Consider the following 72089-nt stretch of genomic DNA (forward strand, 5'->3'; position numbering starts at 1 on the left):
TGCTTAAAAGTGGCAACAAATCATTTGATAAGGCAAGCATTTCCCTATGAGAAGTCAAAATATCCACTTACTGAATTTTCAAAAATATAAATTGTGTGTCTGCTTTAGAGATGCCATATGAAATGCATGGAATTCTGATCTGTTCAAAATCGATCATATGAATCAAAGTATGACATCGGGATCTCAAAAGCAATCGTATGAAACTCAGGGGCCTTTGCATTGGTAGAAGTGTATTGCTGGGAGGGAGAAAGGATACCTTGACAATTCAGTGTGGATTCAGCAGTTTCCTGTTTGGGATTAAATGTTGCTATTCCACTTTAAGACCATGTGAACCTGGGCAAGTGACACAAGGGAAGAACTTAGAACAGTGCTAAGCAATAGTAAGTACTAGCTTATTATTATAAATGATGAAAATATCATTAGTCTTTTCAAATCCAGACATTTTTTTCAACTACTAATTTGTTATGTAGCCTATGTTGCTTCAAATTATTCTTTGTTCTGGGGCGCCTGGGTGGTACAGTGGGTTAAGCCTCTGCCTTCGGCTCAGGTCATGGTCTCAGGGTCCTGGGATCGAGCCCCACGTCGGGCTCTCTGCTCAGCGGAGAGCTTGCTTCCCTTCCTCTCTCTCTCTGCCTGCCTCTCTGCCTACTTGTGATCTCTGTCTGTCAAATAACTAAATAAAATCTTAAAAAAAAAATTATTCTTTGTTCTATGTATAAATGCCTGATTTCATATATATATACCCACATAAACTGTCTACATATGTGTGTGTATATAAAATAAATTCCATGAGAAGAGAGATACGACATTTACTCATTTTACCCATTTCTGTCCTTAATACTGTCACCTATTAAGCATATAAGCATTTTTGCTGATTATTATGGTGACATATTCAAGTTAGTATTTTTCCCCGGGGAAATCTCAGAAAATATCCATCTTGCAATAGAAAAATCAAGATGAATTCCATCTCTAGGAAAAAAAAAAAAGTCACGTTTAACCTTTGTAAGGGCTTCCTAAATGTAGATATATCATAACAATAATTAGGAAAGTATTTTAAAAATAGAAGCAAATATGGATCATTTCCCTTTAAAATTACTAAAATTCTTGTTGACAAAATGTTACTTTAAGCTTCTTGCTACTAGGGAAGCCTATTTACTTACTGTCCCATTTACTCCCTTTACTCACATAAAATTTACGTAAGAGACATTTAATAGGTGCTTAATAATTAAAAGTCATCCTGAAGCCCACATTGCCTTCAATGAAAAGTGATGCAAATAATTCAGTCTTTCTTTACCCTGAAAAATAAAGGTTATGGATGATTTTCTTTGAGAATTTTCTGCAATTCCTATACTGCTCATTGGAATTAAGTTTGCAAAGGACCACAAGCCCATCAATGCTTACCTTCCTGCTAAAATATGTAAACTGATATCTGTAGCATCTAACCTTTACCAAAGTGTTCATCTTGCAGTAATTTGGACATGTAGTGCTCCATAGAGAGTCACTCATAGTCCAGGACGGTGGCGGACGATGTATATTTTGTAGTTAATGGAGTTGAATAGATGCTCACATTTCACAGCTCAGTGAGTGTGTACTCCATTTCCTGGCTTCTGCTGCTAGGCTGGGATTTTTTTTTTTTTTCTTTCTTCTTCTTCTTCTTTTTCTTTTTTTTAAAGAAAGCAGTTCTAAACATTAAAGATAAATTTGTGACTTTTGAGAAGCCAGTAAAATCTGCTTAGAAATGATAAGAGCAGACTGGAAAGGTACAATTAGGATCATATAATTATTTATGCTAATGTAACCATTGGACCAGATTCCTTGACATTTTGAATCATTTCATTAGTTTTTACTTAGAAATGGTATGAGAAGTGAGACTCTACTGTGTGCAACTATGCTTGCTATAAGGAATCTTGAATCACTAAAGATGCATGGCAATGATAAGAGTGTTCTAAGAAGTCAAAGATGCCCTCAGCAGCCATACAACCTAAGTTGAACATGTGTTTTGCCCTCTGTGATTTGATCACAGTTGAAAAACTCACCAGAGATGTTATGATTTTTCATTATATTTAAATTTCCCATTTCCAAGACCAATAGTTTAAGAACTGTGAATAATCCCACAGATTGAATGACCACCAAAATAATCCTATGTTTGCTTTGCACAGCACTTTATAAGTGATAAAAGCTTTTCACAAAGAGATAGAAAGGGCATATTATCATCTCCACAAATAAGAAAACCAAAACTAAGCACTCATGAGAATAATAAAAGATAAAAATACTTGAAGTGCATGGAATTAGAATCACATTTGTCTCAGATCTGAAAGTCTAATGGCAACATGACTGGAAGTAACATTGGAAAAGAAGATCCAAGGATTGGCAATCTTTGACCCAAAATTCAACCCTCCACCTGTTTTTGTAAATAATGTTTTATTGGAATACAGTCATGTCCATCTCTATACATACCTGTCTTCATTCTACAATGGCAAAATTGAGTAGCTGCAACAGACACTGTATAGTTCACAAAGCTGGAAATATTTACTATCTATTCCTTTATAGAAAGAGCTTGCTGTCCTGTTCTAAATAAAAGAGATTGTCTATGCCATGAAAGTTACCTGGGGAAGAATCTAGAAACCATGAGAAAGCTGTGAACATCAAATAAATGAATAGAACCATGTTGAGATGGATGTATGACTGACTGGCCACGATATCTTTCAGTGAACAATAATTTAAAAGTATTTTCAATCAGAGGCATAGAGGGAATCTAGAAGTGGGGAGGAAAAAATATCAAATAAATTCACAATATCTATATCAATGTTTAATAAAAATTTTTGAGTTTTTCATAAGTATGAAGCATTCCGCTCAGCATTAATCTATGAATGACCCTCTTAACTAGATATTTTAAAGAACTTCCAAGTACAGGTATTTTGGGGGGGGGGGGTGATAATGAAGTGAACAACCTAGTATTTCTCAGACCAAAGGAGGAAAGCTACAGCATGGATGTCAAAAACCCTCTTCAATCTATAATTAGCATCTTTGCTTCCTTTGATAAATAACCTCACTTTTCCTTCTTTCTTATCAGGCCAGAAATTCTTTCAGGCAAAGGAAAAAGTCAAACACAGTTGCTTTGCAAAATGGCTGCTGAGTTCCTATACCTGTATTTCAAAGAAACCACTGCCCCAAACTAAGTCTCAGGAGAGAGTAAGAAAAAGTGACTTAACATATTAGATAATTTATATATTTTCTTAGCCAGATCTTAACTTTATGACAGACCTAAAAGAAAAATAAATAGCTAGCAGATTGGAAGTACTATAATAATTCCAGAAATGTATACACGTTTGTTCATTCTTTCATTACAAATTTTTGTTTTTAACACCTACCCTATTCATGGTCCTTATTTGGCATTATGGAGAAAGAGAAATTCATGCCCTCAAGAATCAAAAAACATAAGAGAGAAGAGAGATACCTATATGAATAACTGTAGTGGGGCACCTGGGTTGCTCAGTGGGTTAAGCTTCTGCCTTCGGCTCAGGTCATGATCTCAGGGTCCTGGGATTGAGTCTCATATTGGGCTCTCTGCTCAGCAGGGAGCCTGCTTCCCCCTCTCTCTCTGCCTGCCTCTCTGCCTACTTGCGATCTCTGTCTCTCTGCCAAATAATAAATAAAATCTTAAAAAAATTCTGAATAACTGTATTATAACATAATCATTTGTATTACCACTAAAAATTATGAATGCACTGAACATAAAGGCAGAAGAAACAAATCATCATAACCTATATGTGTAACTGACACTGTCTGCATTCAAGACACCATGTCCAAATGGCAGGATATAGAAATTATTGGTGTAGGATAGCCAGTGTGAGGACAGAGCATTTTGGAAATATATCTAACACAGCTCAATGAAGAATGTTCAGTCCAAAGATTCAACTTTAATTAGTGAAACGGTAATATTAGAACCATTGAAATCAAAGAAGGACTCATGCATAATTGTTTTGGAACCCCAAATTAGAGTCTCTGGTTTCTTTCTCTGTTCTTCCACCCCAGGGTTTTGCATTAAATTATATTCCCTTCATTGATTTACATCAGATAAAAATTCTATCCCCTTTTTGAGGGCAGCAGCTGAAGCAGCAACTCAAGGAGCCGAGTTTTTGTGTGTCCTCTACCAGGCTTAACTGTGGGGGCACAGTGGTTAGGGCTGAAGTCTTGCTCTCAGACATGAATCTATTAATATGTGAAAAGTCATCTTTATGTTCTTCACTAGTACTAGTACACATAATGAAATGTGTATAATATATATAAAAGACTATTTTAAAAGCACCTACCTCATTACAATTTTCTTCTTTTGGATTTATATTGGTTATCCTGGCCTCAGTTTTTTGGTAAGATAATTAATTTGGACAAGGTGTCCTGCCTACAAATACGTGCTACTATATAATGTCCCTAAACAAACAAGTCTCCATTGAATTTAACTGTCACCTAATTGACTGCTTCACAAGTCACAGTTTCCTATCCCAGAGGGGTAGTGACCCTGCTCATATAAATGGGTAGTTTTCTTTTATTAATTCATTTCATTTATGTTAATTTTATGTCCAATATTATTTGATGATGATGATTGTGACAGTTGGCCAAGGAGGATCTAATATCTAAAACAACTTGGAAATTCTTCCACTTGCTATTTCCTGAAATGGCAATATTTTCCTAGCTTTCCTTAATGGAGTATGTTAAAGTACTAAGGAAATAGTGTTATCTAAAATGTGATATCTTTAAGAGAAATATGATCTGCCTGTCCCCTGATGATCATTAATTAATTTAAATCAATTTCTTTTGATAGTGATATTGGAGTTAACTGTTAGACTCAAAATATATGTTTAATCAATGCAGTTAAAAAATTATCTGAAATTTCATTTTAGAGGAACAGAAAACTTCACAATGTCTATCATACATTTCATAGCCTTCAGTAAATCAGACCACTGACATCAGTGTCATGGCAAGTTCACTTAGGAAATAAAAACGTGCTGAGCACTGTACAGCACTCCATTAGCTTTCATAGAAACAATGCACCAGTGTTTACTTACCCAGGTAAACTGAGGCAAGGGTTTTTTGAGAAGAGGGCCCAGGCTAGCTTTTAAATCAGCGGGGCTCAAATTATTAATTCTTTTGTTGAACCCAAATGAGTCTTCATCAAAAAGTGTAATGTATCAAAATACTTTGCAAATTTAATTTTTCTCTCATCAACACACAGAGCATTTACAAACTGAATAACTTGCATTTTTAAATAGATGGAAATGAATTAGTGTAAAAAAAATAGAAAAAGCTCAGCTGCTAAAATATATACTATATGTTCATTTTCATAATCTCTTAACAAAATGAACATTTTAAATGTACCTTTTGTCTTTGACTGGGAAAAAGAGAAAGACAAGGAAATTAATATTTTTGTAATATAGATGTCATCTTATATTTCATGCCTGACTCATTTGAAAATGTAGATTAATTTGCAAACAATTTAGAAAGCTGAACTATTGAATTGGGTCCTCTAAGATTTAGGATTTGTCATCTTTTAAAGTTGACACCCAGCGAGAGCTTGTCAATTACAAAGAAGTGAAATGAAGTGAAAATAAGTCTCATCTTCATCTTCTTGTTATATGCTTGGTTGGTTATAGAGAGACACCATTTACAAGCTCAAAATAATTATTCACAAAGTTACGCTTCACTTTAAAACCAAATTTAAGCAAGAGAAAAGTGCCATTGTGTGATGGTTATTTTATTCATTGGGTAGGGAGACTGGGTGGAGAGTGGGAAATGCTATATGGCCTCTGAAGGCCAGTGGTTAGAATGTCTCTCTCCTGTCTACTTCTTCTCATGTTGGTAATAGAGATGACTTCAGATTATTTCTTTAAAAACAAACAAATCTACTTGCTATGCTACTCTCTTACTGTTCAATGAAAATGAGAATTTGGGAGAAATAATTATAATGTTATTTACACATTTTATCAATATGTGAACTGAAACACCCATGACAGTTCTATACCCTCCCTGACCTTATCTTTTAAATTTTTATTTTATCTATAAAAACAAGAGGCACAAGGTTTAAATCTTGTTAGATTCAAATGAAAATGTATTATTTGTTGTAGTCAAATAAATTTAGAAAGGCATACTTCTGGGGTGCCTCGGTGGCTCAGTCAGTTAATTGTCCAACCCTTGAGCTCAGCCTGGGTCTTCATCTCAGGGTTGTGAGTTCAAGCTGTCATTGGTCTCCATTCTGGGCATGGAATCTACTTTAAAAAAAAAAAGTTACTTCAGTGAAACTATGAGCCATCTAAATCTTGGCTTTGATCTCAAGATTTACTGTTAATGACCAAGTTCACTTACTCCAAGAAAAGGAACAGTATTCAATAAATGTAGTACCCCAATAAATTCATTCCCAATTTGTGCTCATCCCAGAGATGCTATGCAGACTTTGAATACCCACTTCAGAGAATGACTGGTAGAGATTAATAGAATCCAAAATCATGTAAAGTCAGGCAGCAGAAAGAGCATATTATACCAGTATTTTCTTCCTCCTGCACCCGCATGTACCACTTAATTCTACATGCTTTTTACTCCCAGAGGAGAGGAGAGGAGAGGAGAAGCCAAACAGAAGAGGTATGTGATAAAATTTAAATCTTTAAAGTGAAGCACTGAGACATCTTTTCTCTTCTACTACTTCATCTAAAGCCCCAAGGCCAACTCTATCTCCATCACAGTGAGAGAGAGGGCAAAATTCCGAAGTGAATTATTTGATATGTAAACACCATCTCCTTCTTTTTTTTTTTTTTAAAGATTTTATTTATTTATTTGACAGAGATCACAAGTAGGCAGAGAGGCAGGCAGAGAGAGAGAGGAGGAAGCAGGCTACCCGCTAAGCAGAGAGCCCGATGCGGGGCTCGATCCCAGGACCCTGAGATCACGACCGGAGCTGAAGGCAGAGGCTTAACCCACTGAGCCACCCAGGTGCCCCCATCTCCTTCTTTTTAAAAAAATGACAGATGACATCACTTTACAGACCTGATTTGGCAAAATTAGCGTTCTATCTAAATTCTGTTCATTTTTCAAGGCCATGCTAATGTTCCTTGTATGAAACCATCCCTTATGACTGTGACTACAATAATCATTTGTTACCTTGTCTCAAAGTCTATGGTACTTTTGGTCAACTTTGGGACTTCTGGTCAACTCTTCTGTACTGATTATTATCTTTAAAAAGTTAATTATAAAAGTAACAAAATATCATTAAAGTACTTGGACAATAGAGAAGACATCATAATTCAATAACCTGGCAACTGATCAATATGTATATTCTTCTAATTTTCACAAGCCTATACATTTTCAAAAATATTGTTTATATAGGTTTTTCACTGAACTCTTATTGAATATAAAGTCGTAAATTCATCTCCACATCACAATAGCCCATAAAAACTACTGGTTAATATTCCATTAAATGGATATATAAAGATTTATTTAACTGTACACTATTGCAATGCCAGTTAAATGATTTACAATGTTGTTGTTATACTCCATGCCCTTTCAAATATCTATATGATTATGGCTTTTTAAATATTTAGGTTATTTTTAAAACAAATTCTCAGAAGGGAAATTTACTGGCTCTAAAAGTGTGAACATTAGTCATGTAATTGCAAGATAATACCACCTACTATGCAGCATTTTGGGAAAGATTAAGAATAATATGTTAAAATGGTACAAAGTAAAGCTTAATAAATAGCGGCCACTATTATTTGTCTTTCCAAAAGTATTAAATCAATTTAGAATGCTTTTAGCTATATATAAGAATACCAGATTTTTCATAGACTTGTTATATTTAGATATTGTGTTTGATCAAACTGGCCAAGACACAAAATGATAACATATTGTTTTAATTTGTATGCATGCATTTGATCGATAGATTCTACACTTAACAGTGAGTTCTCTTTTTGAATCGCACACTGATGACTCTTACTTATTTGGATTCAAAGTTTTATCTTTTTAGATCTTTGTAACTTCTTCATAAGTTTTTGTGATAATCCTCTAGATACCTCTATTTTTAATATAACTGTGTGTATGTATATATATATACATACACACATTACAAATATACTGATTTGAGATCCGGTACAATGTCATTTGCTTTTTTTTCATCATCCAAAATAACTTACATAGTAACTTGCTTGTAATGGGTGCACAAAAATGTATGTATTAAATAGATATCAGATGTCACTCTGTTTTTCGAAGATTATATGAACTTGGCTACATATATCCAATGAGCTTCCCAAGATCACAGAAATTTTAAGAACCTAAGTTGTCATGGCAATTTCACTTCATATGTTCTTGTTTCCACTTAATTCTAGATCTCATTGCCATATTCTCTGACATGTTCAGGCTTTTTCCTCTATTCCACGTCCACCAAATGTCAGAATCACTTCCTTTTCCACTCAAGACATTCATGTTTAGAAGGTACTTTGGTGAATGTTTGCAAGTTTTATATTTCAGTAATAATTTAACATTGAATATTAGCAGTCCCTGATCCAGCAAGACATTGTATTACTATGATACTATTTTCTGATAGGAGAGAAACATCCATCTTTCAAGATTTTCTGTTTCTCAATTCTAGTACTTTATTATGCAGAAATATATGGCTCAGGCATATATACATATACATTAGAAATACATATATACATACATTAGAAATATATATGATATATATAATGCTTTTAGCTATATATAAGAATACGAAAGTACCTATTATGTTTCATTAAATCTAAAATTTAATCAATTGTATATTCCACCATTATTTTATATACACTCTGAAAGGAATAAAAAGTTGCCACTTTAACATTTTTATTGTAAGAATGAAGTTCATGAATATTTATAAGAATATGAATAACCAGCATGCAAGAAGGTAAAATTCACAATGTCTGGCATCTAAAGACTGCCAGGCATGCAAAAAATCAGGATACTATAACCCATAATGAGAACAAAAAATGAACTAATGGAAACAGACCTAGAACTTTTACAGAGTTGGCAGACAAGGACATATTCCAAACTGTAAGTAGGTTTGGACAAACAAACAAAACTCAAATGGACCATAGAACTAAACCTACAAAACCCTTAAGAGAAAGGAAGGAGTAAATCTTCATGACCTTAGTTAGGCAATGATTTCTAACATAGAACACCAAAAGCAGAGCAATAAAGGAAAACATTGAAGAACCTGATTGTCATCACAATTTAAAACTTTGGCACTTCAAAAGATACCATCATAAAAATGAAAAGATAAGCCAAAGATTTGAAGACTATATTTCAATTCACACATCCAATAAGAAGCTTGTATCCAGAATATATAAAGTATTCTTACAAATCAAAATAATAAAAAGGCAAATAATCCAATTAAAAATGAGCAAAAGATCTGAATAGATGTTTCACCAAAGATATACAAAAAGCCAATAAGCACATTAAAAATTCCCATCATTAGTTATTAGAGAAAAGCAAGTTAAAATCATGTGATACCACTTCACATTCACAAGAATGGTTACAATTAAAAAAAAATCAATGATATACAGAGAAAATGAAAGCTGTATACACTGCTGGCTGAAACGTACAATGGTGCAACCACTCTGAAGATTCATTAGGTAGTTTCTTAAAATGTAAATTACAGAATTACCTTATAACTCAGCAATTCCAATCTAGGTAACTAACCAAGAGAGATAAAAATATATGCCTACACAATAACTTGTACTAAAAAAAATTGAATTGTACACTTAAATCAAGTGCATCTTACTGTGGGTAAATTATACCTCAATAAAGTGCTTCTTAAAACAAAATAGACACAAGGAAGATATAAAAAAGACCCAAACACACTGCATATAACTAAGGACAGATTAGACATCAAAGATAAAAAAAAACTAGCAAACTTGAAGACATAGCAGGAAAAACTACCCAAAATAAATTAAACAGAGGGGAAATAATTTTTAAAATAAAGTTAACATCAATGGGCTATGGGGACAACTTAAAGCAAACCTACTATATATAACTGAAATCGCCAAAGGAGAACTGTGTCAGGAGGGCTGGGAAGGGGGGGTCAGAAAATACATTTGTAATGATGGATGAAAACTTCTGAAACTTCAAGAAAATTATAAACTCAGAGATGGGGGGGGCGCCTGGGTGGCTCAGTGGGTTAAGCCGCTGCCTTCGGCTCAGGTCATGATCCAGGTCCTGGGTTCGAGCCCCACATCGGGCTTTCTGCTCAGCGGGAAGCCTGCTTCCTCCTCTCTCTCTCTGCCTGCCTCTCTGCCTACTTGTGATTTCTCTCTGTCAAATAAATAAATAAAATCTTTAAAAAAAAAAATAAAAAAAAAAAAACTCAGAGATGGAAGAAGTTCAAAGAACCCCAAGCACAAGAAACATGAAGAAAACTAGACCAACGCATATAATAATCAAATTATCCAAAATGAGTGATAAAGAGAAAATCTTACAAGCAACTAGAGGATATAAGTCACATTACATAAAGAAGAAGAAAGATAATGTTGACAACATCAGCTTCTCATCAGACAATTTAAGAGAGAAGGCAGTGCCTTGAATTCTATATCCAGGAAAAATATGATTCAAAAGCAAAGACTTTTTCAAACATGCAAAGGTGAAGAAAAGCACCATCAGCCAACCTACCTCATAAATGAAGGCCTTCAGGAAGACGGAAATTAAATAGAGTGGGAATATGAATCTATACAAGGAATGGTGAGCACCAGAAATGGTAACTAAGGGGATAAATACATCATATTTTTGTACAGCTTAAATTCTTAAAAAGATAATTGACCATTTAAACAAATAGGCAAAAAAATCAAAATGTGTTTGAGGTTCATAATGAGTAAATAAGTAGAATATATGGGGAAAAATAATATAAAAGCTGGGGGGGGCAAAATACAAGTATACTCTTGGAAGTTTCTTATTCTACACGCATGAAGAGATAGAATATCACTTGAAGATAGACTGTGATAAGTTAAAAAGCAAATACTAAAATAAAAATTTATAACTAATGAGCCAATAAAAGAGATAAAACTGAGAAATAAAAATAGCTCAATTAATCAAAGCCAGTTCAGTAGAAAAGGAAAAAGGACACAGAAAAAAATATTAAAATAAGAGACTTAGACATAACCATATCAATAATTACAATAAATGTAAATTGTCTAATATTTAATTATAAGTCATTGTCAGGATAACAAAGGAAGAACCAATTATATGTTATGTACTAGAAACTCAGTTTACTTACAGAGACAGAAATGGGTTAAAACTAAAAGAAAAAGAAAACCTTGCTAATACTGGCCAACAGTAATAAAGAGAGGCTGAACTGGCTGTATTAATATGACATAATGTATATAAAACATTCAGAGCGAAGAATACAACCAGGGATAAAGAAGGCCATTTTATAATAATAAAGAAGCTAATTTATCAAAAGGACATATGATCTTAATGTTTACTGATAAACTGATCATGATAATACATAAAACAAAAACTAAGGTACTACAGCAATAGGCAAATTCACAATTAAAGCTTCCAATAACCCTCTCTCAGTAACTGTTTTGAATCATGAATAGAATAATTGATAAAACATTAATACAAAATATTTAAACAACCACTTTCACCTAATTGACATTTATCGAACACTCCAATCAACCACAGCAAAATAAACATTATTTTCAGGTGCACATTAAAATTTACCAAGATACACCATATTACAAGGCCACAAAATGAGTCTTAGTATTTAGAGGGATTTAAGTAGTACAAAGACTGTTTATGACCACAATGGGGTGAAATTAGGAACCAATTACAGAAATACTCATAAAAACCTCCCAATTATTTGGAAACCAAAGAGCATGAGTTCTCAATAATCTCTAGATTAAAAAAAAATATGGCAAAATTAAAAATTATTTTAAGTTGATGGTAAGAAAATACAACATATCAAGACTTGTGGAATGTCTCTAAAGTAATACTTAGAGAAAAACTTATAGCAATAGATATCTATACTGCAAAAGAAAAGAGATCTTGAATAAACATGTCAGCTTCTGTCTTAAAAATGTGAAAGAACCCATTAAACTCAAACCAAGCAGAAGAAAAGAAATAATAGTGAACAGAGTAGAAGTCAGTGGAACAGAAAATCGGTAGAGGAAATCAGTGAAACCAAACTGTGCTTCTTTGAAAATACTGACATGATCAATAAGTCTCTAGCCAGACTAATCAGGAAAAAAAAAAAAAAAAAAGAGAGAAAGAGAGAGAGAAGACTCAAATTGGCAACATCAGGAATGAGAGTTGATATCACTACAGATTTTACAAATATTGAAAGGGAAATTAGAGAATGTTATAAACAATCTTATGGCACTAAATTTGACAACATACATGAAACGGACATTTCTTCAAAGACAAATTACCAAAGCTTACTCAAGAACAAATGTGTCTAACCTGCAAAGTCACACATCAATTAAAGCAAAATTTCTCAAAGTTGGCTCTACTGATATTTTGGACTAGCTAATTTTTTGCCATGGGAGCTGTCCTACACATTGTAGGATGTTAGGAACATTCTTGGCCTGTACTCACTAGATTCCCTTAGCACTGTCTCTTTCCCCAGCTGTGATAACCAAAAAAAAGTGTCTTATAGATATTGCAATAATCTCCTTTCAAGGAGGGAGAGGATTAAAACTGCCCCAGTTTGGACATATTATGTTATTATTATTATTCATTCTCCTTCTCCTTCTTTCTCCTTCTCCTTCTTTCTCCTTCTCCTGCTTCTTCTGCTTCTGCTTCTTCTTCTACTTCTTCTTCTGCTTCTTCATTGGTTTCAAGTTTCTACTTAAATTCTAGTTAGTTAACCTATAGTTATAGTTATAGTTATAGTTATAGTTATAGTTAACCTATAACCCAATGTAATATTGGGTATTGGGTTCAGGAGTAGAATTTAGTGATTAATCGCTTACATATAACACTTAGTGCTCATCACAAGTGCCCTCCTTAATACCCATCACTCATCTAGCCCATCCCCCAATTCCACATCTAAGTGAAATCATATGGTATTTGTCTTTTTCTGACTAATTTTTCTTAACATAATACTCTCTAGCTCCATCCACATTGTTACAAATGGCAAGATTTCATTCTTTTTGATAGCTGATATATAAGTATGTGCCATAAATAGATAGACAGATACATACATACATACATACATACATATGTGCCACATCACATCTACTTTAGCCATTCATCGGTCAATAGACATTTGGGCTCTTCCCATACTTTGGTTATTGTTGATAATGCTGCTATAAACATTGGAGTGTATATGCTCCTTTGATTCAGTATTTTTGAATCCTTTGGGTAAATACCTAGTAGTGCAATTGTTGGGTCATAAGGTAGCTCTATTTGTAACTATTTGAAGAACCTCCATACTGCTTCCCACAGTGGATGCACCAGTTTGCAATACCACCAACAGTGTGAGAGGGTTTCCCTTTCTCCACATTGGCACCAACATCTATTGTTTCCTGTGTTACTAATTTTAACCATTCTAACAGTTGTGAGGTGGTATCTTATAATAGTTTTGATTTGTATTCCCCTGATCACGAGTGATATTGAGCATCTTTAACGTGTGTGTTAGCCATCTGGATGTCTTCTTTGAAAAACTGTCTATTCATGTCTTCTGTCCACTTCTTAATTAGATTATTTGTTTTTTGGGGGGCTGTTAAGTTTGATAAGTTCTTTATAGATTTTGGATACTAACCTGTACCACATGTCATTTGCAAATATATTCTCCTATTCAGTAGATCATCTTTTAGTTTTGTTGATTGTTTCCTTCGTTGTGCAGAAGCTTTTTATCTTGATGAAGTTTAATAATTTATTTTTGCTTTTGTTTCCCTTGCCTCCAGATACATGTCTAGTAAGAAGCTGTTACAGCTGATTGACAAATTATATTAAAGAACATGAAATTATAGGTAAAAACCTTCTAACAAAGAAAGCTCTAGGTCCAGATGGTTTTACTGGTGACTTCTACCAAACATTCAAGGAAAAAATCACACCAGTTCTACAAAAACTCTTTCAGAAAACCAAAAAAGAGGTTTTCTTTTTTATTTTATTTATTTATTTTTCAGAGAGAGAGAGAGAAAGCAAAAGCAGGGGGAGTTGTAGGCAGAGGGAAAAGCAGACTCCCAGCTGAGCAAGGAGCCCATTGTGGGACTCAATCCCAGTACCCTGGGATCCTGAGCTGAGCTGAAGGCAGATGCTTAACTGATTGAGCTACCCAGCTGTTCCCCAAAAGTGGTTTTCAACTAATTCAATTAATTCTTTGAGGCCAACATTATCCTGATAGCCAAAATGATAAAAAGACATTACAAGAAATGAACACTGTAGACCAATATCTCTCATGAGCATACATACAAAAATTCTAAACAAAATTTTTGCAAATTGAATCCAATGACATGTAAAAGAAATAATATCATAATCACATGGAGTTAATTTGAAGAATGCAAGGTTGGTGTAACATTTGAAAATCAGTGAATGTAATTCACCATGTTAACAAACTCAAAAAAAAAGAGAAAAATTGTATGATAATCTCAATCTCAGAAAAGCACTGTATAAAATCTAACATCTATAACCAGTAAAATAACTCAGAAAACTAGGAATAAAATGGAACTTCCTCAACCTCATAAACTGCTTCTATGAAAAATGTATAGCTAGCAGCGCACTTAATGGTAAAAGAGTGAATAATTTCCCCTAAGATCAAAAACAAGGCAAATATGTCAGCTATCACTACATCTATTCACCTTTATACTAAAATTTCTAACCAATGCATTAAGGCAAGAAAAAAGAAATTGAATAGTATCCATATTGAAAAGAAAGAGGTAATATTCTCTTTATTCACGGATGGTATCACATTTATGTAGAAAATCTGATAGAATCTACAAAAAAGTTACTAGGACTAATGAATATGTTTCATAAGGAGACAGATATAAAATGAGTGTACAAAAATTGGTTGTATTTCAGGGGCGCCTCGGTGGCTCAGTGGGTTAAAGCCCCTGCCTTCGGCTCAGTCATGATTCCAGGGTCCTGGGATGGAGCCCCACATCGGGCTCTCTGCTCAGCAGGGAGCCTGCTTCCTCCTCTCTCTCTGCCTGCCTCTCTGCCTACTTGTAATTTCTGTCTATCAAATAAATAAATAAAATCTTTAAAAAAAATGTGATTTGTTTAAAAAAAATTGGTTGTTTTTCTATTTGTTAATAAAGACCAGCTGAAAAATGAGATTTAAAAATATCAATATTAGAAGTATGAAATACATTATTATACTTATAAATATTAAAGCTGATAGAAGATATAAAAGTAAACTCTACACACAAATGACAGATAATACACTGCTCAGAGAAATTTTAAAAACTGTAATATATGGAGATATATACCTTATTTATGGGTTGGAACACTCCATAGTGTTAAAATGTTGATTCGACCCACCTACCAAATGATCTAGCCATTATATTCCTAGGTATTTTATCCAAGAAAAAAATATATAAATCCCTATAGAAATGCAAATGAATATTCATAGTAACCTTATTTGTAATGGCCCCAAACTGGAAATAACTTAAATATCCATGAATAAATGAATGCATAAACAAATGGTAGTATATCCATGCAGTTGAATCCTGCTCAGCAATAAAAAATGTAGTAAGTTATTTTTAAATTTTTTTTAAGATTTTTATTTATTTATTTGAGAGAGAGAAGAGAGAGGAAGAGAGCTCACGAGTAGGAGGGGCAGGGAGAAGGATAGAGAATCTCAAGCAGACTCCAGAGTGTGGAGACTGACACAGGGCTGGATCTCAGGACCCTGAGATCATGATCTGAGCTGAAACCAAGAGTTGGGCACTTCATCGACTGAGATAGCCAGGTGACCCCAAAATGTAATAAACTATTGATATACAGAACAAAATAGAGTAGTGAAGGAAGTCAGATAAAAATAATGTATACTCTATATTTCTTAATATTAATTTTTAGTTCTGAAAATATTATTTTTTATAGATTCCAGTTCTCTAACAAATATGTCCAATCTTATCTATATTCTTGAGTACACTAACACAGTTAGCGTACTCATAGTTTCATAGCTATAGCGTAGAATCACCTATTGGTCTGTTTCTATTTTCTGATTTTTCTTTAGTTCCAGTTTTCTGCGGGTTTCCTAATTTTGATGTGAAGGTCAGCTATTTGGTATGGAAAACTGTAGAGGACCTGGATGATACCTTCAATCTCAAGGGATGCTGGTATGTTGCAAGAATAGAGGCAAATTATCTTAATCCAGTAACACTTAGACTTTAGGATGAGTTTAAGACATGGTAAAGCTCTACTTCTGGTTCTTCCTCAATTTCGGGTGTATCTCTTCAGGAGGCTCATTAAGGGCCTCGGATATTTACCAGAGCACCTTCTTCTTCCTTCTTCTTGATGCATCTTTAATTTTCATGTCTTCACAACTATGAGACTGTCAAAAGCTCTCTTGAGATATTCAGCTTCTTTCTGCACAGCTTAATAATTGGCTAATATCTCAAAGTGAGAACTGCTACTTAGCATTAGATTCAATTCCTTGTGTTTCCCTTCTTTGTGGAATCTTGGCCTCTCAATCCCTGGTTACTTTGGGAGGCCCAAACTTCAATATTTATGTCTTCTAATCCTATGAGATTTCTAAAAGTTCTGTCTCTGCTTCTCCACCTCTTACAGTCTGCATTCTGACCAGCTTCTGAATATATCACCCCATAAGGCTGAAGACCTACTAAATACCTCACATGGAAAGAGGAACTCAGAATGTTGGACTCACCTCTATCAGTTTCTCCTCAAAGGGGGTATAGCTCAGTGGAAGAGCATTTGACTGCAGTTTCTCCTCAAGTGTATAACATATCCAAAGAAACCATCCATACTCTAGAGGGGTTCATAATGGTATCTCGTAACAGATGCCATGTGTTAAATAAATATGGCATCCAATAAACGTTCTAACAGTAAGTACAAGAAAAGTTAATAGGAATTTTCAAAATTAGAATGGGTTTTTGCTTCTTGCAACAAAAATGATCTTAACCAGAATTAGACATTAAGAAATACTAGGTAAGACTAGTACCTATTGCTTGTGTGGAAAGAGGAAAAGTGGTTGAAAAGGAGGCCAGATTCTCAAGCTTTTGTCATCGCTAGAAAGGGAACTATCCAGAGTAGGCAGGAAGAATCCAGGTGCAGTTTTTTGTTTGTTTGTTTGTTTTTTAACCATATTAGGTTTCATAAATGGCAGTCCGCTCTCTAGGGAAGATTGTGTTGCCTATCAGTTTGCCATACAAAATACATGAACTGGGTGGTTTAAATAAGAGATATTTATTTTCCCAAAGTTCTAGAGGCTAGAAGTCTGTGATCAAGGGGCTAACTCAGTTCTCTAGGAGGGCTCTCTTTCTGGCTTGCAAATATTCACTTTCTCACTGTGACCTCAAATGGCCTTTTGTCTGTGTGCATAAAGAGAAAGAGAAATCTCTGGGGTCTCTTACTCTTCTTACAAAGACATCATGGATGAGGGCTCTACCCTTATGGCATCTCTTAACCATTATTACCTCCTTATAAGCCCCACAAAATAGTCACATTAGGGTTAGGGCTTCAATATATGAATTTTGGTGGAGGGCAAAACTCAGTCCCATAACAGAGACCCACCAATTCTCTTATACTTAGAGTTATACTAGATGTGATTCATGTAAACAGAACTAAATTGTGGAATTTGCCATTCTACAAAGGTGCTACTTCGTAATTTTGGCAGTGCTGAGTACTCTTCCTATAATCCAGAAGTACTCTTCCTATATAGTCCCTTCTCCATTTTAGAAGGTAGTTCCCCTTGATACTAGTGTTCTTGTCAAAATCTCCCAAGAGTCTGGGATTTTCCACAATTAATGGCTTTACTATTGTAGTCCTGTCCTCCATATCTCTCAATTAATTCCTGAAAATTTGAGTTATAATCCACTTAATAGGAAGATGTTCCTTCTGTGTTGGAGTCTAGTTGGGGAGAGGATGGGGAAAAAATTTTCTTCTTTTGGCTATCCTGCTCTCATCCCAAGCTAAAAAAAACAAAGGATCAGGTATAACAAAGGCAGTATAGGTATAAGTCAATTTCACAACTAAGATGTTAACCTAGCTCAAGGGACAATAGAAGGCATTTAAAAATACAAGATTCACAAAGTCAGGGTAATGCAAATGCTTCTCCCCTTCTAACCAGGCTCACCTCCCTCAGATTCTTAGGCAGGTCTGCAGCAATCTCTTTTTCCAAGCCCCTCACTCTGAATGTTGAACCCCCAACATAGGGCAATTTTTATCCTCTGTCTCAAAAAAATATTTCATTTCTTGGATCCTCTTCATCTATGTGGGAAGTATTCTCGGTGATTTTCTTTTAATACTTGACTTTTGAAGGTAATTGTATTTCAAATGTAAAAAAGAAATTCAGAAACAGCATAGTCAAAACTAATATTAAAGAAAAAGTGATTTTACCCATTACCAAATAGGCATCATTGCTCTTCGAGTCAATGGATCCCTATTATCTTCTGAGGATCATTTGGTTTCTTTCTTGCTTACAACATGAAAAACAAAAGCTGTTCTTACTTGTAATGGCTACTTTCTCTGTCATCTTTGGGATTGTGGCAATCATGATTCTCAAATTCTTTATATTTACTCTCTTCTCCATCCCCACTCCATGAAAGGGGTTGGTGGTTGCCAATTTTTCCTACTACATTTCTACCATAGTACCTTTTCTATTACATTACATACCTAATTGCATTGTATTCACCAACTCAGAATTTCACAACAGAAGGATTTAACTGGAAGTCTGGAAAGAGACCTGCATGTGCCTGAATCTCTGTGGACTCAAGCATACCGGCATGCAACCTTTCTACGTGGGATCCTAGCACCTTCAGTTTCTCCTAACCACGTATCAGCAGGGGCCCCTCAATCCTCCACTCCTCCAGGCACTCTCCTATTTCTCTTGAAATCCCTCTATATGTTGCACAGGACTGTACCCTACTAGTATGCTGGGGTGCTATTTTTGGATTTCAACTGCCTTCTTTCTGAGGTCACAGACCTAATACCTACCATTATTCTAAATTCATTCTAAGCAAGGTCATCTCCCTTCTCCAGCAGTTTTTTTTTTCTTTCTTTCTTTTTGGAAAGCCATCAACTGCTCTTCTGTGAGCTTCAGGAGGGTTCCTCCGAACCTGAGATCTCTGGCTATGTTCCTCCTGCCATCTTATGCTCTGTTTGCTGTTGGTATTGTTCCAGGGTCTGCCTAAGTATTTGAAAGTAAATATAAATGTGTTCTTAACCCTATCACTTTAATAAAAGGGAGCACACAATACACAAAGTCTAAACCTTGTTTTTTTCATCTAAGAGGATTTTGAAGACGGAAGTGCGGCTTTTGGTTTGGAAAATGAATTGGGGAAAAAAAAATCTCTGTTTGTGTAGAGCAATCGCTCCTGTGAATACTGTGAAATACTGTTCCCATTTACTTTACTTTCAATCACCATGTGCCTCCTATAATTTGAGTTATAATTATTTTACATTAAATTTGAAAAAACTTTTAACTGATTTAAACAAAATATAACAAAGTTTAAAAACAGAAATACCAAGTCAGTACTGTTAAAATGAGAAGAGGTTCAAGGGAATTTCAAATTAAATCTCCCTCTTCTACTGCTACTGAAAATTAAAATCTAAAATTTAAAATCTTAATTTGCTAGGCTTTCTTTTCTTCTTCTTCTTCTTCTTCTTCTTTTTTTTTTTTGCAGAAGTAATCAGTTTGCTAGAATAGAAATGTTCTAATTTGCTTGTTGAGAAATTTTTTTTAAAGAGAAAAGCAATGTGGTTTGGAATACAAGGCACTTGTTTTTATTAGATATGTATACCAGTTATAAATTGGAAATATTAGTCCATTCTTTCCCTTGGGAAATCTTGATATTAGTTTGTTTTTCTGATCAGAAAAATTTGTTTCCCACTAACCTTATAATAACAAAATTCTTTGTCCAAGTAGGAAACTAGTATAAGTAAGTTCATGTTAACCTATTAAAATTCTTACAAATGTGCATCACAAAAGATAATAAAATATGTAAAGTTAATATCAACAACTTTCATATATTCTTCACTTACCAAAGAATACTAAAGTATTCAATTTATGTTTTCATTTGGAATCTCATGCTTGTTATAAGCATATCAGAAACTTCTTTCCCCTTGATTTTAACAAAATACCTGAAAATGCTCTACTGGAAATAAAATGCCTGCTAAAAGAGTTGGTTTATTTTGTTTCCCTTGCCTTTCTGATTTCATGACATGACACTATTATCCCTTGCCTCAGGAACCTATCTGGTCCCAGACACAAAAGTCCCATAATTGTTGGAAAGCCTTGGAAAACTGTATTTTAACATGTGAGATATAACTGAGTAGTTATTTCCCAGAACTCCTTTATACACAATCTGAGGCTATGTGGTTTTAACACAGTGCATAGCACCTTGTTGCTAAAGCACTGGCCATTGCTCTACTGACACACAGGCCCCAGACCTTTTCTCCTGACAGAATCAGACTCTGGGTCTCCTAGCCTGTTAGCTCTCATAGGCTTCTATGACAACAGACAACAACAACAACAAAATTTATACTTCCTCTGCTTTCTTCCCTATTAGAATAAAGCAGGAAACAAAAGACAAATTCAAATTAACGAGGATTGGGGGCAATAAAAGTCTCAGTGGAGAAGGTATTACTATATATAATCTATGTACAAAACATGTTCCTCCATTTTACCTTGCATGAAGTAGTGAAGTTCATTGTCTTTCAAATGTTTCAAGCAATTCAAAAGAATAGCATTACAAATGCACAATCATCTGTGAATACTGTGTCTGTATTTGAGCACAATAGAGAATTATGAATCATTTCTGCTCAGTGTTGTAAATTTCATTTTCAAAAATATTATAAAATGAAGTAACTACTATTATAAAGATGTTTTTAGATGACATTTAATTATAATGCAAGGTAATTTATTTTACCAGCTAGAGTATCTTAGGCTAATTGCATTTATTTATGTTTTATGCTTGTGCCATCATAACAACCCACCTATCCTATCCTATATGTTCATTTTACCATTTTATTTTTCAATCTTAAGACATATTTTGGATTTTCTCTAAATTTTGGTAATGCTTCTTAATTGTAAGGGGAATATTTCTTTGCCCTTACACCTCCTGTGTGGAAGAATGCTTTGATCTCTCTAGAAGTTTAATTGCATTTCATGGAGTGGTTCCTCTTTGCAATTAGATCTAGGCTTGGATGCTGAGTGTGTTTTCTTTCATGTTTCTATTCAGTCATTTCTGTGGTAAATTTTCTATCTCACCAATGTGTGCTTTCATTCCAGCCTCTGGTAACAGTAACTTCTGAGTAGCCACATTTTTTCATCTGCTAAAGATAGGCTCTCTGATCACCCTTGAAGTGTTTTGGCAAGTTTGCCTTTGAGAATTTTAATTATTCTTCCCTTTTACAGATAGTTATTGGATAGTGCTAGTTAAGATATTGTCATATCTCTTATTGGATTTACTCTACTAGGAAGTCAGTTGTTATCGATAGGGTAAATACAATATTAAGTTCTTCTACTCATTGAATGAAATGTATTATTTAAATTTAGTGGAATTACTTGTGCTCCCTTCTCTGAAAAAAGACAGTAAATACTTTAGCATAGTAAGTGGCAGTGATCTGTCCAGACTTCTGTCCAAAGACTGAATAGTAAAGTTCTATCCTAATGACAACTTGCTTCTTGGTTCTCGTTCTCCAATTTTTGTTTTGTAGTCCTCAAAGGACTCAGTTAATATTAATATCATAGTTCTCCAATTCGAAGATAGCAAAGAACCATATATCTTTGATAAGAAAGAAAGAAGCAAGCAGCCAAATAAAAAGAGTGCTATATACTGTTTTGTTCTCTTACACAAGCAAATTGATTCTATTCAGAAGTGTGGCCTGATGGCTGCAGGTGAGCCAAAAGTTTCATTAACAATTCTGAATAAAGATTTAATGGTCCTAGACAGAGAATAACCGTAATGTTGGGCAATCCATCTGTATCTCAGTTTCTCCATCTCTAAAAACAAAAACAAAAACAAAAAACAAAAATGCAAAAATAAATAAATAAATAAAAGAAAGGAAGAAAGAAAGAAACCCAACAATATAAATTGGACAAGGGCTCAGACATATGTATAAAAAGGACCTTACAACTGAAATGAGTAAGTTTTTAAACCAAATATATGCTCAACTAGTAAAGTATTCAGCTGCAGCAAATTTATTCAGTTAGTCTTCTATTTGTCTACTCATCTATTAAAAACAATATTTATTGCATACAATCTAAGTGCCAGAAATTGTACAAGGTATTGTCAATACAGCAATGGACAAGAGTTTGTGCTACGGTGTCAGAAAAAACTTTCAAAAGGTAGTTGATGATGGCGGGTGGTTCTCTCTAAAGTAAGTGGTCTGGAAAGTTGTCTCTGAGAGGGTAATGTTTGGGTTCAGATGAAGTAACAAAGAGTTGTCCAGGCAGAAGAAGATTAAGTACATGTTCATGGGGGAGGGAAAAAAAATTATTCAGTTAAAATACAAAAAGATCAAGGTGGTTCAAACATAGCAAGTGTAATAGATCATGGTATGAGATGACATTTAGAAGTAGAAAGGGATGCATCATGTGCATATTAGAGAACGCAGTAAAGACTTCAAAATTATTCTAAATACAATTTTGGAAAGTTCAGCAGGGACATATCATGATCTGATTTTGTTCTGGTTGTATAGACAATGAATTATAAAAACTTAAATTGAAAGCAAAGAGAACAGGTAGAAGATTCCTGAAGTTATTCAATGGGCAGTGATGGCAGCAGTAGAATTGGTAACATGTGGTGGATTTGGAGTATATTTGAGAAAAAGCTTGAAAGTCTTATAATGGTTCAGTTTGGGGCACAGGTGCAAGACAGAGGAATCAAGATGATTTCTGGGTTTTTCTGGCTTGAATAGCTGATAGTAGTTGGTGGCATTTACTCAGAGAGTGAAGATACAGCTAGGAAGAGGAATATGGCAGTGCATTGAGTTCAGTTTTAACTCTGTTAATTGAAAGTTGTCTCTTAGACATCTAACTGTTGATGTTAATAGACAGTTCTATATGTCAATGTGGTATTCAGGCCATGGCTAGAAATAGAAATGTAGCTGTAATAACTATACAGGTTAAATAGAAAGTGCAGAAGTGGTCAAGCAATAGGGAAGAAGAGATTGCCCAGAGTTCTGAGACTTTTCAACACTTAGAGGTTAAGCATAAAAAAGTAAGGAAACAACCTAGGAGACTCAAAATGAGAATACCGTGATACAGAAGTAAAGAGAATAAAGTTTTAAGAGGGAGGAACTGGAAAACGATTTTGAATGCTTCTGAGGGATGAAAAAGATGAAAATTTTCCAAGATGGACATTATTACTGGTCTCTATGGAGCAGGTTCAGAGGTAGGAATGGGGATGAAAATCTAAGGAGATAATGAGGAGGAGCTAAAAGAAACAAGAACATGTAGGCCAAGGGGGAAAAGGCAGGGGCACATTTTATGCAGCTGTATCTCCATATATCATCATTAAAGCTAATAATCAGTTTAAGGAATAATGTGTAGACTTAGGATTTTTATTTAATTTGTTTTTGAAGGTTTTTATTTATCAAATATTTACTCAGCTCTTCTTCATGTGCAGACACTGATCAAGAGTTCTGGAATTTTTATTAGTGAACAAGGCAACCAAAGACCCTTACCTTCACGTAGCTTAGTTTCTAGTGAGGGAGAAAAAAAAACATACAATAGAAATAGTAAATACCACGTAGTAGGCTAAAGGGTGATAAGTCCTTTGGAAAAAGAGTACAGTAACAGGGACCCAAAGTATTGGGGTTACAGTTTAGATGGGGTGATCAGAGTAGGCATCTTTTAGATGAAAACTTCTGTGCAAAAAATTGAAGGTGAGAGTTTAGTTAGCTGGTTATCTGGAGGAAGAACATTCTGGGCAGAGAGAACCACTAGTGCAAAGGCCCTGAGGCAGAGAAAAAGCAGGGAGGAAAGTGACTCCAGAGTGAAGTGAATAAGCAAATCAATGAAGGAAAGGAGGTAAAGGCAGGGGTCCTTTAGCAATGTTTTCTTTATTCTGAATGAAAGAGAGAGCAATGAATTTCAGAATTCTGAGAAGGGAGTGATGTGATCTGTCTCACCTGACAGTAATTCAGCTAGGAGATGATATCTTAGATCAGGGTAGGAGCAGAAGTGATGAGAAACAATGGAGTTCTAGAGTTCTAGAACTACAGGACTCCTTAATGCCTTAGGTGTTGGGTACAAGAGAAAGGAGTCAAGGATAACTACAAGGTTATTGAACTAAATTTTGAGAAGCTATAGCTGCTAACAGCTGTGATGGATAAAGTGGCAGGTGAAATGGGTTTAGGGATAAGCGTTCATGCTGTGTGAGATGAGACCTTCAAGTAAAGATGTCAAGTAGGCGGTTGGATAGACAAGCCTGGCATTTGGTACCTTACACAGTGACTGTTAAGAGCTTTCAGAACCATGATAAATCCATTGATGCTACTCACATCTCCACTTACAGCCTATTCAACTAAGTCCCACAAGCATAGGGTCAAGTCCTGTGGGGATGTTAGAACAGACAAAAGAGTAAACCCTAACAAATCTGTTTATAGACCAGAACACAACATGAGTGAGGTAGATGACAATGCAGGCTAACCAGATATATTTTATAATTTCATTTACCCGTGCTAAATGCTATAGAACTTTATCTTTTTTTTAAAAAAGACTTTATTTATTTATTTGAGAGAGAGAGAGAGAATGAGCAGGGAGGAGGTCAGAGGGAGGAGACTCCCTGCGGAGCTGGGAGCCTGAAGCAGGACTAATCCCTGGACTCTAGGATCATGACCTGAGCTGAAGGCAGTGGCTTAACCAACTGAGCCACCCAAGGTGCTCTGTTATAGATCTTTAAACCTCACTTTGGATCCAAAGTGTGGGCAACACTCAATTGAAAGTTTTTTCTCTGTAATCCCTACAATTATGCTCAACATATTAAGTAAAATGGAAGCAAAAGAGAGGGTTATCAACAAATAATAACACACGGTTAAACACTGGACACTGTATAACATAACTTTGCAATCCAAAGAAAGATGCCCTTGACCCAGTTTATCTTTGGCAAATGTCTCTGTGTATATGTGTTTTTTATAAAATATGACAAGGGCAAAGAGATAACAGTCACAGTCAATCCCTCAGAAAACTGCAAGTTTTACAAAACAAAAAGGAAAATGGCAATGACTATGCCTTTGATTTGAAAAACCCAATGCAATTAATGATTGCCATTACATGTTCCCTATTAGCCTGACTTGCATAAGCACAAGGAAAAGTTCAGGGTCTTAGAGCTAATCAGGAAAAATATCACTAAGCTTTGGGCCAGTTAATTAACAGTAAAGTCATATTTTTCACAGAGTAAGTCAGGCTCTTCCTTTTGACCTCATTTAATTGCTGCTTTTAAAGACCACTGGAATAATACTCTCACATACAAAAATGCATGAAATTCAGCAACCTCTTAAGGTGTGATCAGACCAAAAATTAAAAATACAGGAGTGTAAGTTTAAATTGGCATACTCTTTGTAGAGAGCAATAGCTTTTGTGTACTGTGAAGATATATATATATTATTGTGTAACAATATATATGTTACAATATATATTAAGTGGCAGAGAAACATTGATATTTTTGGCATACTCATAAGTCATAAGGGTTTTCCTACAGATATGTGGATAATGATAAACCTATACAGGTATTCATCACAGCATTAATTATAACAGTAAAAACTTGGGGCCCTAATAAGGGATGAATCACTAAATTCTACTCCTGAAACCAACACTACACTATATGTTAACTAACTTGAATTTAAACAATAAAAAAAGAAATATTAGGATTTTTAGAAAGCAAAATATCAGTGTAAATAGTAGGAGGAAAAGTTTTTGGGCGGTAGAGTTGTGAATGAGAGCATCCAAAGCAATATAGGTTCTGGGAGAAATGTGGAAGAGAGAAAAAGGACGTAGGAATAATGTACCTGGGGGTTAGAAATGAGATCCTCTGGGGGTGCCTGGCTGGTTCAGTTGGTGTAGCATGCAACTCTTGATCTTGGGGTTGTTGTGAATTCAAGCCCTACACTGGGCCTAGAGCTCACTTAAAAAATAAAAACTCTAGAGGCGCCTGGGTGGCTCAGTTGGTTAAGAGGCCACCTCTTGATATCTACTGAGGTCATGATCTCAGGGTCATGAGATTGAGCCCCGCCCAGAGTGGGTCCTGCTTAAGATTCTCTCCCACCCTCTCCCTCTGTCCCTTTCTGCCCTGTTCTCTCTCACACGTGTTCTCCCTCTCTCAAAATTTAAAAATATAAAAATAAAAGAAATAAAAACTCCAAAACAATTAAACATTTACAAAAAAAGAAATGAGATCCTCTGTAAATATTTTTGAGCAATGCAAATTAAAGCTCAGAATTTCATTTCATTTTTTTAATCATTCATAGCTGTTTAGATGGTACTTTTTTGAATGCAGTGTCCTTATAGAGAAAAGACCCAATGAGTTAGGATTTATAGTTTATTGTTTTTTGTAATAAATATATAGACTCTAGTTCACAAACTGAAGGGAAAAAAAAAAAACCATCAGCACCGCCACCACCAACAAAAAACTTGGGGCCCTAAATGTCTCCAATTAAAGTATTCAAATCAATTACAACAATTCTTTGGCATATTATATAACATTAAAATGTTAAAATACAACAATGGATGACATAAGACAATTTAGAATGGATTTAGAGCTCAGATTTATTAAAACAACATAAAATGTTATATCTGTATCATATGAAAATACGTGTGCATACTTTTTATATATACAGAAATGAAATCCTTTAACAGTAACTATCTACGCATTGTAGACTATGAATTCTGGTTAATTTTTTCTCTTTATCTTTTCTTGGCTTTTCTTGTTTGTTTGTTTTAATAATCAGCATGTAATTCTTTATAATCAGAAAAATAATTCAACCTGTTCTTAGAAAATAAAGTTTTAAGCCCTTTGGCTTAATTTTCTACATATTCAATTTTGGGTCCCTTTAGAGAAACTTAATAAACATGGTCGTAATTTCTGTTTTCTTACTAACCTACTACTCATGAAGAAAAATAAGTTTGGTTCTTATGAATACTTTTGATGGTAATTTTTTTTTTTTCCCTTTCCAAGTTTTTATTTACATTCCAGTTAGTTAACATATACTTGGTAGGTCTAGGGCTTAGTTACAGATACTTGGTATTTCTAGGGCTAGATGTTGTTACACCTTATGGTCCATTCCAGGCAGTGATTTCAGATACTAAGAATTGTTAATCCTTTGTTCTAAACTTCTTGGGAAAATAGAGATTTTCCCATTTTTACCATATGATAGTATGAAATAAGTACCCTTAACTACTCATGTTGAATAAAATATTTAATTTGGGGGACGCCTGGGTGGCTCAGTTGGTTAAGCAGCTGCCTTCAGCTCAGGTCGTGATCCCAGCGTCCTGGGATCGAGTCCCACATCGGGCTCCTTGCTCATCAGGGAGCCTGCTTCTCCCTCTGCCTCTGCCTGCCATTCTGTCTGCCTGTGCTTACTCTCTCTCCCTCTCTCTCTCTGACAAATAAATAAATAAAATCTTAAAAAAAAAAAAACTGTGACTAGATGAATTTTAAAAAAATATTTAATTTGGTATATAATATTTTGTGTATTTAGCATATAATATAACTTGTATACAAGTGCATTTTAATTTTCCTTACTTTTTATGAGAGCAAGAAGGATCATAATTTCCTATAATAGAGAGATGAAGAATTTCTCTTTTTGGTGTCAATACTCAGTCATTACAATTCTTGTCTCCACCATGCCACCAAACATGGTGACTAAAAGGCTAATAAAACTTAAATATTGAAGTAAACGAAGGCACATCCAAGTTCAGCTATGACACTTTAAAATATAATCTGCTTCTCAGTTTTGCTCAGAGGAACAGGATCAAATTATCAGAGTCTGTCACCAATGCTGCCTAGAAGCCAATGCTTAAAACTACCTGTTGACAGATGGAGCTGGGCTGATAAAAATCTATCACACAGATATTACTGCATAATATATTTGAAGATAAAAGATGTTGCCATTTTTAGTAGCAAAAAGGACAATTTTTCATTTCAAACAATAAGACCATTTCTTTAATAATGTAAATTAAGGAATACCTTAGCAAAAACAAAACAGACTCCTTCTTAGAGGACTACTTTATATTTAGAAAAAGTATCTATATTCATTTCTACTTTTCATAGTTAGCACTTTAAAAGAGACAAGTATTTTTAATGACCAATGACTATAATGTTTTTATATTAAACATTTCCATTCCTCTTTCTAAAATGCAAATTATTTATTGATTTTTTTAAGGTGCTGAATGCCTGAGTTAGGCAGTACAGTATTTTAAAATATTAAAAGCATCAGTTAATCAAATCCTGCCTGTACAAGGAACTAACACTTATTAACTGATTTGACCTTAAGCTTATCAGCATTGCTAACAATAATTAATCCATCTGTAAAGGTAGCAATCCCTACACCTCTATAGGTAATTCTGATTGATGTTCATCCAGATGGAGACATATCTCTCTAAGTGTGATCTTCAAGACCACCTGAGAGAGTCTGAATGCGTTCAGATCCCTGGGTTCCACATCATACCTACTGAATTTGAATCTCTGGGAAGTCAATATATATCATGCACCCCAGGTGATATTTATACACATTAAATTGAGCAAAAGATAGTGGATCAATATTTGGATATAGCTTTCAAAGATAAATAAACTAATTTTTAAATGATGGTGAATTATTTTACATATTTTATAATTCAGTGTATATATAATACATACATAATAAACATGTATTTATAGTGAATCACTTCTAGTGGTTATATATAAAAGTGCAAAAAAAATGGCTCAGTTGGCTAAGTATCCAACTCTTGATCAGCTCAGGTCATGATCTCAAGATCATGAGATCAACACCCCCTCCCCCCACCCACACTCCATGCTGGGTATAGAGACTGCTTAAGATTTTCTCTCTCTCTTTGCCCCTCCCCCTTCTAAAAAATAATTAAAAATAATAAAATATATGTGGGGTGCCTGGTTGGCTTATTCAGTCAAGTGTCTGACTCTTTTTTTTTTTAAAGATTTTATTTATTTATTTGACAGACAGAGATCACAAGTAGGCAGAGAGGAAGGCAGAGAGAGAGGAGGAAGCAGGCTCCCCACTGAGCAGAGAGCCCGATGTGGGACTCGATCCCAGGACCCTGGGATCATGACCTGAGCTGAAGGCAGAGGCTTTAACCCGCTGAGCCACCCAGGCGCCCCAACAAGTGTCTGACTCTTAATATCAGTTCTGGTCATGATCTCAGGGTTGTCTGACTCTTAATATCAGTTCTGGTCGTGATCTCAGGTCGTGATGTCAAGCCCCATGTTGAGCACCATGCTGGGTGTGGAGCCTATTTAAAGAAAAGTATGTGTAACATATATACTTTTATTTTGACTAATTCTAAAATCTATAGACAAAATATTTTATTGATCTATTAATACGTTTTCACATGCCTTAAAATATAGGAACACAGTATTACCCCCTTCACGGGCAGATGCATCCTCAAAAGTAAGTGGGCTGGAGACAAATAAGATGTTCTTGGTGGTTCTGAGATCACCTACCAATGAACTCCTAGACCATAGACTCAGCCTGGCAGTGCAGAGAATATTTTTTCTGTATAATCTCTCATCTGTGTCTCAAGTGTCATATACATTAAAGCTACAGGATATTAGATATTAGAAGAATGAAGGCCTAAAGAAACATAAGGATACATTTCCTTTTGCATAGAAATGAAAGATTTCTGGGGTATGCAGTCTCCCAACTCAGTTTTCTATTCCCTTAAGATTATGCCAAATTGAATAAACAAAAGTAAATGGAGAGAAAAGCTGCCCCAAAGGATGCAAAATTAAGAAAGAAAATAATTTTGTGGATGGTAAGGGAAGCAAGCATTATACAAAATCCATAAATCTGTATATTTGCATTCCTATGGCCTATTTTAATTTAAAAGATCCAAGATGGCAGGGGCAATCCTCATTGGTATGGTGTTCAATTCTAACTACCCAAAGGCAGGCATTTAATAAATATCTTTCAGACAAGAATACCACAAAGGACTATTTCTTACTATGACTTAACATTTCTTATAGCTCAAAATCACTATTTTTCTATAGGAACTTGGGAAATAGCACATCTCTACATTCATAAAGTACATAACTGGTTTCTTCTTGCCCCCACTCTTCAATTTTCCTTTGGAAAATCTGATGCCCATATTTCCACACAAGCATTATTTACTTTTTGATTGAAAACACAAAGTCATTTCTATTTATGAACACTTTCTTGTAATAAAACCTGGCATTTCTCATCACTACTATTTGCAGTCTACTTTTATAAAATTTAATGCATGTCAAAAATGTGCATGGTCTGGAAAATAAAGAGACAAAGAAGAAACCTTCTGTGTATCAGTAAATGTCATGACATGGGCTTATCAAGGAAAGAATTCTCATGATCTAGACCTGGTCTGTCAAATATGGTAGCCGTTAGACACACGTGGCTATTGAGTACTTGAAAGATCCAGAGTCTGATGCACTATAAAATACATATTAGATTTTGAAGATGTGCAAAAAAATACAAAATATCACACTAATATTGTTTTATATTGATTACATGTTGAAATGATAATGATTTGGATATAGTGGGTTAAATAAAATATGTTAAAGTCAATTTCACTTTTTAAAAAAAATTTGACAGATAGAGATCGCAAATAGGCAGAGAGGCAGGCAAAGAGAGAGGAGGAAGCAGGCTCCCTGCTGAGCAGAGAGCCTGATGTGGGGCTTGATACCAGAACCCTGGGATCATGACCTAAGCCGAAGGCAGAGGCTTTAACCCACTGAGCCACTCAGGCGCCCCCAATTTCACTTTTTTTTTAAAACTTTCTTGTGATGCGGCTACTAGAAAATTTAAAATTACATATGTGGCCCACAAAATATTTCTATTGGACAGCAATGATCTAAATTAAGAAATGCACTGTCATTGTTAATGTAGCAATTAAATTTGGCAATATTGGAACATATTTTCATACTGTAACAAGTAGTGGGAGGGTTTTAATAGAAACTCTTCTATCCACTGGTTTTAGGTGGATTAACTGGCCTAATTAGATCTAAACTGTTAAAAATTCCCCAGAGGAGGGAGGAGGAAGGAAATGTGGACTCAAACAAGCTTTCCAAGTCCTCAAGTCACACACTCCTGGTTGACTGGTTTGCTTAGCCAAGCTGAAACTGGTCTTATTGTCATGTTGGGCGCATTAATTGGAGAGCAGACTAATTTGCAAGAATGCGTTAGTGCCCTTTAAAAGGTGATTTAAAATTCAAAATGATGGAAATGGCATAAAAGCATGCTTGTCTGATCACTCCTCAGAATCTATCTTGAAATCCCTACCATTTTTCCATTTTCATTGTTAGAATTCAAGTACACAGAAAATATTTAAGATTTCTAAACATCACACTCTACACCCTGGCACAAATAATTATCTTTCTGCTAAAGACAGACGGGAGTTCCTATCACCAGACAGGGGGATTATAAGTACAAATATAGTCTGTAGGTTTAATCAGGATTCCACATATAGGAATGAAACATAAATATCATATCAACATCACCACTCATATTTGTGACTGAATGGAGGAAATTTTGCCTTTAATCCACTAAAAGATTACAAGGAATTTGAGGAAGCACCTCCACTTTTAATATAGCTGCTAAAAGACTAATAATAACCCATATTTATACCCACTTTATAGTTATGAATAATTTTACATCCATTATCACATTTAATCCTCACAAACAAGAATGACATTATCGCCTCCATTTTGAAGACAAGCAAGCAAACGCTTAGAAAAGTGTAATGAGCTATCCAGACCCTTGACGTCAAATTTTTTGACTTCCTTTTCACTATATTGCAGGTAGGAAATAAAAACTGTATTGCCAGCTCAAAGACCAAACCTGGGGCTTTTAATCAAGCATGGTAGACTCTTGGTCACCATGAAGGAAAAAAGGGAGCATGACAAGTGCTATTGGAAACAGTGAATTCAAAGAACATGACCTTAATTTCAGAATTTGCAGAATGTAAATCTGAGGAGTTGTCCATTTTCTTATGTGTGCATAGACTTTCCATTACACAGCATAACAAAAAAATTACTATTTTTGATAAAGGAATCTGTGTCAGTGTTAATTCAATAACAGGCTTGTGGTCCACAGCTGGTCATAATGTGAGAGCAAGAGCTCCAAATGGCCACTTTCTCAATAACTAATTTTATAGGCGTTCTCACACAAAATATACTCAATAGCACAATCTTAGAAAGAGTTTGATAATCCTGAGTAAAAAGGGATTTTCAGGACTAAAACAAATACTTTTTTAATAATTTTAAAATTTTTTTAATAAACATATAATGTATTATTGGCCCCAGGGGTGCAGGTCTGTGAATCGCCAGGTTTACACACTTCACAGCACTCACCATAGCACATACCCTCCCCAATGTCCATAACCCCACTACCCTCCCCCTGGAAACCCTCAGTTTGTTTTTTGAGATTAAGAGTCTCTTATGGTTTGTCTCCCTCCTGATCCCAACTTGTTTAATTTATTCTTTTCCTACCCCCCAAACCTCCCACGTTGCATCTCCTCTTCCTCATATCAGGGAGATCATACGATATTTGTCTTTCTCCAATTGACTTATTTTGCTAAGCATAATACCCTCTAGTTCTATCCATGTTGTTGCAAATGGCAAGATTTCATTTCTTTTGATGGCTGCATAGCATTCCATTGTATATATATATACATATATACCACATCTTCTTTATCCATTCATCTGTTGATAGACATCTAGGTTCCTTCCACACTTTCGCTATTGTGGACATTGCTGCTATAAACATTCGGGTGCACACGCCCCTTTGGATCACTACGTTTGTATCTTTAGGGTAAATACCCAGTAGTGCAATTGCTGGGTCATGGGGTAGCTCTATTTTCAACTTTTTGAGGAACCTCCATGCTGTTTTCCAGAGTGGTTGCACCAGCTTGCATTCCCACCAACAGTGTAGGAGGGTTCCCCTTTCTCCGCAACCTTGCCAACATCTGTCATTTCCTGACTTGTTAATTTTAGCCATTCTGACTGGTGTGAGGTGGTATCTCATTGTGGTTTTGATTTGTATTTCCCTGATGCTAAGTGATATGGAGCACTTTTTCATGTGTCTGTTGGCCATCTGGATGTCTTCTTTGCAGAAATGTCGTTCATGTCTTCTGCCCATTTCTTGATTGGATTACTTGTTCTTTGGGTGTTGAGTTTGATAAGCTCTTTATAGATTTTGGATACTAGCCCTTTATCTGATATGTCATCTGCAAATATCTTCTCCCATTCTGTCAGTTGTCTTTTGGTTTTGTTAACTGTTTCCTTTGCTGTGCAAATGCTTCTGATTTTGATGAAGTCCCAATAGTTCATTTTTAGGGCTAAAACAAATACTTAACTATAGAATTCGTTTTGTGAGAAGATTTAGGTTACTTACAGATATACGGAGTTCTATGAAGACATGGGAAAGAAAAAGACTCTAGTAATAAGTGGGAGTTTCATAAAAATAAAAGTTGGCCATAGGTTTCAATTGATCAATATTAACCAATACCTCCCTGGAAACCTATTCTTACCATAGCTTTAAGAAATCAAATTAAGCACCACCTCATATACATTGTGTTTAATAAAAACAAAAATTTGAAAATCAATCAAAGTCAAGGTATAAATAACTCAGATCAAGTCTACACACTCAAAATATGTGCTGGCCTGAACACACTGGATTCATATCCAACAAGAATGGCTATGTCTTTGGTCACCACAGTGTTAATATATTCTGTAAAATGGTGGATATTCAGTTAAAGCTTATTGAATGAATGACTGAAAAGTATACTAGTGGAACCCTTTACCTGAATTTGTTTTTCCAGATGACACCAATGGTTGCTGGGCTCCAGCCACATATTTGCACTGAGTCTTCTGTGCAAATAGCTACTGGCACTCATAAAGTGGTACAGAATGGGCTTTTCTCTGTGACAAAGTACACTGTCATATCAAAGTTGAGACTCAATTTTGGCATCACTAGTACCTTTGGTCAAAGCAAGCAGGAATACCCATCTCCCACAGTGGAAAACCATCAACTTCAGGGAGGAAATGGACACTCAAAATCCAAAGAAATAACATTGGTCTAAATATGGGTTCATCCCTCTAGCCTTATGTTTAGCTAACATGCTTTCTTGCCAGTTTGTTGGACATATTACCATAATGCAGTGGCCTTGGACTTGTACATACCTGATAATATAACTCAAAAGCCGAGAAATACAGCTAGTTCAATTTTATATATATTTAATATTTTTATTAAATATTGAATATATACCAGAAATATCCATAAACTATATATAATAGTTTATAAAACTCAGACTTGGGCATGCTAGATGATGAAGACAAAGTAAAAATGTTCTCCCTCTTCTGGAGCCATGAGGTAAAAGGATTAAACCAGAATGAAAGGACACAGCTGCTAAAGCTATGGTTGACCAACAGGCCTGGAGAATTCTGGGTCAATTTTTGGCTCAGTTTCACTGAACATAGGAGAAAGAGTGAATTGAAACAGAAAGTACCTCTAATGTTATGAAGAGTAAGGTCTAGGTCACACAATTTAGAATGCTGACTGCCATCATTCTTCCTTACCTGTTTCATTCAACATGTGGATTCTAGGCTTGTTGCTTCAGGGCACTGGTCAATAGTATGTAGGGAGAGTGGCACAGACTCCCCCAGTATGTGACTTGCATATTTTTTCCTACAGAATCTGAATTATTAATAGTTTCCTACTTCAGAGGACTTCAGACTAACAGTATGTTTCCTCAAGTTTCATTTATGGATAAGTTTTCACTTCTAGAAAATAAATAAACAACTTTTAAACAAAATTGATGGCTTCATGCCTTTATTTATCATGCATATTAAAAGCACTCAATGCTTACTAGCCTTTGGGCACATTAACACATATCCTAGAAAGAAAGACAGACTCTGCCATCATAGTTCACACTTTGGGAGTCAATACAAAAACAAATCACAATCATAGACCTCTCCTAGGAATATTGCTTATTTCTTTCTGCCCATTGTTATGTGAATTTCTACACCATTACTTCTATAATATTAACAGCAAACTGTGGTTCCCTGAGAAGAATGGCCCTATTGTTCCTCCAGGTAGAGAAGAAGAGAAAAGTTCTTTCTCAGGAATGTAAATCCAAAAGAGGAGGCTGTGGCTCTAGGATTTAGGACCCAGACCGCCTAGCCCTGGATGATGTACACTACATTTAAAAACACATACAAGTTTAGCCAGTCTTGCTGTTGCGGGTCAACTTTTGGGCAAAATGTACCTCCTGAGAGAAGACTTTCTTGACTCTATATAATAAATTCTTAAAGTAAAGATACCATCAGTTATAAAATGCGCTGCTAAAGTAAAAATAGACAAAAGACAAATTTCTTAAATATTAAAAACTCTAAGTCCAAGTTTTGGAATTGGGTATCTGGTCCTTAACTCAATAATTTTATATATTGTTACCTTTTAGTATTTCTGAGATTTACTGACTCAAATGCTCATTAAAGATGATCTATATCAATCTAAATAAGTTTCATGTTACTTCCAACATTAGACAGGGCAAAAGAATTTCATCTCTTGAAAATACTTCAAAAATGCTGCCTGCTTTAAAACAACAAAGAACATTCAGTCAACAACCTGTGTGTGTGTGTGTGTGTGTGTGTGTGTGTGTGTGTGAGAGAGAGAGAGAGAGAGAGAGAGAGATTATGGTGGGTACTGAAGGAGAAACTTTTACATAACACTTAAAAACACATTAGAGGAAAAAAATGGCAGAGACTAGATTACTAGACAGTGGCAGTTGCCTGGTTATTCTTTCTCATATTCTTCCTCTTTTGTGACTGGATATACCCCAAAGGTTCAGAGGTTCCTTCATTGCAATGAGTCCTGTCTTAGGGGAGTCAAGGCTCTACTTCTGTTCTCAAGGAATTCGTTTCAAGCCAACTTACTGATTGATGGTCCTTGGCTTTTATCTCACAGCTTTATTAATTGCATTTTTGCCTTCTTATTAATAACTCTTTTGACAATGTCTCAGTCTTTAATAGTATATATGGAGTAGTTCACTTGTCCAACCTTGGGAGCCAGCTTTTCCCCTGGCCTATTTTCCCATGGACTAGAGATCTTCAACCCAAGCCATCTGACTGTAGTCCTCTTCTGCTATATTCCCAATTCAGGGTTTATTCAAACATTACCGCCCATGAGACTCCTCCCTCGATTCCTCTGGGCAAAACCATGGATTCCCATAGAAATCTGTATTCCCTACCGCCCCCCACCCACCCCCCCAGCTGAACACCTGTTCCAAGAATCCTCGTCCACCTCTCAGACTCGAGTTGCCAAGCTGGCACTAGCTAACAGCAAGCCCTTTTATGGAGCCTCTGCCTTAATATTCTGTATGTGGTAGCCATGATCTGCCTCCAGGAATTTGAAGGGCAATTGCAAGTTTGTTTTCCATGTGATTAAGGGATATTGTGACTGTAATGTTAATAGGTTTGTTTCCTCACAGGATTATTAGGAAGCCAATGAACAGAGTGGTTAAGCAGATGACCTCTGAACTGTTGGGATTCAACCGCTGACTCCAAACCTTGCCAGGTCAGACAAGTCACATAATCATTACAAGCTTCATTTTCTTCATCTGAAAATTGATAATAATTGTACTGATTTCATGTGATTTGTAAAAAGCTTGAGTGGAATAAAGCATGTAAACTGTTTAGTAGAGTCTGACTCAGAAGAATCAATAAGGTTTATTGCATTACTATTATTTTTATTCTAATTAGTTTTTGTCTCCCTAATGGAGAAACTATGTCTTTCTATATTTGTATCCCTAGGCTATATTTAACTGCTGGGCATCCCCAAATCTCAACACTCAGAGCCCCAATTTTAAATTAGCCTGGCATCTTGATTTTTCGGTAAGTGTTCTCCTCCATTTCCGAGAATCCAGTAAATGTCATATGTATAACATGATTGTCCCTACCCAGCTGTGGCTCCTGAGAAAGGACTATCATCTCCTTAGAGACCCTGGCAAGAAGGGGGATGGCTGAAGGTGTGTATGGGGAGAGGGTAGGTATTTCAGATGTAATTTAAAGCCCCTGCCTGAGGCTCCAAGGTCCTCTGCTGTAGCTTACAATGACGGTGGTACCTTCAGACTGTCATTCTCTATTTGCTGACCTCCTTGGAATAACCACATTCCTTTGGACGGGCAACTTCTGAGTCTGCTTCTTTTAAGGTCAGCTCTTTCAGAGGAGGATTCTAGAACAGAATGGTTTAGAAGAGCCTGTTCTTGTGTGTGTGTTTTATGAGCGTGCCATTTTGCTTTATCCCTCTAGTATAGCCATTATTCTTATTTTTATGCTCTCCCCCCCTTTTTTCCATTAACTCTATTTCTTCTAGTCCAAGCATTTGTATTTATTGATCCTATTGTCTAGTTTTTGAACTCTTGGTTTTTCGCAGTATTGGCAATTCTTGATTGTGTGTCCATCCTTGAGACTATGACGTCCTGTGAAACAATGTCTGTATGAATCTAGGCCTACTAAGTGCAAGGATGGGAGAGACTGCTGAGAAGCTATTCTGGCCCTTTCTGTCTGAGCTCTAAGGAGGAGTGGGACATGCTTCCTGATGCTAGACCTGAGCAACTTGTCTTCTGGGTACAGAGACGATTTCCATTTCTCCCATGCATTGCCAGCACCCTGGGTGTGGCCATGTCTCTGGGACCCAAGCTCACACACCCCTGCAACTAGTTGGAACAAGCAATCCCTGTCATATCTGCTTGGTCCAAACTGTGACACTGTCAATTCACCTGGCTGCCCTTGCTGAGGTATCCCAAGCAGCTTTCCCATTTTTTCTCCTAGGCTCACCTCCACTTCTAGTATTGAACAAATCCTATCTGTTTGCCATCTTCTGGGAGTCCTAAGAGTTACCTATTTGTATATTCCCTTTTCCCATTTTTGAACACATAACTATCTGTCTAAATCCCAACATCTGCCATTTTTTTTAAGAAATTTTATGTGGAAGGGGACAACCTGGCTCACGATTAGCTTGCTGTGTTGATGAGGAGGGTATCTGTTAGAGACGCAAAGAGAGATATTTGTAGGCACAGTGTCTATGCTGATCTGAGGACTGGGGCAAGGAGCTCCAGGCTGGAGGTTTCCCTGTTTAGATGAGGGAGCCAGCAGCCCCAACAGAGTATTGAAGCTGTGAGGCTAGGTGAATCACTGATGAAAGGAGTGTCTCTAGAAAAAAGAAGGCCTAGAAGTGAGAGAGCACAGAAGCATTAAAAACTCAGGTACATATTGACACATATTGACTTACGTCTCTGTTAGTCAAGTGAAGCAGTAATGTAAACAGGAGAGTTCTTGAATTAGGGATAACTAGAAAAATGAGACTGTCCTCCTAAACAGTTTTCCTAACTCGATCTATTGGAGGCAGGGGATTCTACCCAGCATTTTGCCTATTGTTTGAGGACCTAGTATCTGAAGTTCTGCTCTCTCCCTGGCACCATGACAACAACATACATGAAGACATGAGAGGTTCATTTTCCTTAGGATCAACAAACAACAAATCCTGACCTGCTGGTAATATTTATGAGATTCTCTGGCCCCACAAACCAGCAGTGTTTCCTATGCTAACCATCTTGGAGAGAAACTACCTGAGAAAGAAAATTAGACATTTGCCTGCACTGTGTTTGGGGAAGGGTGTTGTGGCTCTCCCATGATTTTAAATACTGAACTTATTTTTGCTCCAGGCAACCTGAACTTCCCTTTCCCACAGCTTCAAATATGCTCTGTCTCACTTTTATATGGTTTACCTATTCACAAAAACTGCTTACCACAGCAACCCTTGTCTGCATGACAGGCAGTTATAATTTGCTTGGAAAAACTGCAACATGTCATTTTTAATACTTTTTATAGGAAAATATTTTCCTTTTCAAAGACTTCCAGGGACTTTGTTGTGGTCAACATGGCCCCTGACAAAAGATCATTTAGCGGTAAAAACATTATTAAAGAAACTCATACATGCTCGATAGTGATGGGTGGTATTGGGGTTGTTACAGCCTCTCAAAATAGGAAAATAATTTTCTTTCTATCTACCTCTCTGGTGCTATAAATGCAGTATTCAATTAACACTTGCCTGAACCAGGAAGTTCTACATTTGATAAAAACATGCTTTAGACTGAGGTGCTGTGAGGTATGAGGAGAATAGGCAGAGGACCAAAAATAAATGTAACCCAGTTGGAGCCCTTCTCTATCCCCCTGAGTATGTGTCCCACTCAGAAAAATTCAAAGGTATTTCTAAAACTGCTGGTATAGCATTGCGTGCTTGGTGCTAACAACAGCAGTCAAGGGATTTTGTGTGATCATGAACAATTATTCACATGAATACATTCACAGATTCACTGAACTGCCTGCCAAAAGGCAGGAACTGTTGGACAATACTGCCATGTCTTAAATTCAAATACTGGTATCTCCATGATATTTATTTCTGCAGCACAAACATATTTGGATTAATATGCTCCTTGTCGCTGGATGTGGAATTCAAGCACCCCAAAAGCAGTAACAACTGCAACTTCACAAAACAGTTGTTCACCACTCTCCAAATCAGATTATTAATCTACACTTTGCATCCAGTGAGTGCTAAATATATTATGCAAATGAGCTTGGTGCTCCAGGTATTTGTGCTCCAGCACAAGCTTGGTGCTCCAGGTATTTGTGCTCCAGCACAAACGGTATTCATTTTAGGCTCCAGAGGAATATGGCCATGAGCAAGTGATGGGAGAATATATGACCCAGAGGATTAATCATTCTCACAGTTCATGGTAGATGCTTCTTTCAGATGCCCATCTTCAGCTTCACACCTCTATGTAAGAGGGACTGGTGAAACCATCTTTTAAAGAGATGATGGAAAAGTAAGCTTTTTAATATCGTTTGTCTTTTACATTTTGGTAAATTGGAGGTTTTCTTTGCTGCCTTTTGTTTTTTTGTTGTTGTTGTTGTTTTGTTTTGTTTTGTTTTAAGCTCCAGGCATCATTTTAGTAACTTTGAAAGACTGATGTAAATTAAGATGATTAATTCTTAGTATATTAGGCATCATATAGCAATTTTGTTACTTGTAAGTTTTGACAAAACCTTAAAATGGCACAGATGCACAGATGCAAATGTTGGGTGGCCCTTCTAAACATATGTTTTCTGGGCAAAAATATCTGTAAGCTTACTTTATGGAAATTTTGCATATCCTGTGTCCCAGAACAAAAACTAATTCAGTGTGGATCTGAGAGCCAGGAAGTTCGTATCACTCTGACATATATAAAGGGATACATTTTTGAAAAGACCCAAAGAGTAGCTGGGAACTAAATGCTTTGAAATCCAAACATGTCAGGAATAATGTTTTCACTGCTTACAAGTTAGGTCCAATTCAGAACCCATGAGCAAAAATGAGTTTCGGTGGATTAAAAAAATGGTAAATAGGACTAGCTAAGTCAGTGAATACTGTAGACAAAGAAATGGGGTAAATGTCCACACTGGGGCATTCTTCTTTAAGGATGGTGAAAAACAAAACAGAATAAAACCGGGGGGTATGGTTGGACAAAGCCAAAAAGAAAAAGGGTAGGGCTGGTTAAGAACACAGAGCAGATTCAGGATGAACTAAATCAATAACAGACGGTATGTCTGAAGAATTGCTATGGCAATTTAAACCTCTTTGAGGCAGGACAGGACCCAAGAAGGTAGTTGTAACCAATGAAGGAATCAAGTTAATGAATTAAGTTGTAATGGATGAGATGGAGGAATTATAGAGCTGGATTCCATTTTTGTAGGAAGAGCTTAGTCAGAGTTGTTAATTGGGCTGTCTTCAGGTGCTAGGTGTAACAAAAGTGGAAGTTCCACCTCACCAAGCTGCCTCAGACTTGATTGTTCTTGCATGGAGTATAGAGAAGTGGAGTTAAAATCAAAAAGCACTTTGGGGGCGCCTGGGTGGCTCAGTGGGTTAAGCCGCTGCCTTCGGCTCAGGTCATGATCTCAGGGTCCTGGGATCAAGTCCCACATCGGGCTCTCTGCTCAGCAAGAAGCCTGCTTCCCTCTCTCTCTCTCTGCCTTCCTCTCCGTCTACTTGTGATATCTCTCTGTCAAATAAATAAATAAAATCTTTAAAAAAAAATAAAATAAAAAAAAGCACTTTGAATGCATGTGGTATCTTTCTGTTAGAGCCACCCAACATTTGCATCTGTGCAAACTATCGCTGTTGTGCCAGTATTTAAAAGGAGTAAATAACTATGTTGAATATTGCTGACAGGTCGAATATGATAAGGACAGAAGGTATCCTAGGGCATCTGGCATCTTGCTCAAAAGTTGTTTTTATTGAGGAGCAGACACCACACTGAGTTAGAATGACAGGAAAACAAACAAGAGAAAGTGGAGAAATCAAGAAGAGTAGTTTGCAGTGAAGGGGAACAGAAAAATAGTCTGGTAGATGGGAGACGATAAGGGGTTCCGCGGAGGTTTGTCTGCATGGTTTGGAGATGAGAAATGCACAGGAGGTTGAAAGTAACGGGGTGGTCCATTTCGGAGGAAGAAGAGAGAGAGAACACTGATTCAGCTGAGAGGAGCCCGACTAAGCAGGGAACGATGATGAATCCAACACACTTGCGGAAAGACTTTTCTTGAAAGGAAGAGAAATTCTTGCTTAGCTGTATTAGGGCAAAAAAGATTTATAAATGTTTGCAGATTTGGTGTGGGTAGATAAGCAAGTGCTACTGTATCTGTTTCTTTATCTTCTTCCTTTTTTTTTTTTTAAGGCAAGAATGAAGTTGATTGTGAGTGAAATGCTGATGTGGAACATTGAAGAGAGGAGAAATGATGAAATCTCCATCATGGAAAGCAAGGCATGAAGCTTATTATACAAAAGCTGTAACAATCCTGGAGAGAGAGAGCCCATCTGAGGTTTGAGATGATAAATTTAAAGTGAATGGCACCTGGGTGGCTCAGTTGGTTAAGCATCTGCTTCGACTCAGGTCACAATCCCAGGGTCCTGGACCCAGCACCTCAAGGGGCTCCCTGCTCAAAGAAAGTCAGCTTCTCCCTCTCCTTACTTGTGTTCTCTCTCTCTCTCTCTCTCTCAAATGAATAAATAAAATCTTTAAAAAAATAAACTTAAAGTGAAATCAATCTGCTGTACTGGGTCATTTTTCTTTAGGTACCAACCTCAAGAGATGGGGTTGAATTTATTCAAGATGGCGGGCTCACATCTGCACATCTTGTAAGCTTATACCTTGTTTCTATCCTGGATCCAAATTCTGACTCCTCCATTTAAATCTATCAGCCCTTAGAAAGAGTCACTTCATTTGTCAGTATCTCAGTTTCCCCATCTATATAATGGAGATCACAATAGTATCTATCTTATTGGATTATTAGGAGGATTCAATCATTCAAGACACAGAATGCTTAGAATAGTATCTGGTAACCTAAGTGCTCGATTAACATTAGGTAATAATTCTCATTATATAAAGTAAGTGATGTTCTCAAGCTTTACAAGTTATGGTGATTTTAACCCATTAAAAACAAAACAAGTAGGGGTGCCTGGGTGGCTTAGTGGGTTAAAGCTTCTGCCTTCGGCTCCGGTCATGATCCCAGGGTCCTGGGATCGAGCCCAGCTTCGGGCTCTCTGCTTGGCGGGGAGCCTGCTTCCCCCTCTCTCTCTGCCTGCCTCTCTGCCTGCTTGTGATCTCTGTCTGTCAGGTAGATAAATAAAATCTTTAAAAAACAAAACAAAACAAGTAGAATTTGGAAAGTTATAAACCATGATTATATGTAAGTAACTTTCTTGTTGAAAAAGACAGTTTTGGAGCACCTGGGTGGCTCAGTCATTTAAGGTCTGCATTTAACTCAAGTCATGATCTTGGGGTTCTGTGATGGAGCCCCATGTCACGTTTCCCTGCTCAGCAAGGACTCTTCTTCTCCCTCTCCCTCTGACCCTCCCCTTGCTTGTGCTCCCTCTCAAATAAATAAATAAACAAATAATCTTTTAAGAAAATAAAAATAAAAAAGACGTGGTTTTTTGGGGGTTATTATTTTTAAGAAAGCCATTTAGAGCTGTAAAATTCTCCAGTTTCTGAAAACTCAACTTACACAGATTTTCTAAAATCAATCATAATTTGCACAGATTGAAGCTAAGTGATAAATTCCGTTTGGAAATGAGAATTCATTTATGAACAGTCTCCCTCAAATTTTAGAGTCTGAAAGATTTTGGTTCTGTAATTCTATTCATTTGTATTTTCTGTGAAGAATTTTCTTGGTCTAATAATGTCACTTAAGTGTGCAACACTTTGAAATCACTTAAGTTAAAAGAACAAACTGATATTACTGATTCTTTGTGTAACTTTTCAAAATGCTTCCACTTTAAATTCACCAATAAACACTTGGTGTTTTCTCTCATGCAAAACACCATGAGGTACACCAAATAGGAAAGGCAGAACTGCTGGCTCTCCAATGGTTTGTCAGTTATTAAATTTGATTTACAACATTGCCAAGAAATAAAATAAGTATGTTTCACTAATTTTGCAAACAAGGAGACAAAGGATTTTAAAGCAGAAATACATAGTTTGTGGAAGAGATTATGACTCTCAACCGATCACAATCAGATTATTTCAATCTTTTCACAGAGCTAATACAAAAGGCCAGCTGTGCAGATTACCTAGGCTCAGGAACTTAGAAATACAAATAAAAGCATCATTACTATCATCTTATCACCACTCTTAACTACTGCTACTGCTACATATTATTACACCAAAACTGCTGCTATTACTCAGAGTAACATTTTCACCATGGACCTTGCAAGTCCTCCACTTAAGTCCAAGTGCACCCAACATATATGGAGGAATTCAAAGTTAACTGTTTCAATCCTAAAAAATATTTCCAAATTATATAAGGAAACCAAAAGTCATCTGGAAACCATATAATGTTGCATTATATCACATATATAAAATCACAACTGCTCTTATAGTAAGAAAGCTTTGAATTTTTGTCCTTCTTTCCCTCTTTTAAAATAATTTTCTCTTTTATTTGTTTTTAAAATAAGAAAATTCAGGGATTAACTCTGATCATGAAATGTTGCTTGAGAAGTTATGATCCAAATAGGCCTAAAGATCTGAGTTTTTTGAGGATTTTCTCTTCCTTTCTTCCCAAGTTGTACTGAGGTATATATAATTGGTACACCAAAAATTGCACATATTTAATGTACACAATTTTTGGGTTTGGACATATGCATACACCTGTGATACCATCACCACAATCAAGGTAAACATATCCAACACCAGCAAAGGTTTCCTTGTCTCCCCCACCTATTTTTGATAAGGATACTTAACAAATCTACTCTCTTAATTTTATTTTATGGTACCATATTGTTAACTATAGGCACTGTGTTTGTACAGATCTCCAGAACTTAATCTTCTATAATGTTATACCCCCTAGGAAAAGACTCTGGTTTCTCTCTCCCTATATCCCTTGTCAACCATCATTCTATTTTCTGTTTCTGTAAGTTTGGCTGTTTAAGATATCTCACATAAGTGGGCTGATGCAGCACTACTTTCCTTCTGTGACTGGCTTACTTCACTCATCATAATTGTCTTCCAGGTCCATTCATACTGTTGCAAATGGCAGATTTCCTTTTTCTTTAAGGCTAAGTAATATTTCATTGCATGCATATACCATACATCTTTAAAATCTGTTCATCTATTGATGGACATTTGCTTTGTTTCCATATTCTTAGCTATTTGAATAATACTGAAATGAACTTCAGAGTGCAAATATCTGTTCAAGATCCTGATTTCAATTTTTTTTTTTTTTTTTAGATTGCTGGATCAGTTGCTGGTAGTTCTAATTTCAGTTTTTTCAGGAACCTTTATTATTTTCCACAGAGGCGACACCATTTTGTATTCACCAATCATATGCAAGGGTTCCAATTTCTCCATTTCCTTGCCAACACTTATCTTTTGTTAGCTTTCCTTTATATGAAAGAAAACTTTTAAAATAGGGGACACCTGGGTGGCTCAGTTGGCTGGGCAGCTGCTTTCAGCTCGGGTCATGATCCCAGTGGCCTGGGATCGAGTTCCACATCGGGTTCCTTGCTTGGCTTATGCTTGCTTCTCCCTCTGCCTCTGCCTGCCATTCTGCCTGCCTGTGCTCTCTCTCTCTCTCTCTGACAAATAAATAAATAAATAAAATCTTGAAAAAAAAATAGGACCTATTAGATAGGGAACATGATGGTCTTCTGGATTTGTTTGGTTAAGATGGGATAAAAGTTTTTAAGTGTTCTCAGCCAAAAGTGTTGTTGTAAATTTCTGTCTTAGTTGAAAGTTAACAGATTTAGGCTAGAAAGAATAAAAGTAGCTTAAGTGAAGATAGTTTAATAGATTTATTTATCTGCTAACAATGAAAGGTGATGTCAACATTTGCTTGGTTAGCCCAGAAATACCAACTTCATTGCAAAGGGCTTTTTTGGTGAGAAATAAATCACATTGTAGGACTCCGTTTAAGAAAAGTAAAAGAGGGGCGCATGGGTGACTCAGTGGGTTAAAGTCTCTGCCTTCGGCTCAGGTCATGATCTCAGGGTCCTGGGATAGAGCCCCACATTGGGCTCTCTGCTCACCAGTGAGCCTGCTTCCCTTCCTCTCTCTCTGCCTGCCTCTCTGCCTACTTGTGATCTCTCTGTCAAATAAATAAAATCTTAAAAAAAAAAAAGTAAAGTAAAAGAATTATAGCTAAATACAGTTACTCACTGTTTTCTATTTCATATCATAAGGCTAGGAATGATGCTAATTCTATGACTGTTTTTGTTTGATTTTAGATCTTAGCCATCACAGCTACAGTTTACAGGTCTCTGAATTTCTCTTTCTTTTTTTAAGGGAAGGCCTAATTTTTTAATTTAAATTCAATTAATTAACATAGTGTATTATTAGTTTCAGAGGCAGAGTTCAGTGATTCATCATCTTGTATAATACCAGTGCTTATTACATCATGTGCCCTCCTTAATGTCTATCATCCAGTTACCCCATTTCCCCACACCCTTCCCCTCCTGCAACCCTCAGTTTGTTTCCTATGATTAAGTATCTCTTATGGTTTGTCTCCCCTTTCTGATTTCATCTTGTTTTAATTTTTCCTCCCTTCCCCTATGATGCTGCTTTGTTTCTTAAATTCCACTGATAAGAACAATAAGAATTTTCTGTTTTAAAAGAAACATGTTTCAGAATTTTTCATTGATTTATCCAAGTGCCTCTAATTTCAAAAATGTTACATCTATTTTTAGCACATTCATCTAGGGAAGATTCCTTACTATTACTTTTCCAAACTGATATTGCATAAAACAAATGATTAATTGAAATAAATGGCCCAGTTTTTAGCCACTCCAGTCAACACTGTTACCTAAGTAATAGCAAATTGCAAGCTGATTGATGAGGTTTCAAAGCAATTGAGCTATGGGATCCCACCGGGCCTTAAGAAAAGTATTCTTTTTCAATAAATATATTTGATAATGTTAAAAAAAAAAAAAAAAACAGAATTAAGGGCGCCTGGGTGGCTCAGTGGGTTAAGTCTCTGCTTTCGGCTCAGATCATGATCCCAGGGTCCTGGTATTGAGCCCCACATCAGGCTTTCTGCTCAGCAGGGGGCCTGCTTCCCCCCCCCCCTTCCCCTCTGCCTGCTTCTCTGACTACTTGTGATCTCTCTCTCTCTGTCAAATAAATAAATAAAATCTTTAAAAAAAAAAACAGAATTAAAAGAAAATTAACCTCACCTTCCTTACATATGCAATGGGAAATTCAACCATGATCACTATCTAATATATGAGTTACAAATAGCTACAATTTAAAACTTAGTAGTAAGATTTGGGGGAATTAAGTTTGTTTTTTTCTTCTTTCCTATTGAGATTCAGAGAGCACAGAGAGAGACTCAGGAGCTCCCATTTAGAAGGCGGCTACTTCCAAACTAATAAAGGGGGAGGATGTTTAACACATACTCAGGGAAACTGCTAATCACTACTACCATTGATGTGGTCAGGAATGGTTTGTTGGCACTTGATGCTGACACCTGCTTGAAAGATAATGATAGCATTTTAAATTAAGGGCACAATCATAAATGCTTTATTAGTATTTATTGAATGATTCTAAGATGCAGTCATATCCTCTAATAACTTTTTATAATGCATGTTATAAAATGCATTGGTAACATATTCTTAATAAATGATGCCATAATAAGCTCCTATAATGTTGCTATAGTACAGCTGTTGTTAATTAAAACAATGTATGCATCTGCTTCATCCATTAATTTTGCTTATTAGAATAGAAAGCATTTTTAAATGACCAATATAACTTGAAAAATAATCATTATTTAGATGAACCTTTAGCTACAATGACTTTTCTTCACTTTCACAGACACCTGTAGTGTGCCTTGAAAACAAAATAAGAGAGAAAACTAGGTCACCAAATGTTTGGAGGTGTATCTAATAATGGATACACATTCGTTGATTTTTCGCTCTGTGTGCTATATCTGCTTCCTGAAAATAGTTTAGAAGGACTTAGAAATTATTTTATTTTCATGATTTTGGTCTTCATCTGCTTTCCTAAGATCCAATGAATTGAAGGTCCAAAAATTGAACATCCAAACATTTTCTTTCCTTCCTTCCTTTCTTTTTAATTTCCTTGACTAATCTCTATGCCCAACATGGGGCTTGAACTCATGACCCTGAGATCAAGAGTCATATGCGATACTGACTGAGCCAACAAAGGGCCCTAATATTTTCCTGATCTCACAGACCATTATGCCATTTTAACATACATCTTCTCTCAAAAGACTATCCCCTTGATCAATCTAAAATGGAAGTAGCAGTAATAGGACAATTAAGGTGCTGTCCCTTGTCCATATAATGCCATTTATTTTTTGGAACCTATCACATAGTAAATGATAAAGTCTGCAGAAGGGAAAGCTTTACATTGTGGAAATTTCAACTTTGATCTTACAAAACTCTTTCCTCTCGTCTTCATTCATTCCCATCATCATAGCCATAGTAATGTTACCAGTGGCATAAAAGCATAACAAGAACTGAATGACACGCTATGATATAGCATGGAAAACAGAAATTTTTCTAATAAAGTATTAAAAATAATTGTTTGTTAATTAGTAAGTATATTAGTTTGCCAGGGCTGCCATAACAAATTACCACAGACTGTATGACTTAAACAACAGAAATTATTTTCTCATAGTTCTAGAGGCTGGGAAGTTCAAGACCGAGTCTGGCAAATTTAGGTGTCTTGTTTTTTTTTAAGATTTTATTTTTTTATCTGACAGAGAGACTGACCACGCAAGCAGGAGGAGTAGCAGAGGGACAGGTAGGGAGAAGCAGGCGAGCTGCTCAGGGATGCGGATGCAGGGCTTGATCTCAGGACCCTGGGATCATGACCCAAATCAAAGGCAGACACTTAACTAACAGAGCCACCCAGGAGTCCCACAAGTTTAGTTTCTGATTGGAGCACTCCTTCTGGCTTGCAGGTAGCCATTCTGTCCTTTAACAATGTGGAAAGAGTAAGTTCTCCAGTGTTTTTTCTTATAAGGACACTAATCCATCTGATTAGGGGGTCCCACCCTTATGACCTCATTTAACTAAATTACCTCTTAAAAGTCCTATCACCAGGGGTCCTGGATGGCTCAGTGGGTTAAACCTCTGCCTTCTGTTCATAATCTCAGGGTCTTGGGATTGAGGCCCTCATTGGCTCTCTGCTCAGCGGGGAGCCTGCTTCCCCCTCTCTCTCTGCCTGCCTCTCTGCCTACTTGCCTATCTCTCTCTCTCTGTCAAATAAATAAATAAAATCTTTAAAAAAAAAAAGTCCTGTCACCAAATGTAGACACTTTAGGGATCAGGGCTTCAATGTATGAATATGGAGGGGAGGAGCACACAGTTCAGCTTGTAGCAGGATAGTTATAATACAGAAGCAAATAAGGCACATGAATATTTTCTTACTCCAAACATTTTCACATGGACATTTTTACTTAAAGGGATTTTTAAAGTTCATATCCTGAAAAATGAATATAATATTTTCCTAAATTCTATGAATAAGTCCCAAATTCATAAAAAATTATACCCTGCTGATAACTGATTTCACAGGTCATCACAGACAGATTTAGGTGGCGAGAATAAAATGATGAATAAGACAGAAAGGTTCCTGCTTTCATGGAGCTTACATCATAGAATGGAGAGATGGTAAATTAACATATAATCACCTCAGTAAGAGAACATCTGACAGTGATAACTGGTATGCAGAAAAGATGATACAGTAATAGGAACAGTGCCATGGGGCTACTGCAGATAGAGTGGTGTGGGGCACCGGAGGAGGTCACAATGTGACAAAGAGGAGGAGACTGTGTGAAGAGCATCTCAAGCACTAATAATAGCAAATAAATGGGAAAAAATGAGCAGTTTCTTTCATTTATTATTACATTAAAAGGATAATTCACAAATAAGAAAACCTATGTTAAGCATCAACACACTAGTGTGTAGAATCAGCAATTCAGAAATTTCTCATGATTATCTGTCACCAATGACCCTAAAAATAAATTCTTACTTGAAAGAACTTTAATTAAGCAGTCTTTCTTGCCCACCACTGCATCTTGTAGCTGGATCAAGAAGAGAATTAGTTCTTCTCCCCAATGTACCTGGATTGACATGTGTATAATTAGCATGCCTAGTACAGGTATCTATAACTATAGAAATTTGGGGACTGTTTAGAAAAGGGTTTAATGCTCAGAGTCATTAAAACAGAGAACATCCATATTCTACAATTTGCCTCCCTCTAAACAAACATGAGACTTCGCTCTTGACTCCATCTCACACATTTCTCCTGTTGGAAGTCTTCATTAGTGCTTGGCCATTTTCATTTAATCATTTTGCTTAAAATGTCTAGTAGGGAAATTAAATTTCAGGATGGGTTTGTGACAGCAAGTAGGAAATAGAAAACCTTAATAATCAAATCTGGACTTGATTTGTAAGTTAAAACGACTGAATCTTGCATTCCCTTTGGTGAGTGCCTGAGGAGAGCAGAAATCTTGAAAAGGCTCTCCAGATGCCCTGGGCTAAGAACAACCAGGTGATTATGAGTTACACATGTTTCACATTTGCTAATAAAAAGGTGAAAATCACCCTAGTTGGCATTATTCTTATTTGAGGCATTTAAAACACCAAGGAAGGATTAAAATTAAGCCATGAGTAAATAAAAAAGACAAGAATTAGAAACATGCCTTATGTTAAAGTGAGTACACTTGCACATTATAGTGTAAAGAGACACAAAATATTCAGTGTAGTCACAGAACACTCACATTAGGAAATACATGTAATTAAAATGGCCAGATTAGGGGTGCCTGGCTGATTTAGTTAGTGGAATATGAGACTTGTGATCTCAGGGGTGTGAGTTTGAGCCCTACATTGGGGTACACATTACTTAAAAAAAATCTTTTAAAAAATGGTTTAAAAAATGGCCATGACATGGGGCACCTGGGTGGCTCAGTGGGTTAAAGTCTCTGCCTTCGGCTCAGGTCATGATCCCAGGATTCTGGGATGGAGCGGCATCAGTCTCTCTGCTCAGCAGGGAGCCTGCTTCCCCGCCCCCCCCCCCACCCCTCTGCCTCTCTGCCTACTTGTGATCTCTGTCAGTCAAATAAATAAATACAAAATCTTAGAAAAAAAAATGGCCGTGTCAGTATTGAGGCAAAGGAATCCAGATGATCAACTTGTTTGCCTTTCAAAGACAATAAAAATAAGAACAGATTAATTATTTCTAACCCTTTGTTATTTATATTCTCTGATATCTCCTTACTCAAGCTCTGTGAGTCTTCAGAATCTTCATAAAACAGGTGAAGTAAAGGCTAGACGACCATCCTCCTTCAAGCAGAACTGCTAATTCAGAAAGACAAAAAGTTTCTACATAGCACCTGCACAGTTACTGTTTCTAGAATTCTATTTCCCGAATTAAATCCTCACAATCATGGTAAGAGATCATGATTTCAGAATAGCATGGCTGAGATAGCTTTCTCTACGATCTCCCAAAGGAAAATGTTTTTGCATGTTATCATTCTCCCCAGTAAGTATTTCAGATAAAATGACCTTCTCACACATTTGCTTCATAACACAAGTCTGGAGCAGGGAGTATATTTCAAAGAGTGAGCTGGAGTATTGACATCCAAGATCAAAATTCACTCAAAAACTCAAAAATATAAATCTAGGTGAGATTTGTTTAAAATTTTTCTTAAGCATTATTTTGAAGTGAATAGAATCACTTGCTATTTCTTAACCTATTGATAGTAATTTTCATCTTGAAATCACTATGTCTTAAACAATTTTTCATAAAATCTCATTTCCTACAAAATGAAGTTGCAACTCATTAGCACTTCTTGTTAATTTTGCCTCACAAAATTTTCTAGATTCATCTGCCCCTTGAATCTCAATGGCCTTTTTTCTTTCCTCATCTCTCAGTATGGTGCTACTTGAATTTTTCCAACCATATGTTTTCATACCAATATACCTTTACTCATGTTGCCTTCCTTGCCTGTAATGTTCTTTCTTTTCTCTGCCCTATCCTCCAAAGTCCTTCTCTGACTAAAATTTAAACATTCTTTGTCTTCTAGAACCAGATAAAACATTTCCTCTTCTATGATATATTGCTGATTCTCCTAATAATAAGTAGCCATTTCTATCACATACCGTTATTACGGCACAGTCTGATTTACACTAGAGTTATCTGTGTACGTTTTCCTCCTCCCTTGATAAACTACGTATTTATCTATGTAACCTCATAGAATCAATGACTGTACTTGGCATGCAGTAGGAAGCTGATATTCATTGAATTGAACTGGCCTAGACAATGTTAAGGATTACTTTTGACATCTATCTTGATCAAAAAAGCAATGGTTACCACACAGTAGAGACTCAATAGCACTGTTGAAAGGAAATGTAGACACCTGCCATTCATATTTTTTGTGATTAAACACAGATTAGAACATTCTTGGATGGAGAATCAAAATAGGGCAGGTTGAGCTTGGAGAGCTTGAAAATAAACTCTGAAGATAGAATACGACCACAATGAAAGGGTCCATCTATAGGAAAAGCAAGACTGCTTTGCTCAGTCATTAATCAACTACCACAGCTACTTGTTAATTAATGAAACCAAGTTTCTTCCCTGATGACAACAACGCTTGGTTACATTTGTGAAAGGAGAATTGATTTTGATCGACTCAGATCCTCTGCTGTGTCACAAACACGTAGTTGGATAACTAACTGAATGACTAGCTTCTCAGTGGAAAGCTCTGGACCCTTCACCTCAGCTATTTCATTAGTCAAGTGCCCCTATGAGAAGACAATCTTGCTCCAAACTGATACAGTTGTAGCTATATTATAATGCAGCACAGTCTAGTAAAAGAACACTGGTCAGAAAGGTAGGAGGTTGGATTCTAGTCCTAGATCAGCCCAGGGTTAATTTGGGACTTCTAAAAACAGTTTATAATAAACTTTGTCTTCAGACACACTTCTTAGGTTCTGACTCAGCTACTTACTAGCTCTCAGACCTCCTGCAGAAATCATTTAGCTTTGTGAGTCTCATTGTCTTTATTTGTAAGATATGGACAATGAAAATCCTTTGGGAATCAAGGTTTAATTGAGAAGCTGTCAGGAAAAAGTATGACATAGTAGTGCCTAGGACAGCAGCACTGAAAGCTGATCTTAGCAAATGTTCAATAAATGTTTACTTCCACACTTACCTACCCCAATCTTTTCAGTTTTCTCACTCATTCATGTTGTAATAGTACACTGTCTCTCTCAGTGAACAAGGCTGAACCAGTGGGACTTATGCTAGATAGTTGCATCTTCTTTAGATGATTCCTTAAATATCATTGGGTTAAAAATTCAGGGTACTGGCAAAAAGGCCCAGGCGTTGACCTGGTCATTTAGGCAGAGGAGCAAATTGTTGAAGCATAAAGTGACCCAAAAGTGGTTCCCAGTAGGCTTATTAGAAGATTAAGAACAGCTTACATAGCAGTGAAGGATTTATATGACAATTTTCCTTACTTTTCCACATCCTCAAGAATCCATATTTGTTAAGATTGCATCAAGCTCAGTGAGCTAAAATAGTCCATGTAATTCAGTGAGTGATGAACAGAGCTTTCCTCACACCAAAGAAATCTACTATAAATGTCACTGATCACCTCATCCAAAAAGTGGGAATCACTGCTTAATAGAGTCTTGCCCCCCATGGCTGTTATAGTGATTACTATAAATTTTGCAAATGCATTAAAAAGTGTTTACAAACTCTCCAGATTTTTATTTTAAAGGCTTTGATTCAGTTTCCCAACGACTTCCAAATTCCCACATGTGGCTGACATTTGTTAAATAAACCCCATTACAGATAGAAAGAAATTACTGTATTAAATTCAAAACTGAAAGTTCATCTGCAACTGTCTTGCCAATTAGTATCTATATTAAGCCTCTCTGATTACAAACCAGTTAGTTTTATATGAAAAGGGAGCTTTGATTCATGAATTCATGTTCCGGAGGTGACAGTATCTAAAGTTCTGGATGAGTTTTATTTTGGGGAAGACATAGGCTTCAAACAGAAGCCCTGTGGAAGTCTGTAGTTTTAGCAAAAATATTGAGTATTCATGCAATTCTCCACATCCTTTTTTCACAAAACACGCAATTTTGCTAACATACACTGTTTTCAGTAATTGTATACTGTGAAAGAATATCATTCTATATCCAGTGTATCATGTCTCTTAATCACTATCTTGGATTAGTTTCTGTATTTAAATACTTTGGGAAAAAATTCTTTGGAGGGGAACTGAAACTACCAACCACTGGTTCCATTATCAACTGATGGCTTGTAATCACCAATAGCATAGCTATTTAAATTAGCCTCCTGTGGATGATTAGACAATGTAGCCGATGAACCAGTGTGGAGCACCTGTGTAAAATGGGCAGTAAAAGCCATGGAAAGGCTCACTCCCAATTAATAAATGAACCAACAAACCAATCACAATCTCATTAGTACTTTGGATGACTGATTTCTCCTTATTGCCAGTGATTAGTTTCCCTTTGGAACAGCTAGTCCTATTTCTCATTGTGGAGAGTGATTGGACAAGGAAGGATCACTAGATTTGTCCATTTCCCCATGTCCATGCATTGCTTGTAGGAAGAAAAAAATCATTTCAAGGAGCCAATGTGTTCTTGCACTGTTTTTCAAATTAAAATCTGTCACCCATTAAGTGAAATGTGAAATCTATTTTACTATAGTCTGAATTCGTATGGTTAGATCCTAACCCCCAAAGATGATAGTATTAGGAGGTTGGAACCCTTATGAGTGGGATTAGTGCCTTATAAAAAGGCTCCAGAAGAGATTTCTAGCCCCTTCTACCACTTGAAGACACAGCGAAAACTCCCAGCTATGAACTAGGAAGAGGGCCTTGACTCAACCATGCTGATGGTTTGCTTTGAACTTTCCAGCATTCAGGACTCTAAGATATGAATTTCTGTTTTTTATAAGTTACCCAGTCGTCTGCGGTATTTTCTTTTAGCAGTTCAGATGGACCAAAACAATGGGTCATAACAAGCATATAACATGTATTTCTGCTTGAGTTGCAATTAAAAATTCTGAAAGCCATGGAGTTATTTACATGTTGGATTAAATATTAGGATTCAGGGTGTTCTTTTTGGCCAGGCAAATTTCCATCATGCCAGATTATTACAAGATGATTCAGAATCAATAGATCATCTCTTATCCTCTACTATATTAAAAAAAAAAAAGTATATCCACTTGTAATACCTCCTGAAATGATCAGTTACCCTCTGAGGCAGGCTGATCCCAACCTACTGGCATCTAGCATTCAGCACATTCCTAATTATAAAATGGATGATGTAATTTCCTATTTGGGGGGGAAAAAAGGATAAGTAGGGGTAGAATCCAGGTTTTGTGAAACTAAAACTTTTTACAATTTTGGGTACTCTCTTGGGATGCCTGGGTAGCTCAGTCAGTTAAGCAGCTGCCTTCAGCTCAGGTCATGATCCCAAGGTCCTGGGATTGAGTCCCACATCTGCTCCTTGCTCAGCAGGGAGCCTGCTTCTCCCTCTCCCTCTGCCACTTCCCCTGCTTGTGTGCTCAATCTCTCTCTCTCTCTCTCTGCCTGCCACTCTGCCTGCTTGTGCACTCTCTCTCTCTGACAAATAAAATAAAAATTTTGGATACTCTAAGGAAAAGATGATTAAACTATAAATAACAAAAGTAGATATAAAAGGGAATATTTATATAGAATAAGGAAAGAAATTATAACAAATGCCTAGGACCATGGAGTTTTAGGTCTCTTTCTTTTGAGATCTATGGACAAATGCTTCTTGATTGTAAATGAGTTTCTCTCCTTCTGGAACACTCTTACAACCCCCAGCAATTCCCAAGACTCCCAGGGACACTGAAACTCACAGCTTCATGTACATCATGTTAAAAATTTCTCTAACATAATTAAGAAATGAATGTGAAGGAGTGACCAGTGACTCAAAGACGACAGCAGCTCATAGGTGGGGCTATAGAATAATTCAGTGCTTAGAGTAAAATAGACTTTGGATATTGATATACTGGGATGGGGCTTGGTTCTGCCACTCACCAACCTGCAAGTTACTTAATCTCTGTATACCTCAGTTTCCTCATCTGCAAAATGGAGGTATTATTACCTGCCTTAACAAGCTATACATGGGATTATACATGTAAAACTTCTAGAACAATGCTGGACACATAGTATGTGCTCAGTGGATGCTTATGATTGTTTTATAGCAAGATATAGTCAGGATCAGAGACAGATGATTTGGATTCCAGGCCCAACTCGATATTTCTGTCTTTTTTTTTTTTTTTTAAATGTATGACAAAATAGGATCTACTCCCCAGGCAGTAAAGATAAGTGAAGGAAATACTTAAAGCTCCTTCGAAGGAAGGGGTGTGTGTGAATGTATGCTACTGAATGTAGTGGATGAACACAGGTAAAATAACAGCAATATTGGCAACCACGAAATAGAGCATATTAATAAGAATACCTGTTACACCATAACTAAATAACCAGTTACATAATTTCATGTATAGTAGAACTGCACTCACTGGGAAAAAATAGAATGACACAGGATAGTAGGGCACTCTAAATAGTAAATAGTCTATGCTAAGTAGTCCTTGGAATAAAAGTTGTTTTTTTTTTTTAAAGTAAGTTTTATTACATGCAAGAAAATAAATGATTACTTGCAATTACCATATTGAATACCTGTAAACAAATTAACACTGAGTGGTTTAAGTACCTCATCAAATTCCCTAAATGGGATAAATGCCTTCCCTGTGAAACACATTTTCAATGATGACTTTGCTTAGAGAATATTTTTTAATAGATAAAGCAAAGGCAAATCTCGTAAGCCATTTCAAGACCATGAGACACTGCAAATAATAATAGCAGAAATGATAATATTCACTGCATTTAATAAAAGATTTTAAAAATATAAACTTTCAATATATCAAATCCAGCTACTGCAGTGGTACTCAATCTCTCCTTGGAAACATGGTTATGTAGAGTCTTCACACATTTGTACATTTTATAATGTTATTAGGCCAACATGAGGATTTCTAGCACTCTAGTATTCTGTGAAAATAAGAGAGAAAAAGAGAGAGAGAGATTGAGAGAAAGGAAAAGAAAGACAGGGGAGAAGAGAGATTTATATACTGGATGGAAAGAAAAAGTATACCTTCATTTATTCTAGTTCTTCAACCTTGTGTTTTTCTTACTCTATTAATCAACAATAACTCTCCAATCCCTCTTTTGAATTAAAAAAGCATCTAAATTAAAATAAGAAAATATCTGTCCTTCATATTTGACTTATTGAGAAAATATATACTCACATAGAAATTGAAAAACACATTTTTATGACTACTAGGCAACACTGAAATTAACAGTTAATTTTTTGACATATTTCTTCTAAGATACTCTTTTCCTAAACTTTGGAAAAAAACAATTAAAATTTCTTCAGGATAAATATGGTTAACTAAATTCAAATATATTCCTTTAGAGGCTCTTCCCTATAGAAAGAAATATGCTTATCTTTGCAGATCCTTACCAACTCCTCTTGGACCCAGAAGGCCCCCATAGGCAACATCTATGCTGATGAAGGCCAAGCTCAATTGGAAGAGATTGTGGAAGTCTTTCCTCCCAGGATTCTGTTCCTCTAACTGGATCTGATTTTAAAATTTCCATTTACAAGGGAGAAAACCTATATTCTAATTGCAATGTCTGCTGTTGTAAATGATGCTTGAAATTAGTATTCTTAGAATGTCTGAGAGGTACCTTTTATATTTCCGATGAGAAAAAGAGAACCAGAAAACCACGGACTCACCCACACTTCATGGCAGAGTGGTCCATCTATAGTCATGACTTGGTCCTGCGGTACTTCACATCATTTTACTGGCTTTCTACCTATTAGACTTGGATTTACTTCTGGGAAAGGACTTTCCAATAAAATTCTCCTTTATTGCCCAAGTAATTGATTAATTGAAGGCAATATTAACATTCAGAAATTTGACAGTAAAGGACAACAGAAATCAAAGTACAATGTATGCATGCATACCATTCAAATAAAACACGACTTGTGGATATGAAATAGTTCAACAGCAAATCCCCTATTGCTGCCCCTGGGCAGAGGAGACTAACTTGAAGCCACACAGAAAATAAACAGCACCTCTAATGTGGCACTGAGACTTGAATTTACCTTATCCTCAGCCAACATTTACAGAAATATATGGTAACCTGTCAACATTTATACTGTAAGTTTCTTGGGCATAGGCCTTGGACTCCATTTAACCCTATTCCTTGAGCCTCACAAAATCACTAGCACAGATTTGATTTGTGTGGATTGAGGGCAGGAGGAAAAAACTATTATTTGTTTACATGCTTACTTATTTTTACTGAAGGAAGCCCACCATTTAACTATGGCTAGACACATCTCTATGGAGACAGAAAATCACCATTTTGCAATCTTTTTTAATTTTAGGAAGGATTATGTGGCAAGACAATCCCGCAAATTCAAAGCAGTAGATAGCTATTACCCCAGGAGGAAAGGTAAACAATCTTTGTGACCCAAAGGTCACTTGAAAAGGAAAGAGTTAGGAATATTTGCATAGGACCCAAGAAAACTTCTGTGAGGGAAATTTATCTGGCTTATTTGTTTTCATGGTTCAAATTCTATAATGGACTGAAATATTCCCAATGTTTTATTTTGCAAAATAAATCCCAAGAATAGGTCCCTCCTCTGACGACAGGAAAGTAATGACTGGAGAAGCAGAAGCACTTAGGTATTACCCTTCCTCTCCCAAACTAAGAACAGAGACAGAGCACATTCTGGGAGTAAAAGAAATTTAGGAAACCAACTTATGCAGTATTCATGGGTATTTAATTAATTTATTATTGTTATTGTTATTATTACTATTCGTTTAGCAAGCTTAAAAAGTGACTGGAGTCAGGTATGGATGAGGAGGAAGTGTAGCTGTTTAAAGGCACATGAGAAACTCACAATGTAAAAAAAATATTTCCACTGTGACTCAAGGTAAATCTGAGAAAATTTGCTTTAAGCAGATTAAAATTAAAATTTAACAGACCCAAATAGTAAACAGTATATGTTCCCAATTTACTTTATGATTGTATTCTGTCTAATGGGCAAACATGGGGTACAAATAAAATTAACCATAAACTCCAATATTCTTAAGGTTTGATAAGACTTTGATGGGCATTTTTATTTTCATATTAATTTGCTGGCCAAAGTGATAATGATTAAAAAGAATTTATTATTGCTTTAAATTAAAATAGTATTCATGGGAGGACATATAATCTTCATCAATCTGTGATTCATACTTTTCTAGCAGTAACTGGATTGCCTTTAGAGTCTCCCTTGTGCTTTCCCAACAAGAAAGCTGTCTTGGTTTACTTCATACCAATACAATTTATTCCTTTCTTTTCTTTCATCATTCAGTACCCCAAGTTTCAAATTCTTCACCAAGTGAGATGTCATTTAAATTAAGAGAGCTCTCAAGTTCCTTTTCCAAAGCTATAATAATGATACCTGCTTTCAGTTTAGGAATAAAGGGAAGTATTAGAATTAATCTATGACTATTTTGTCCTTGTCTTAGAATATGAAATCTTTGACAGCCATGGCTATTGCAAGGTTTGAATTAAATGCAGAATCTTAATATAAGAATGTTTAAATGCTATTTAGATTTTAATTACATGTAGAGAATGAATATTGTAAGAACATCTTTGAGAAGTGTAAGACCTGGAAATTTCCTTTAAGGAGGTTCTTTTTTAAAATTTTGATTTGCTAAACAAGTACTCTTTAGCAACTTACATAAAGTTATACAAATAATTATAAAGTCACATAAAATTTTTAAAAAATTATAAAGGGATAAACACTATTCAAAATAAATTGTGAATAGTTGTGACTGTTGGGAAAAGACAAAGAAACAAGGGAAAATGCTATTCTAAATAGAAATGGAGGCCAAAATTTTACCTTTTATGATTTTATTTATAAAATATGAATGAAAAATAATTCTTTAAAGGGACAACAAACTAGATGATCTCCTACCTGACTCAATGAATTTAGTGAATAATGAAGTTACATAGTAACTGAAATTAATACATGGTTAACAGCATTCTGCTGCCTGTGCTCTGAGATTGTGCCAATCTTTCATGCTTAATAAATATCGATGATTTACTGAAAACAAACTTAGCAAGTACTTCAAGTTTCATTTCATTATGTTTACTAATCTTGCGTGAACTTGGACTCCCTTATCAGAATTTACAATAATGCAGTATCAGGATCAAACCTGGCTGCCTACCCCAATCTCATTTGAACTCATAATCTCTCCTCACATCTGTGGGGTGTCTAGATGATCATATAGACACTCATTTTAATAAAGAAGTTCAATTAAAATATTTATTAGCAAGGACCCCATGGGAGAAGACACATTGTTGAAAGACTTGGCTGAGAGGGGTAAAGAAATTAAGCCAAACTCATTAGCCCTAAAAACTAACACAATATTCTGCAAAACCATCAGAAATCAGCAGGAACAAAGACTTAGTAGACAATGCCACATGTTGGGTCAATTTTCTAAATACTCAAAGCATTTGTATCAGGAATTTTGCTACACATATGCTTAGATTCTACATGTTACTGATATGACATGCCGATATATTTTCAAGTGCCTAAAATATGGGTGGTATTAGTTCAGCTTTAAACGTGGTAACAACAGCTTTGTAATTTATCCTATTTGGGGGTAGAAAATCAAATTCATATTAAAGAGTTAGAAAATGACATAAAGCAGTAATGTTCCTCACCCTATTACAGTTTGGTAGGAGGAAGTATGGTTTAGTAGTGTGAATTAAAATCCCAACTGGGGTGCCTGGGTGGCTCAGTGGGTTAAAGCCTCTGCCTTCACTCAGGTCATGATCCTAGCATACTGGGATCGAGCCCTGCATCAGGCTCTCTGCTCAGCAGGCAGCCTGTTTCCTCCTCTCTCTCTCTGCCTACTTGTGATCTCTGTCAAATAAATAAAATCTTTTAAAAAAATAAAAATTAAAATTAAAAAAATAAAATCCCAACTTCACCAATCACTAATTGTTTGACCTTGGGATAAAAGCTCATAAGCCTCAATTTTCCTTATCTATAAAATGACTTTAATAGTGGTGTTTAAGAATAAAATGTGGAAGACAATATTAAGCATTAAGTAAATTACCTAGCTTAAACTTTCAACAAAAATATTTGGTCATAATAATGTTATTAATAACATACCTAAACAGATTTCTTCTCTTGCTACAAACACATACAAAATGACAGGGATGAAATACATTGACGAGAAGCTGACTTTTACTTCCAGTTGAGATGTAATAGGTCAATATTTATGTCCATAACAATTAGAAAAGTTGATAATATTACAAGAAAAAAATTCTTTAAAACATTAGAGAATTATGGAAGCAATAAGAACTAGAAGGACAAACTTTCCAGAGAGGGGCAAAAAGTAAGGTAGCTGATTTTCCCCCATAGTATCTGCTGATTCTAGGTACAGGTTAGAGGTTTAGAACTAAGGTGTGGTATAACTATAGAGCCGCTGATGGCACACAGGCTACCGTGACAAAATTAGACCTCTGGGGCCTTAAACAGAAGATGATTTCCTTCTATACAAGGCGTTTTTTAAATTCTGAGGTTCAGTGGAATGCAATGGAGCAAAACTGAAATCTGTAGAAAGAGTGAAATATCCTCTAGTTTCATGGGACTAGAAAACAAAGACTAATCAGGAGGATGAGACCCAATTTAAAAAAGAAGGAGGAAAAAAAGCAAATAAGAGGGAAAAATCCCAGGAGTTGTGAATTGATGATACTAAGTTTAAGGAACTACAGGTATTTTTCCCCTAAGGATACATCAATGTTGAGGGTAGCTGGGGCTGAGAATCCAGGCCTGGACCTGGAAGAAGGTTATGCTGAGATACAGAAAAAGCAACTGATATGGTGGCATTTGTGGGCTAAAATGACAAAATTGGAGACTCAAAGTTATCAAATTCAAGGTAGGTTTCCCTCTCAAGAGCAAATTTTGAAGTTCTATGAACTGTGGGATTAAAGAGGTGAGGTTCAACCTGTTGGATAGATATAATTCCTGTAGTTCTTCAGAACTGAAGAGACAAAGATGCATCAGACTCTCAGTTGAAATCTGTTGTGGTCATGCTCAAGGAATCAGGATGACCCACGCATGGATTTAGTGTTACCAAAATTGAAACCCACCCTTAACACAACCTAATCCCTGACTGTATTGAAATGATAAACCTTCCAACCCTACCATATGTTACATTATATATTCCTGACAGAGGAAACATTTAATCCCTTCTGTTGGGAAAAAAATAATCTAGAGGATGTATGAATTTTTTTTTAAAGATTTTATTTATTTATTTGACAGAGATCACAAGTAGGCAGAGAGGCAGGCAGAGAGAGAGAGGAAGGGAAGCAGGCTCCCTGCTGGGCAGAGAGCCCGATGCGGGGCTCGATCCCAGGACCCTGGGATCATGACCTGAGCCAAAGGCAGCGGCTTTAACCCACTGAGCCACCCAGGTGCCCCTAGAGGATGTATGAATTTTAAATATACAATGTTTGGCATATAATAAAATCACAAGCAAAGTAGACCTATAAATGATCCACATTTTGAAGTAACCAAGACATACTTTAAAATAACCACCATTAATATGTCTAAAAAATAGGTGAAAAAATAAAAATAAGCAAAAAGATGAGAAACAAAATAATTGAAGACTGGAACCTATATAAAACAATCAAATAGGTATTCTGGAAATGAAAATACAATATCTGAATTAAGAATACAATCAAAGATTTAGTAGACTAGACATAAATGAGGACAGAATTAGTGAACTGGAAGACAAATTAATAGAAAACACTGAAGTTAAAGTACAAAAGTAGTACAGAAGAAAGGAAAGGAGAAAAGAAAGAAAAGAAAAGAAGGAAGGAAGAAAGAAGGAAAAGGGAAATGTAGAACATGGTCTAAGTTTCCATTATGTGTGAACATGGAGCTCCAGAAAAGCAGTATAGAAAAAAATGGGGCAAATCAATATACAAAGAAAGAAAGCAGAAGAATTTTCCAGACCGGTGGGAGAGATTAATTATCAGATTCATGAAATCTAATCAAGCAGAATAATACAAAAAAAAAAAAAAAGAGAGAGAGAGAGAAAGAAAAGAAAGAAAGAAAAAACCCACATTTATCTAGGCATGTCACAATATAATTGCTAAATATCTAAGACAATACTCAAAGGCCAGCCAGAGGAAAGAAGACTTTAGGACAATCAGATTGTCAGCTGATTTCTTAACAGAAACAATATATGCCAGAAGACAATGGGAAGAAATCTTTAAGATGCTGAAAAAAAATAATCACCAACCTAAAATTTTATATCAAACAATAACATTTTTCACCAATGAGGATAAAATAAAGATGTCATCAACCAATGGAAAACTAGAGCAACTGGTTTGCAAAAGGCCTATAATAATATAACCAAAGAGTTCTTCAAGCCAAAGAAAAGTGATCCAAAATGTAAGCAGTGAAATGTAGGAGGAAAAAGAATACTGAAAAATATAAATATGTGAGTAAAAAAATACACTAACTATAAAAGCCATTAACAGTAATATATTTTTAAGTTTAAAAAAAAATAGCTAAAATGCATGACAACAATAATGTAAAAGATCAGAGGATGATAAATGAAAATTATATATTCTAGGTTTCTACATTATTTTAAAAGAATTGAAAGTAATAATATATATTTCAATAACTCAAACATACATTTTTTAATATCTAGGGTGTCCACTAAAAGAAGTGTAAAAGTTGTATAATTAACAAATTAACTCAAGGAGAATATGGAACAATAAAATACAATGAAAAAAATTAAAATAATAGCACATGAAAGAAAAGGAAATTTTTAGGGGTGGAAAGAAAAAAAGAAAGAAAGCTAGAACAGTAAACTTGTGAATGGAAAACTATAGTCCCAGAATGATTGACAGACTGGTGTAAAACCTGATGGGTAGGCTCTTGAGTTTTTAATATCCACCCAGATTGAGGAAGAGGACACACACACACACACACACACACACACACACACACACACAAGAAAACAAGGGAAAAAAAAAAAAGAAGTTGAACCTAAAGGAAGAGACAGGATGCAAGAAGCAATGGGGAATAGAGAAACTTGAAAATATCTATAAAAATATACATAAGCATTTACTTTTACATTTAAATAAATTAACAATATTAATGACTAAGTTTACTCTTAACTGGTAATTTTCATCTTCTTTCTCTACGTTATAACCATAGAAAATATTTCAAAGAATTCTTTAAATGAACTTATACTTTAAACACCTGTTTAGGTTCTTTAAAAATCATTTTTTTTTTATTTAAAAAAAGTGGATTTTTTTCTTACCTAGCCAAGAAGAAAGCTCAAGAAATCAATTCCTTTTCTCTCATATAAACGAAAGGTGATTTTTTATTCTAATTTTTGACGTAGATATATAATTTAAATTTGTCACAATTATCAAATATATATTTTAATACAGAAACTAGATATAGGTAGATACAGATATAGAACGATATAGAGAGATACATACATAACACATATGCAGTTATAATTTTAATCTTAAAAAAGATTATTTTTCTACACACATTCACACATTCAAATTTATTTAGCAACTCAAAGATTTTGATAGAAGGTCAGTCCTCTGTTGTTTAGTGTACAGTCTTTTATTTCTAAAAATTTTGGTTTCTCTTAATTTTTTTTTCAGAACCTAATAAACCTGTTTCAGTTGATGTGGTCCTTAATCATTCATTTTATTGATGTTGCTAAGCATATGAAGGGAAAGTATTATAATAGCATGTGCATTCACACTGGTTTAGTTCACTTATACTGATTCTAGGTCACCCAAAATGTAATATAAAATCCACATGTGCTACAAATTGGTAATTTGATCTTAGGCTATACTATATACTATTGCAAACTGACTAGGGATGTTAGAAAATAATAAAATTGAGAAGCTCAAATCTCTTGCTTTTTTTTTTTTAACTTGTCTTCAAATTGGATGTACTAATGGGCATAATTGTAAACAAAAGTTTAGCAATGACTAAAAAAATAGCAATAGCCAAAGATATGACTAATCCTCAAACTCAATAGTTGTCATTAATTAAAAACTGATGTTTTTTAAAACAGGTTTTGAAGAATGCTGAAGCAGTGCATTTTTAAAGTTGTAAGATGTTTTGAAAAAACTAAATCTTACAAGTTGGTTTTTGGGTGTCATATTTTTTAGTGTCACATGTTAAAGAAAACCTTACAATTTGTCAAATTCTCAAAACCATGTGACTTACCAATATGCAATAATTTGGAAGAGCTGGCTTAAGCTTCCTCTCAATTCCAATGTGAAATCAATCATCTTAAAAAAAAAAAGTCAAAACCTTCCTGTTGTTGTTGTTGTATATTACGTTATATATTGTAATATTAATGTATTACATGTTATATTATAACATATGATGCACAATATATTTCTGTATTATAATGGAACATAGAATATGGTTGACCCTGAATAACACAGGTTTTTGAACTGTGGGGGTCCACTTATGTGGGTTTTTTTTTTTTTATGTTATCCTTTTAAAGACCATTTAAAAAGGTCTTCTAACTTTTGTCTGTACAGAGTTATCTCAAACATTCCAACAACCACTAAATTTTGGATGGCAAAATATTCCTTCAATTTCTGTAGTTTATGTAAAAGTAATCCTCAAACACATACAGGCTTTCCTGAATTAGGGAAATATTGGAATTGAATATTGAAATTAAAAAAATACATTCAGAAATTATCAGAGATGTCCACATCTTTTGAAAATTTCAAAATTCATAATCCATATGGTTGAATCACACTGTATCAATGCCTTCTGTACTATAACTCTAAAATGAAAAAAGTGAACTACTAAGCACAGAAGGAGTTAATTCTGACTGAAGTATCTTTAGGAAGGTATATTTTTATTATCCCAGGCTGAGTTCTTAGTAGAAGGTGATACATTTACTCAACCAGTCCCAGATATGAAAGGAAAGAGAGAGAGGCCACTATTATAACTTGACATTCAATATTATGAGAACTTAGGTTCTCCTAAGTATTGTATTTAAGACAATACAAATAATGAAATCTAACGTAATTTTTTTTTTGTCCTTGCAGTCCAGGCCCACATTAAGGAATGTTGCATAGCAAAGATACATATTATTAACACATTATGCCTATCTGTCTACTTATATGAATGAAATACAGTCACCCTGGCCATATTTCCTTATTTTAAATAAACTCCAAGCCCAAGTGGGGCTTCAGCTCACAGTCCTGAGATCAAGAGTCTCATGCTCTACCAACTGGCCAGATTTCCTTATGCATTAAGCAAGTTATTTTCCTTAGATATCTGTGTCTGTTAGATCTCAGTTTCTATTGTACTCCTCAGTTCACATTTCTACTTTTATTCATTTCTATTTCAGAAAACAAGTTAATTTCTTGTCATCACATTGATATAAGTATTTGCCTTCAAATAGGGGTTATTTATGTTATATCCTAGCACTTCTTTTGTATAAATAATCATGAATGGGCAGTACTGACCAGAAAGATATTCAGATGAGTTAAGATATATCCAAGAGAAACTGTAAAGTAAGCAAGAAATTATGGAGAGATGGACAAAGCAGTGGGAAGAGGCAAACGAAACTGTGGAAGGCAAAGAATTTTTTTTTAATTGCTAACGTGAAGTCAGCCAAGAACATAGTAGGAGCTTTATCAAGTAGAATTAAAGTTTCAGTGAAGATTGAACTGCTCAAGAATGTTTTCATGCCACCCTAAGGGGTATCCATTTGTGATAATGACATTTTAACAAGGAAAATCACATGCAAATGAGATAAATAGTAATTATAAGCAGAGTCACATGTGGTCTACAAAACACCAACTTGAAGGAAGGTCTGGGGAATAGTTGGAGGAAGTAGAAGAGTCAGAGGGGTGGTATGCAACAGTACTGCTGTTATACCACAGATGTAACAGTGGTGAAGGTGTTACACCACAGAAGAAATCAGTATAGAAATTTTAAAAAATGAATTATTGTGTAAAAGAGCCAACTTGAATCTATGTACTTGAAAGATCCTGACTTTAACACATACATATTTTCTTCTCCCACTAATATTGGTTAAAGTGAGTATAGATCAGTTGTTCTCAACTCAGGGTAATTGTATCCCTAGAGGACATATGGTAATGTCTGGAGACACTTTTGGTTGTCATAACAGGTAAGGGAGTGAGGGCCTTTGCTAGCTAATGGATAAAGCCCGGGGATGCTGCTAAATATTCTACAATGCATAGGACAATTCCCCACAACAAAGTTATCCAATCCAAAATATCAATGATTTTCACAGTGCCAAAGTTGAGAAACTCTGTTGTAGATAATAAATGACATGTTGCCTACTAACATTCTCACTTCTCTATTTCTCAAAATTGTTGACAGAACTTAGCCTAATAATTGTAAAAACTGAACCTTCTAGTAATCTGAGTAAGCCAAATCAGAATTGCATAGAAAAAGGGAAAAGACATTATGAGACATTCACCAATGTTCAACATCACCAACCATCAAGGAAATGCAAATTAAAATCATGACGAGATATCCCTAAACATCTACTAGTAAAGCTGCAATAACAATAGTGACAACAACAAAGACCGAAAAGGCTGTACAGAAACCACATCTCTCATACTTGCTAGTAAGAAAATAGATGGTAAAACCACCACTTTGGAAAAAAGTTTGGCACTTCCTTCAATGAAAAACTAAACAGTAAGATTTTTACTTCTGTGAAGATAAGTAAAAATCCTGAACATGATATATAAAACAAACATCAAGTCTCTAAAAGGTAGAGAGGAAAAGACTGGAGTGCTAGAGACCTTAGGATGTAAAGAAACAATATGGTGGGGAATTCTCTGGCTTTTATTTTTTGCTTCATATATACCAGATTTGTTGCAGAAGAAGCAGGCAATACCAGAAATACCAATGGGCACTAATATAAAAAGAACCAACAATGCCTAACTCTCCCTAGCCAAAGGATCAGAAAAACATAGCCCTGCAAGAGTGAACATTTTTAGAAAATAATTGCTCTAGAGTTTTTTTTTCTGTAGCCCCATCCTCACCCACCCTAGGAAAGGCTAAGTGGGGATCCTAGACTGCCAAACTAGCTAAGCTGTAATGAGTTATTCAAATCCTCATGCTACGGTATTGTGAGAGAATCTAAGTAGGGCATCACAACTTCCATCCTTGCCACATAGCAATGAGACACCACTGCCCTTTCCCAGTGTCAGTGGAGAGACCACATAGTAGGAATCTTTGGACATCCACCCTTTATCACCACAGTGATGGGGTGCCCCTCCCCAATCTCTGCTTGGATGATGTCAGAGAAGGTCTAATGGGGAACTAAGACTTTCACCACAGCCCAGTGCTAGTGAGGCCACCCACTTCATGATATGTGTGAAAGCCACCCGGGGAAAAAGAAGGAGATATTCCTAACACTCTGAGCCATGGAAGCCAATAGAAGCATTGTAAGGAGCCAGAATTCTCACCTTCACCCAGGAATAATAAAAAGCCCTCATCTTGGGTATCGATAGAGGCTGAGCAGGGAACATGAACCTCTGCCTCAATCTGGAAGTAAGAAGGCAGTGCTTCTCCTTTCCCTGACATAGCAGTATCAGAAGAAGCTACCTAAAACAGACATTTAAATAAGATTCAGGGTTTCATAACATAATATCCAAAATGCCAAGATTTCAACTGAAAATCATTTGTCATACCCAAAACCAGAAAGATTTCAAACTGAATGGGGTGGGGGGAGAGCAATAGATGACATCAAGAAAACAATATTAGCATTACCTGACAAAGATTTTTAAAGTAATCATCATAAAAGTGCTTCATGAACAATTCTGAGCACACTTGAAACAAATGAGAGAATAGTCACACCAAAAAGATAGAAAATAAAAAAAGAATCCAAACAAATTTTAGAACTGAAAAATATAATACAACTAAAAAACTCAATGGTTGAACTCTATAGCAGAATGGAGGGGGCAACAGAAAGAATCAGTGAATGTGAAGATGGAACAACAAAAATTATTCATTCTAAACAGAAAGAAAATAGATTGAAAAACCAAAATAAAACAAAACAAAGAATAAATCCTCAGGGATCTGTGTGATTGTAATAAAAGATCTAATATCCATGAAGTTAGTGTCTCTGAAGGAATGGAAAAAGAAAGCAATGCTGAAAAAATACTCAAAGAAATAATGGCTGACAACTTTCTAAATTTAGCAAAAAACATAAACATATATCCCAGAATCTGGATGACTTCTAAATAGGATATATCCACAGGAATCCACACCAAAACACATGACAGTCAAACTTGTGAAAACTTAAACCAGAAGAAAATATCCTGAAGCAATGAGAGAAAAAAGATACTTTATCCTTCCTATAAAGGAGAAATAATTAGAATAGTTTCTCATTCTATATTTTTGGCCTATATAAAAGGCCAAAAGAAAATGGCAAACATGTTTCAACATGTTTCAAGTACTTTAAAAGAAGAAAAAATTATCAACACATAATCCTTTACCAGTAAGAAAATCCTTCAGGAATGAAAGGGAAATCAAGATATTCTCATGTAAAAGAAAACTAAGAGAATTTGAGGACAGCAGACCTACCCTAAAAAGATGGATAAAGGAGTTCCTGAAATAGCACTTGAAATTGCCAGAAGAATAAATAGAGCAAGCAAAAATATGAGTAAATATAATAGATTTTCCTTCTCTTGAGAATTCTAAACTGTGTTTGACAGCTTCAGCAAAAGTTGTAACAATGTCTGATGTAGTTCTAAATGCAGACAGATGAAATATTTAAGACTATAATGTTATAAATGGTGGAAAATAAAGTGATATAAAAAGAGAAAGTTCTCTACATTTCATTCAAACTGAGAAAATGACAGCACCAGTATACTGAGATCTAGCTATCTATCATTTATCTATATCTATACATCTACATCTATATTTACATATAATTTAATATCAAAGTAACTACTATAAAAACTATAGAGACACATTCAAAAACACTATAAATTGATGAAAATTTAATTATAAAATATATTCAAGTAATTTATAGAAAGGCAGGAAAAATAAAACAAAAAACAATGAAAGCAAACATATAACAAAAAAGGCAGATGTTTAATCCCATGAAACAAATGATGTAACTACAACCATTAAAATAGAGATTGGCAGAATGAGTTAAAAAACATGACCAGCTAGGATTGCCTGGGTGGCTCACTCAGTTAAGTGTCTGACTCTTGATTTTGGCTCAGGTCATGATCTCAGTGCTGTGGGATCAAGCCCCATATGAGGCTCTGCAGTGGGCATGGAGGCTGCTTAAAATTCTCTCTCTCCCTCTCCCTCCATTCCTTACCCCTCTCAATAATAATAATAATAATAATAATAATAATAATACAACTAATTTACTAAGAAGACACAGCAATTCTAAAAGTGTATATATATATATATATATATATATATATATATATATATATTTAACAGGAGAGCTAGAAAATATGTGAAGGAAAAACTGATAGAACTAAAAGGAGGGATAAATCCAAAATTTTAGTGAGAAACATAAATACTCTTAATAACTGATACACTAGAGACACCTGTGTGGCTCAGTTGATTCCCTGTCTGCCTTTGGCTCAGGTTGTGATCCCAGGGTCCTGGGATCAAGTTCCATATCAGGCTCCCTGCTCAGCAGGAAGTCTGCTTCTCTCTCTGCCTGCTGTTCCCCCTGCTTGTGTTCACTCTCTCTGTCTCTCTCAATCTAATAAATAAATAAAATCTTTAAAAAATAAATAAATTGATAAAACTACTTGGCAGAAATGACCAAGGATATAGAAGAACTCAACACCATCATCAACTAGTAAGATCTAATCAACATTTGTAGAACATTCTACCCCATGACAGCAGAATACACATCCTTCTCAAGTGTCCACAGAATGTATACCAAGACAGACCACATGCTGGTCTATAAACAAACCTCAAAAATAGAAAATAAGTGAAATAATATAATGTTCTCTGACCACAATGGAACCAAAGTAGAAATTAATAACAAAGACAACAAAATCTTCAAGCAGTTGGAAACTAAACAACACATTTTAAAATAACCTATAGGTCAAAGAAGAAGTTTCAGGAAATAAAAATACACTGAATTAAGTAAAACTAAGATAACATAGCAAAATTTGTGGGACACTATTTAAGCAATACTGATAGGAAATTCATAGCACTAAGTGCATACATTTTAAAAAGGGGGATCTCAATAACCTTAGTTCCTACCTCAAGAACTAGAAAAGTAAGAGTAAAATAAACACAAAAAAAGCAGAAGGAAGGATATAATAATGATAAAAGCATAAATCAACAAACCTGAGTATAGAAAAACAATAGAGAAAACCAATAAAATAATAAACTGGTTCTTTGAAAGTATTAAGAATAGCCTAATAGCTGGTATGGAAATAGAATTTTTATTTTAAAAACTCCCCCAAAAAGGAACACTTAGACCAAGATCATTTTACTGAAGATTTCTAACAAACATTTAAAGCACTGCAATCACTTCTACACAGTCTTTTCCAGAAAAACAGAAGAGGAGGAAACACTTCCCAATTTATTCTACCCTGAGATAAAAATAAGGCAAAGACAGTACAAAAGAGGAAAACTAGAGAATGATATTTCCCATGAATATTGACATATCATACTTAACAAAATATTAGCAAATAAAATTTAGCAATGTATAAAAATAATTGTAATAATAACAGATAGAGAATATTGCAGGGGTGCAAGGGTGGTTCAACATTGAAACATCAATCTATGTAATTACCATATTAACAAGCTAAGGGAAAAGATACATACAGGATCAAATCAACTGATGCAGAAAAAATAATCCGACAAATTCAACCCCTACTCAGAATTTTTAAATCTTAAAAAAATAAGGTGGAGTTCCTCAGTATGATAAAGATCACTTACATACAACCTATACCTGACATTTTTAATGGTGAAAGAGTTAACACTTTCTCCCTAAAATTAGGAACAGGGCAAAAAAT

The sequence above is a fragment of the Lutra lutra genome, chromosome 7 (assembly GCF_902655055.1).
Source record: "Lutra lutra chromosome 7, mLutLut1.2, whole genome shotgun sequence".
Taxonomy (NCBI): Eukaryota; Metazoa; Chordata; class Mammalia; order Carnivora; family Mustelidae; genus Lutra; species Lutra lutra.